Source organism: Urocitellus parryii, chromosome 11 (assembly GCF_045843805.1).
Source record: "Urocitellus parryii isolate mUroPar1 chromosome 11, mUroPar1.hap1, whole genome shotgun sequence".
In the NCBI taxonomy this organism is placed as follows: domain Eukaryota; kingdom Metazoa; phylum Chordata; class Mammalia; order Rodentia; family Sciuridae; genus Urocitellus; species Urocitellus parryii.
The window spans coordinates 8,221,089-8,282,552 of record NC_135541.1 but is presented as its reverse complement, the minus strand read 5'-3'; the positions used below and the strand labels follow the sequence as shown (position 1 = coordinate 8,282,552).

Below are 61,464 nucleotides of genomic sequence, written 5' to 3'. Positions count from 1 at the left end.
TCCTGCTTGTTTCTGAGGTCCATATGAGTGATATGATTTTTCCCAACCTGTCACCTTCAGTCTATGTATGTCTTTTCCTCTCAAATGCATCTCCTGTAGGCAGCATATTGTTGAATCTTTTTTTTTTTTTTGATCCATTCTACCAGCCTGGGTCTCTTGATTGGTGAGTTTAAGCCATTAACATTTAGGGTTACTATTGAGATATGGTTTGTACTTCCAGCAATATTTGTTTATTTATGTTACTTAATATGATTTGTTTTTCCTCTTTGATTATTTTTTCCTTTACTGTACTACCTCCTGCTGTTGGTTTTCATTGTTATTTTCCATTTCCTCTTCCTATATTGTTTTGCCAAGGATGTTTTGATGAGCTGGTTTTCTAGCTGCAAATTCTTTTAACTTTTGTTTATCATGGAAGGTTTTAATTTCATCTTCAATCCTGAAGTTTAATTTCGCTGGATACATGATTCTTGGTTGGAACCCATTTTCTTTCAGCATTTGAAATATGTTGTTCCAGGATCTTCTATCTTTCAGAGTCTGTGTTGAAAGATAAGCTGTTATACTGATTGGTTTACACCTAAATGTGATCTGCTTCCTTTCTCTTGTAGCTTTTAAAATTCTCTCCTTATTCTGTACATTGGATATCTTCATTATAATGTGTCTTGGTGTGGATCTCTTATGATTTTGCACATTTGGCGTCCTGTAGGCTTCTAGGATTTGGAATTCTCTTTCATTCTTCAAGTCTGGGAAGTTTTCTTGTATTATTTCATTGAACAGATTACTCATTCTTTTGGTTTGGACCTCTATACCTTCCTGTATCCCAGTAACTCTTAAGTTTGGTCTCTTTATGTTATCCCATATTTCTTGGATGTTCTGCTCATGGTTTCTTAACAGTCTTGCTGAGCTGTCTATCTTCTTTTTAAGTTGAAATACTTTGTCTTCATTGTCTGATGTTCTATCTTCTAAGTGTTCTACTCTGCTGGTAGTACTCTCATTTGAGTTTTTAATTTGGTTTATTGTTTCCTGCATTTCTAGGATTTCTGTTTGTTTTTTATAACCTCTATCTCCCTGTATAGTTGATCTTTTGCTTCTTGGATTTGTTTATTTAATTAATTGTCAAAGTGATCTTTCATTGTCTGATTTTGCTGTGTAATGTCTTTCTTGAGACTCCAGATCATCTGAAGTATGTATATCCTGAATTTTTTTATCTGACATTCCATCTGCTGCAGATATTACCTCTTCTAAAGTTGAGTTGACCTGCATTGCTTGTGGTCCTTTCTTTCCTTGTCTTTTCATACTGCTCACGTTTCTTTCTGCTTTGTGAAACTCTTGTGTTATTGATTTTCCCCCTATATATTTATATTGCTCTTGTATAGTTAGAAAGTCTCCATTTTCCGGAGAAAGACAATGTTAACACTTCCCAATATGAATAGTAAATCATCTAAGCACACGTTTTCCTTATTACTACATTTATAGCTAGACTCTATGTCTACAAAGGTTGGTTTCGATTATCATTTACAAATATAGTCATTAGTTTCATGAAAGGCATACCATTTCTGGTAGCTTGAAGAAAACTGAATTTCAGGTGTAGGATGCTATGTTTAAGGGGAAAGGAGTGAGGGTATGGGGTTAATCTAACATAGTAACTTTGGAAATCTCTAACCAATAGGTGGGTAATTTATGGAAGAATGTATAGATTCAAATTCCTATCTGTATTTAGAAGATTATCCTACTTATAAATAGTAAAATTTAGGAGGTTGCAAGTGGGATAGAGGGAGTAAGAAAGAGAAAAACAAATAACAAGGAAGGAAAGAGAAAAAAGAGAACAGGAAAAAGAAAATAAGAGAAAAAAGAAAATAAATAAAAAGGGGGAAAGGAGGTGGGGCATATGCAATTCCTCTATATTATATTATTCTGGTGATTCAGTTGTTAAAGACCTTTTTCATGCACAATTATTGGTTTCACATATGTTGAGGTTCCAAGGACCAGAGGGGGAAGGGTAGAGGAGACTGAATGAATGGATGAAAAGAGAGAAGAGAAAAAAAGAAAGAAAAAAAAATGTCTCTCAGAACTCTATTTTCTTTTCTTCCAGTTGGTGGCATTGTCTATTCCTAGCTTGAATCTCTGGGTTCAGGGTAGTTGTGGTAGTCAGTGTGAGAGGATATGAGCTTCCAACTGTGGCCTCTCTACTCTTATTCTCTGAGATGTAAACCAGGTGCTTGATCTGCTGCAGAACCGAGCTGGTAGCCACACCCACCAGTTGGTGGGTTTTAAGGGTTGATGGGATTTTCCAAGATGAGTTCCATCAGTTTTTCTCATAAGGTGTTTTATGAGGAGGGGGGTGTTGGGGAAACCTTATGTTTGTCCAGAGCTCTGTCAGGTGACCACATGGGCCAGCGGCTTGGCCCCTCCTCCAGTTGGGGTGGTCTATCTACCATGCCGGTGGGTGGCTGTGTCCCTGTAGTCTGTTTTACCTGACAGGAGTCTAGCCATTCCTGCTCTAGGTTGGTTCCTTCATGTGGAATATCTTTTTATCCCTTCACTGTCATTGTGTGTGTGTACTGAGGTGAAGTGACTTTCGTGTAGACAGCAGGTAACTCAGCCCATTGAAAAAGAAAATATATTGGGGAGTTTATTCCCTTTAAATTCAAGGGTTTTTCTGAAAGATACAGAATTATTTCTGACTGGTCTTATTTGTTTGTAGTAACTTTTTCTGATTTCTCTTTAGTTCTTTTTCTCTCTTTTCCTCCCTACTCTCTAGTCTGTTTCTGTGGGTTGGTGTTTTCTTCTGGGATAAGTTTGCATTTCCTTCTTTGTCCTTTGTGTACATGCTGTCATTTTTGGTTTTTCCTTTGGGCTTCTTCTGGGATTTAGAAAATTTTTATAGTTACCAAAGAGCATTTTAACCTGAACAGAACCTCCCTCTGATACCAGTACTCTGGATTCCACCTTTTTCCTTGTAACTTGTGCTTTGGTTGCCTTGGTTTCTTTCTCCTGATTTCATGCATTCCTTAACCTCTTACTGTAGCCATGCTTAACACTCACCATTTTGTTTTGAACTTGCCTATTAGTTATTTGAAAGATTAAATATACCTGTTATGTAAGCCAGGCACACTTCTGTATGCATGTAAGCCCTCAGGAAACTGTGGCAGGAGGATTGCAAATTGAAAGCTATCCTCTGCAACTTAGCAAGGCCCTAGACAACTCCATGAGACCTTGTCTCAAAATAAAATATAAAAAGGGCTGACTTCCCATTAGATCCAACACCTTCAATAGCCTGTACTCTTGCTTATGGCTTGCACTGACAAGTTATGCTGTGTTCCCTTCCTGCAGAAAGCTGGCTGTGAGACACAGCAAGAAATCACACAGCACAGAAATAATTTTGAAATGCAAGTGTTGGCCAGCTCTGAGATATTAAGGGTGCTGCTTCCACACTGGAAGGAGAGAGAGAGAGAGTGAGAGCATGTTTTTTTATTTTTCCATGGGGTATACACAACGGCTTTTCCATAGAATATGCTTCACCAAATAAAGCAATGAGTGGGTTGTCCCAGGTTGACAGGTAACACCCAACCCCAGAGCCACAGAGCAGTCTCTATAACTGAGGGAAAACTGAGGTCATGTGCTTTCTGTAATAAGCCATGGAATGACTTGCAATGCCACACCAAAATATCCTTGGTTTCAATGCTGAGTAGAGACTATGCAAATGGCTCAGAGGTAGCCCCCTACACTGGCCTTTAGTGCAACAGTACTGACTGGGGTGGGAGGACAGCCTGGGAGAGTTAAAAATGGATATGCACACATAAATATGTGGAGAGGTCTGTTCCTGTACATCTCCATCACGTTCCCCTTCTCTGAACTCTCAAGAACTCTGGCGAGGGAGGACAGCAGGACACTTCAGGGGTCATAGAATAGGTTAGAGATGGTGCATACATGCATGTATAGATAGGAAATACGTGTTAGGTTTTGTTTGTAGCTGAGGTGTAGTTTAGTTGGCCTCTGAATGAAAGCCCTTCCTGTGTCAAGGAATTCTCCACCCAACATGGGAGTCTCCAAGTAAGACAGGGTCCACCATCATTTGATAGGAATGAAAAAAGTCAAATTTATTTTTCTGCCTCCTGATGTGGTTTGGGGTTAATGCCTAAGATGTGGCCTGTGCCCCAAATGTGCTATGTCACCTGGCAGCAGGTCCTAATCAGGGTGTGTGTGTGTGTGGGGGGGTCCAAGCTGTGGTCCAGGCTGGCTGTAAGGATGGCCTTAACCTAAGAATGGCCTCAGCTTAAGTAATTCCAGTTGAAAATGAACATGCAGGTCCACCAGGCACAACCTCCAGAGCCCTCTAGTATGAATCAGGCACAGCTGATAAAGACAAGTCTCTTTCCACAATGCCATTAAAATTCAGAGTGAAGTCACGGTCATTTGTCTGCACCCTGATGGGAGTCAGAGGTGAGAGGTCAGGGCAGAAACTGTCAAACCAGAAGTCATAACCTCAGAATGTAAGATGTCACTAAGAAACAAGGTAATAGCTGATAGGGACTGAAAGGGTGAGCATGTTTAAGATCAGGTGTAAATGATGCAGTGTTTGCATATAACCTATGCACATCCTCCTGTGTGCTTTAAACCATCTCGAAGTTCCTTATAACATTTAATACAATGGGAACTACATAGCGGTTTACACTGTGCTGTTTAGAGAAAATGACAAGAAAAAAGTCTCTACACATACAACCCAGATGCACTTATTTTCAACCATGTTCAATCCAAGGTTGATTGAGTCCAAAGATGAAGAGCCTACAGCCTCAGAGCCCAGATGAGAGACGCAGTAGCACAGAAGTATGAGCAGAGGCCGAAGCAAACAGAGACATCAGTTACAGAAGATGAAAAAGAACCAGGAAGAGCAGCCTTGAGAATTAGAAGCACCACAGCTCTGACATCTGCTTAGTGTTGGCACAAAGACACCTGCACCCCTGGGGCCACTAAAGGCATTTCTGAGAGAGAAATAAGACTAGTAAAATGCAACTGGTAAATTTCATTCAGTGCCTAGGGTTCAGTAATGCATGGAATTGTGTCTCTATTAATTTTTCAATGAAACAGTCCAATGTTTCATCTTATCTCAAAGCAATGAGCTTCAGGAATCAGGAAACTGAACTAATAGAAAAGGCCTAATTGCTCAGCATTTTGTATAATTAAACTCTTCATTTCCTATAACTTGTATTTACTGAATTAAAAAAAAATGCTAGAACTGTAGCTCAGTGTTTTAGTGTCCTTGGGTTCTACTCCTGGTACAAAAGAGGGTGGGGTAAGAAGAGAGGTACAAAACAAAAGTACCTTGTTCTTTGCTGAATAAAATTTTGGGATGGGGAGTTTTAAAAAATGTGGATTGTAGTGGACACAGTGGCACAACCTCTAATCCCACCAACTCAGGAGCTGAGGCAAGAGGGTTGCAAGTTCACGGACTTCCTGGTCAAGTTAGTGATAACCTCTCTCAAAATAAAAAATAAAATGTACTAGGGAGGTGGCTCAGTGTTAAAGTACCCCTGGGTTCAATGCCCAGTTCCTCCAAAAAAGGGGGAGTTGGGATGTGGTTCAGTGTGTAACAGGGGTTTGCTTGATGCTTTCACTAAATCCCTTGTGGCTTTGAATCTTACATATTTTTTCCTTTCCCCCAAATCTTCTCCCTAATGTCCTCCTCCGTGATCTTCTTGTCCCTGATGTTCTCCTTCCTGGTTTCTGCTCTCTAATCTAATTTTATCAGAATCACCTCTTTCAAAACAACCTGTTCAGCAGTAATCTCTAGGGTATATAAAAAGCTAAGCACCAAAAAACCATGTAATCTAATCAACAAATGGTCCAAGGACCAGAACAGACACTTCTCAGAAGAGGATATACAATCAATCAACAAATATATGAAAAGATGTTCATCATCTCTAGCAATCAGAGAAATGCAAATCAAAACTACTCTAAGATATCATCTCACTCCAGTCAGAATGGCAGCTATTATGAAGACAAACAACAATAAGTATTGGCGAGGATGTGGGGGAAAAGGCACACTCATACATTGCTGGTGGGACTGCAAATTGGTGCAGCCGATATGGAAAGCAGTATGGAGATTCCTTGGAAATCTGGGAATGTAATTGCCATTTGACAAAGCTATTACTCTCCTCAGACTATTCCCAAATGACTTAAAAACAGCATAGTACAGGGACACAGCCACATCAATGTTATAGAAGCACAATTCACAATCACTAAACTGTGGAGCCAACCTAGATGCCCTTCAGTGGATGAATGGATAAAAAAATGTGGCATATATACACAATGGGATTTTATTCAGCATTAAAAGAGAATAAAATCACGGCATTTGCAGGTAAATAGATGGTGTTGGAGTAGATAATGCTAAGAGAAGTTAGAAAATGCCTCCCAAAACAAATGCCAAATGTTTTCTCAGATAGAAGGAGGCTGACTCATAGTAGGGTAGGGAGAGAGACCATGGGAGGAGTAGATGAATTCTAGATAGGGCAGAGGAGTGGGAGGGAAAGGGAGGGAGCAGGGGATTAGCAAGGATGGTGGAATGTGATGGACATTATTATACAAAGCACATGTATGAAGACACGAATTGGTGTCAACATACATTATACACAAGCAGAGAAATGAAAAATTGTGCTGTATGTATGTAATAAGAATTGTAATAAATTCTGCTGTCATTTTTTAAAAAAAATCAATTAAAAAAAAAACAACCCTGACAGCCTTTGGGACAGAAGACCCTCAATTTTTTCTTTTTTTGCTACCAAAATAGTAAACATTCCCTTTTCTTTTTCTGAAAACTGTGTCCTCATTATTACATTAGCATCATGGACGAGAACAGAGCATTTGGCACATGTGGTGTAGTGGTGTAGGGCAACTGAGCTCAAAACAGAACCTTTAGAGGGTCTACACTCAGACAGTCTTCCCTAGTGACCTACAGCCAAGGAGTGGCAGCACATGCCTGCAAACCCAGCAACGCCGGAGGCTGAGGCAGGAGAAGCACGAGTGGGAGGCCAGCCTCAGCAAATTAGCAAGATCCTGTCTCAAAATAAAAATAGAAGGAGATGGAGTTGTAGCTCGGTGGTAGAGCACCACTGGGTTCAGTCCCCAGGACCAAAAATGAAACCCAACATGGTGGCACATAGTTTGTGATGCAAAGAGAATATCACATTTCTTTCTCTTCAAATGACCAGAGGTTCGGACTTAGTGTCCGTACATGCAGTTTCCCGTCATCCCAATAGTTTTGATTTCTGCTTTGGTTTAGATCATATGAAACTTCTTTCCTTCTGTTTTTCTTTTCCTTTTCCTGTTGTATTTTTTGTTTTGTTTTTGTGCACTACACCACAGAGCTATATCTCCTTTTCATTTATATATTTTCAGTTTGAGACAGGATCTTACTAAATGGATTGGGGTCTCACTAAATTACTGAAGCTGCCCTGGAACTTGTGATCATCCTGCCTCAGCCTCCTGGGTAGCTGGGATTAGAGGTGCAGGTCACCAAACCTGGAACCACTCGATATTTTTCATAGGCTGGACTCAATTCTGATCTATTTCTTTCCTGGGACTCCACTCCAAAATGGCACGCGGTCACGTGTACAAGATACACATGACAATCAAGCCTCATCTCAGAGTTAGCATTTTCCATCTCTTACTTGCAAATGTTCTCAAATAGTATATGTGGCCTTTAGCATTGCTTACATTTAAACTGAGCATGGTGGTACATGTCTATAATCCTGCTATTTAAGAGGCTGCAGCAGGATGATCATGAGCTTGAGACGAGTATGGAGAACAAAGTGAGATCCTGTCTCAGCATAAGATAGGGCGAGGAGCCAGATATGGTGGCCTATGATTGTAATCCCAGCAGCTTAGGAGGCTGAGGCAAATGATCACAAGTTCAAAGCCAGCCTCAGCAACCTAACAAGGCAATAAGCAGCTTAGTGAGATCTTGCCTCAATAAAAATAGAAAAGAGCTGGGGATGTGACTCAGTAGTTAAGTACCCTGAGTTGAAACACCAGTACCAAAAAAGAAGATGAAGAATCGAGAGGAGAAAGAAGGGTAAAAGGAGAATAAGGAGGAGGAGGAGGAGGAGGAGGAGGAGGAGGAGAAAGATAGAAAGAAAATAAAAACAGCTAAGGGAAAATGGGCAACCCTGACCTAAGGCAGAGTCCACCCACGAGCTGCCCATTCCCTCTACTGGGCACAATGACATCTGGCTCCAGAACCCAGCAGTAGAAAGTTACTTGATAGGAAAGGGGACACACTGGGACAAGCTTGCCCTCTACTGGGTCATTTGACACTGATTTCTAGGTGGCTCTTGCTTCAGATTACACTTTTCTGTGATTGGTGCTGACTGTGGAGAGCAGCCATGAAAATTATTTCAAAACAACCTCAAAAGTGATTTCCTCAAAAGGAAATCACTTTTTGTTACTGGACAGTGTGTAGGGGCTGGTGGTGCACCTGGCTAGAGGCATCTTGGCGGGCCCTGGGGAGAAGAAACTAGAAAACTGGACCCCGGCTGTGTGTGAATCTAGCTTTCCTGCTGGGTGTTGTTTCTTCCTGGACTAGAGCTCCTGAGACCCCTGGTGCAGGCAGAGCCTGGCTGCCTGTGGCCCCTGGGAACACAGGGCCTCAACTCCCCAACTCCCCCAAGGCCAGTCTTACTATCCTTGCCACTGCAGGTTTCTTCCCTGCCCAGGAGAAGCTTTACTCCTCTGTGTGGTGCAAAAGGGCAACCTCGGGTCAAGTCGCCTAGGACCACCTCCAGGGTCTGCCAAGCTGCCCAAGGTCACTCAAGTGCAAGCCAGTCTTTCTCACCTTGGTGGCAATGATTCCTCTGATGGTGTCTCTGTTTCTTGTTGATTCCCTCTGGGGAGCATGGTCCTCTCAACAGCCTTCTGGAAATGGAAACAGAGCTCAGGCCATGTTCCAAGCCTGCCCAAGCCTGCCACTTGCCACGTAGCAAGCCCTGCCTGGGGCCACCTCTCCAGCCCCAGCTCCCTGCTCTCCCCTAGTTCCAGGTGATGAGTGGTCTCCTGTGTGCCTTCTGTGGGAAGCTCCCAGCCAGACATTCTGGTCATCCCCCGACACCTTTTCTCACTCCAGTGGCTTGGGTCATAAGGTAATCTCGAGAGTCCTGACAAGGTATCAGCCTGAAAGACTGTAGGACAGAAAGGACAGGACTCTTGGAGTTTGGGAAAGGCCTTGGACAAACAAAAGCTTTGGAGAAGACCCAGGAAGATCCCTGAGGAGAAAAGTTGAACTGTGTCCTGGTCGGGATGGCACCTCCCTGGGTTATGGAAACCCAGCTAAAACCAGTCATTGTCAGAGGACCTCAGCAGCCAGAGAGGGCTTCTGAAACTGCATTTTGTCAATGGTTATCTAGGATTGAGGAAATGCTAATTATCAGAATACAGAGAGAGAGAGAGAGAGAGAGAGAGAGAGACAGACAGAGAGACAGAGAGACAGAGAGACAGAGAGATACAGAGTGAGAGAAAGAGAGAGAGACAGAGAGAGAAAGAGACAAAGAAATATATCCATTTGATGGATTAATCCACTGATTGGATTAGATCTCTCATGATCTGATCATTTCACCTCCTGCATTAACACAGAGGCTTTTGGAGGACACCTCATATCCAAACCATATCAGAGACACTTGCCTTTGACTCATATCTTCTGCTCCCCAACTTCCCAAAGAGTTCACAGTTCCCAACCTCAGTGGATAGTGGAGACTGGACTCTCATATGTAACCATACAATGGGACCCCAACCTGGTGACTCTCCTGAGGAGAGCAATGGAGTTCCTCTTTGGGAAGTTCCTTCAGGGAGGAATAAGGCCCTGTCATTTGTCTATGTTCCCTGAATTCTTTTCACTTTTAATCAGCAGGACCACCTCAGGAAGAAGGCCAGGAAGGTTTTTGAAGGTCTATATTTGTTAAATTCATAATTGTGATCTGATATGCGTAGGTTAATATGATTTTCTGATTACATTCTGCTTTGTTCTAAGGCCAATTAACAAGGGTTAATTCTCAGTCTAATAGGTTTTTAACAAATAACCTACAAGGCTTTTGTCGATCTGTTTTGTGTAGGTGCACCGGTGTACTCTCCGTCTACATATATTGCCGTGTCTACATATATTTGATACTAAAATTTGACATATGACCTCATAAATTAAAATTTAAAAAATGGATCCAAATACCTTTGCTTCATACGATTTAAAAGGTTCAATTGAAATTGGGTAAATAATAAATGTAAAAATGTCTTTAAAGTTACTAATGCAACTTAAACAAGTTACAGATTTGTTTCTAGGTGGTCAAACAGTTGTTAATAAAATGTTAGTGTCTATAAAGTATCTAATATCGATTGTTTCTAGGATTTTTCTTCAATGGGAAAAAATTACAAATGCTATTCTATGCACTTCTCTTATACGTTTTAAAAAAATGCAAATAACATCTGACCTATATGAAATTAATCATGGATGTGTTGTTAGAGACATCTCATTGGTTTACAAAGTTTAAATGTTAACTGTTAAATATGATATCAAGTAATCTTAACTCCTTAAATTCCATAAGGTAAAATATTTATGCACTGTTGGTGTTTCCATATATTGGTAAATTTAAAAAATTTAAAATTACTTTATGTTATCACAAAAACAAGGTTACTAAAAGTTAAAAGTCCCAGTGGGTATAATTCTATATACAAAAATGTCAAGAGGTTTCAACTGCATTTCAATTAGAGTACTGTAAATATATTTCCTATTATTAAAATGGATTAATTTATCTAAAGTCAGAAATTGATAAGAGTTATTTTAAGGTATAAACAAAAAGAGAGATCCATGGATTAAAAATTATTAAAAGGTTCTAAATATAAAAAACGTATTTAGTAAAAAAAACATGTTTCCAGGTCAGAAAATCTTTATGTGGTGATATATAATTATAATACATCTAAGTAAACAATAGGCTCTAAGTAAGGAATATAAACATATATAAATAAAGGTTAAATATTACAATGTTTCTTTATACTAAGTTGTTTATATATGTAACAAAAATAGTTAAAAGTATTCAAGATTATTCCCTAAGAGCAAATATTAATATGCTGATATAAATCAAAGTTTGATTTACATATTAAAATGACAAACACTTCTTAAAATATTAATTACATTGTATCTGTTAAGTTTTACTCTCTAGGGCAACTATCTGGACAAATGAAGGTTTGGACATCTCTGGTGAAACAGCAACTGTTATTTTAGAGCATTGTTCCACCTTACAGAGTCTAAAACCTGGTTAGTATAAAAACATCAATAACATTATAGTGCCCTGCTCTTCTTTTCATACTCAATGTGCTTGCTTACATTGGCTAGACCACAAATCTCCCTTTTGTGGTTTTTGGCTTAAATATGAGGCATCACTGAAAGTGGTGTGCTACTCTGACCATCTCACTTTTAGAGAGTAGAGTGTCTGCTGCTGGCCAGCAATAAAGGCTTAATTGGAATGGCAATGTGTGGTCTGAGAGTTATTTGAGGGTCTCCGTATTGGTAGAACATTCATCCAGAGGAATTTTGAGTCTGAGGCTATTATTCTCCTTTTAGTTATGGCACTTGGTCCCTGATGCAATGTAATCTCTTGAGAGTTTTTAATGCTCTATGGCCAGGTACTAATGTGCACACTTACAATCCCAGTAACTTGGGAGGCTGAGGCAGGAGGATCAGAGATTCCAAGCCTGCCTGGGCAACATAGTCAGACCCTGTCTCAAATAAAAATATAAAAAGTTTTGGGGGGTGTAGCTCAGTAGTAAAGTGCCACAAGAACACAATCCCTGGTACTACACACACACACACACACACACACACACACACACAGTCCAGCAACCTCATGCATGCCAAGTGATTGTCATCGGATTTAGACAACTCAAGGGAGCCAATACTGACCATGTAATGGCTTAGAATATTCTGTGGCCACAGTGTCCCAGCTGATGATGCTACTGTGAATGACTGCAGAATCAAAATGGAATTATTTGTACCAAAACCTCACAAAAGTGGAGGGCAGGGGACCATGCAGGAGAAGGTCCTTGAGCTTGATAGTTTGATAATAGACTTACAGGAGGACTCTGACAAAACCACAACATTACACACACACAAAAAAAATTGCTTATAAACTCCTTACTCTCCAAACAAGATCATAGGATTTTTATCATTGGATCTCAAGAGATTAATAAAACACAGAATGGGACCTGCAAATTCCAAGAAACTCCAGGAGAGCCTCTCTTCTGCACTGCAGAGGAGTCTATTATGGTTCCTTCTCAAGCACATTTTGAAACTGGTGGGCAAATGATTCCAAAGACAATTAAAAACAGTAATGGCTTCCACGTGGAATGTTCCAGTTGAATATCTCTTAAACAGCTGCTCTTTAAGAAGTACATTTTAAGCCAGGTGATGTGGGCCATGCCTGTAATTCCAGATTCTCAGGAGCCTGAGGCAGGAGGATGGCAAGATTCAGGCCAGACTTGGCCATTTGGTAAGCCTGTTTGAAAATAAAACAAAGAGAACTGGGCAGGTAGCTTAGTGGTAGAGTGCCCCTAGTTCAATGCTCAGTACTGGAGGAGGGGAGAGTAAGTTTTTTGGCTTCAAGTTGTTTTTATCAAGTTCTCTGATTACATGGGAAAAGGAAAACTGAATCATCTCTGTTAAAAGTTGAAGTATTATTTCATAGGACATAACTTTTCTTATTCACTTTAAATATCTTTCATGACTCTGGTTAAATGACTTATCTTTTATAATGATCTAGGACCCCAAGTTTCATGAAGTGCTTTAAACCTTTGGAGATTATTTAGTAACTTCTCTATGATCAAAGTCTACATTGTCACTTGAACTTGAGCTAACATTGGTATGTTCTAGAGAATTCCATAGTTGCTCAAGGGATTTCTAGAAGAGAGACATTAAGGCAATTAGCCTAATTTGAAGTGATAGGAAGTCCTGTCACATATGACATAACATTTTCAAGTTATATTTATTTGGATATTTTATTAATATTTGCTTTAAAATGGCAAAAATTCATAAAATATTTCATATGTTCTCAGACATAATTCTGGACTCTATATTAAAATGTATGCCAATCAAATCACCTTGTTAATAGCTGGTTATAGTAAATTCCCAACAGATTTTTAACCATGTTAAAAATCTAAATTTTTATCATCAAGAGCTATCATTTGGATTTTTTCCCTGAATATAAATAAAATCAGATTAATTGATTAAGAAGAAAAAACCTCTAACAAGTTTACTTGAACACAGGTCTCTCATCTATCTATCTATGTATTTATTTATTCAATTCTTTATTGATTGTGGGTAGGGATGAAACACAGGGCCTCCTGCATGCTAGGCAAATTGTCTACCTTTTCAAATTATAATTTAAAAAAGGTGTGATTATGAATACTTGTAATCCCATCTGCTATGGTATGAACTGATAAATATAATCATTACGTGTGTCAATTATAGGTTCTAGATTAGTAAAAAAAATATGGATGATGGATATAAAGTTTTGACAAGTGAGACAAGACAATTATAAGGTAAGAACTGTCATAGGCAGGCCTGAGACTCCATTTTGCTGCCTCCTATGAACAACTGTTACAAGAGCTGTTTCTGAGAAACTGAAATGACTGCTGTTTTTTTTTTTTACTTTAAAATAATTGCCTTTCTGTACTTTGTACCCCACAGATTGTACCCTACTCAGGATGCAGTGGTGGTCATGGAGAGCTACATCCAGGGCTTGAATGCTATTGTGGGTCACATGACTTTGAAGTACATTCTCGCCCTTCTGATCCACTCCCCCCAAAAAAATTCACGATGTGATGGTCTAGCACCTGCTTGAACCCAGGACCCTGCTCAACTGAACTGAAAGCTAATGTGCTGGCTTGCTGACTGGAAAATTCTGGTCCTGCCTAGAGCCCAGAGGCCCCACTTATTAAGTTTTAATATCTATGATTGGTAGCTTATGATAAGCAAGTCACTGAGTTGTGGATTTTGTGCTTATACTGTTTTTGGATGGACCAGGAAGCTGCTGTCCTCTCACAGAGCTTGAGTCTCTGTGGTGGGTGACAGTCCCTAGTCAGGTAAGTAAAGCTCTCTTTTGATTTCAAATTCAGACTTAGAGTGCTTTCTGGAGGGACTCCCCATAACACCATCTACTTAGCAGGCTAAGGCAGAAGGATCTCAAATTCAAGGCCTGTCTCAGTAATTTAGTGAGATCCTGTCTCAAAACAAATTTTTTTTTTAAAAAAAAATGGGCTGGGAATGTAGCTCAGTGGTGTAGTTCCCCTGGGTTCAAACCTTGGCTCCCAAACAGAATAAATGAATAATTTAATTAACTAAGTAATGAATTAAAAAAATGAAAAAAAAAAGCTGAGGATGTAGCTCAGTGGTAAAGCTTTCCTGAGTCCAATCCCCAATGCCAAAATATAAAAAATAAAAATAAATAAATTCTAGGCCTAAATATTTTTAAAAAATGAACACCTGTACTCATAAAATTTCTGCAAAAGTCTAACTCTTCATAGAATAATAAAGGCTGGAGCTTGGAGATGAGATACCCGAGGCCTAATGAACAGGCAAAATTGAATTTAACAGGGACTTCCTGGTGGAGAGCCACTCCCTCCAAACCCACCTTGTTCAAATGTGGCTCAATGAGTTTCAACATTGATTCCTACTCATCTATTAATTCCCTCCAATGGGAGACTGGACCAACCAGGACAAGTCCATCTTGACACCAAGAGAGAATCAAACCCTAACCATTGTGTGATGCATCCAGAGAAAAAAATCTTCATCCCAAGGGGGGAAAAATGGTGCTCAAATCAATAGGGCAGGAACTGTGTCAAATCCTGATGAATGGGAAGCAGGGTGCTGTGAAGGGAGGGTCCCTGGGCAGCTCTGCCTGATGGCAGGAACTATCACAAACCAGTCAGCCACAACCTCAGCTGTGCATAAAACCTACCACAACCTGTACCCCCATGTTTTCTAGGAGGACTCCTGGCCAGTCGCTGCCTGTTGTCCTTGAACAGAGGCCACCCTTGGTACTGAATCTGTGGAGCCAGTGATAATTGACTCAAAGCTGCCTTTGACACCCTGTCTCCCTTTGCCTCCTGGATGGGGCTCTGACTCATCTTTCTTTGGGAGTCCTGCATTCCTGCCATATTATGTCTGACTACCCTTATTCTTTGGGGAGCCACTGTCTGTTGTGACTCAGGTTGACAGTAACATCTACCTGCCTCCTGCACCAAGTCAAGGGTGGTAAGAGAAGGCAGGGCTGTGGCGTGACAAGTCACCCTTTCAGCTGGCTACACAGAGACAAATGGCAGAGAGATTCAGAATTCAATTGAGAGACTAGATTTCAATTGTTGTGGAGCCTAAAAAGCAATGAGGCCTCTGAAATAGCCTTAGCCCTACTTCACTGCACACATAGGAGATTAAATGTGGGTCATTTGTGGTAAGTCATTATGTGAAACAGAAACCAAAGATCATCTCAGCCAACTGTAAGTATCCAACTGTGATGTGAGCAGGGATATTTTCCAACAAGATACCCAAGAAGTCTATCATGGTTTAGATGCTGTGTCTCCCAACAGCTCACCTGTGAGACAAAGGTTGGGAGGAGACATGATTGGTTTATAGCCTTAACCTTGTCAGTAAGTTCATTCCCAATGGGATTAACTGGGTGATAACAGGGAACAGCTGGAGTGTGGCTGGAGGAAGCTGATCATTGGGGGTGTGAATATGGTGTGTATATTTTGTATCTGGCTAGGGGCCATCTCTCTGCCTCTCTGTTCTCTAATAATGTGAGCACCTTTCCTCTGCCACAATCTCCCACCATAATGGTCAGCCTCACCTTCAAGGTGAGGGCCCAAGGAATGGAATCTGCTGTGTGTGCATTGAGACCTCTGAAACCATGAGTCCCCAGGTAAACTTTTCCTCCTCTGTAGTTGTTGGGGTTGGGTGTTGTAGTGACAGCGTGAAAAAGCTGACTACACAAAGACAGAACAACAAAGCAGAAATGCCATTCTGTAACTGCTGCCAATCAAACCATTCCTTCTACATCTTCCCTGTAAGTCCTCCCCTCACATGGCTCATCATCCAAGCACTCTCTCTCTTTCTGTCTCTCCTTCCTCAATTCCTGAATCTCTTTTTACTCAGGCTCTTCAAATTTTCCTTTGCCTGTGAACTTCTCACAGCCTATAGAGCCCTGGAAACTGCCTGTAGCAAAGGCTACCTGGGAGATGTGCCCTGGGGTCCCTGATTCTGCAGGAAGACTCTCCAGTGGGTGGCCTTCCTGATGTCAGAAATACCTGCTGTCCAACCCTGTGTCTTTCTCTCCCAAGTTGCCCACAGTTTCCACCCTTTGTGGATTTCAGGCTTTTCCATGTCCCCATCAGGGGCATGTTGGCCCATGCCTATAATCACAGCAACTCAGGAGACTGAGGCAGGAGGATGGCAAATTTGAGGCCAGCCTCAGCAACTTAGTGAGGACCTAAGCAATTTAGTGAGAAGCTATCTCCAAATAAAAGCAAAAAATAAAAAGGGCAGGGGATGTGATTCAGTGGTAGAGAACCAATGGGTTCAATCCCCAGTACAGACAGACAAACAGAAGTCTTGCCCTAAGTCTAGAAGACTGATTCCACCCTCCTTGTCTGCTCTTCCTCTCTGAGTGTGCCCAGATTTGCTGCAAGGTAACTCGACACTTGTGTCACTGTTGTCAACATGGTTCCCATTCTGTGGTCTTCGTGGGTGACACTACTGTCCTCAAAAAGCTGTTTTTTCTATGGAATTTTTGGAAAAAAAAATTCCAATAATTTTGATATGGCCAAAGACCCCTTTGAAAGCTATTTTCAGGTGTTGTTTTTTCTTAGGGACTCAGTGCTTTTCTGTCTCATGAGAGGAACAGGAGGGTCACATATGGACAAAATTGAGTCCATGGTGTGGAGTGCCTGGAGGGACGCATCCCTGACTGTCACACTCTCCCGGATTCTGCGCACTTTCATGAGATTGGATTCAATCAATCAATCTGGAGGAAGAAAATGGGATCAGGATTAAATGGGTGGAGACTGGAGAACCTGATCAGATACTGCTTTCTGATTGGATGCCAGTCGATCAGTGGAGGTGGGGGCGTGGTCAGAGAGGTCCATAAAAGCTTCTGTGGAGCCAGAAGAGAAACACAGAATCCTGGAGCCCAAGGAGAACCAGCCTGGCCTGCTGAGGCTCCGAGAACCCTACACACCTGGACCGATCCCGTAAGTCCCTCACTGCCCTGAGCACCACCCCGTTCCCGCCTCACCTGTGTGGATTCAGAAACAATTTTTTTCCCTGTCTTTTCTCATGAACCAATTTAGAACGTCGATTTGGCCTCTCAATGTAGTTTTACCTTGATCCTGAACTCTAGGATTTACACTTTGGTTTATGTCACTTTCAATTTTCTTTCTTTCTTTCTTTGGTTTGGGCTATTGAACCAAGGCGCACTCAAACACTGAGCCACATCCGCATCCATGTTTTGTGCTGTATTTGAGACAGGGTCTCCCTGAGTTGCTTAGCACCTGCTCTTGCTGAGGCTGAATTGATCGCATCATCCCCCGTCTGAGTTCTCTGGAGACCCTGGGATTACAGGCTTGTACACGCACACCCGGCACTTTTTCTTTTTCTCAATTGTTGTTTTTTAAAGTTTATATGGACAGTGTAATTTATTTATCCATTTATTTATTTGGTGGTATGGTGATTGAACCAGGGCCTTGTGCATGAGAGGCAAGCACTCTATCAACAGAGGTATGTCCCCAGCCCAACATTTAATAATTCTTACCTGCTGCTGAGGATCAAGCCCAGTGCCTCACATGTCCTAGGAAAGTGCTCTTCCACTGAGCTCCAGAAAAGCCAATCTAAAAGTCCTTAACAGAGGAAGTGGATTGCAATCCTATTTCATCTAATTGATTGGAATTCTATTTCCTGATAATAATAATGTTTATTTTGTGTGCCCTTAAAATCACACTGTTTTGTTGGGTGTGGTGGCACACACCTGTAATCTCACACCTCCAGAGTTTGAGGAGGCCAGAGAATTAGAGTTCAAAGCCAGCCACAGCAGCTCGAGGTGCTGAACAAACCAGTGAGACCCTGTCTCCAACTAAAATACAAAATATGGCTGGGGGCAGTGACTTACTGGTTGAGTGTCCTGAATTCAATCCCCAATATTGCCTCATCCCCCAAATTATACTTTAAGGCTTATGTAGTTTTGTAATTTTATAATTTGTTTAAACAAATAAACCAAAAGCTTCAAACTATCTCATGCAACACTTCACAGACTCTGTTCTTCTCATTTGTTTGTTCTCTTGACCTCCCAACTAGGGTGGCAGAATATCACATGTGTAACAGACATCTGTGAGACTCTGTTATAATTTCCAAGTGTTTTATAATATGGGCACATGCTTTATAATTGCCCATTTAATTTTTTGAAATTAAAAATGACATCACCCATGTGAGGGCAACTCCTGTCTGAGCCTCTGTAGTTGTTGAAACTGAGGAGCCTACTGCATTAAGTCACATGACACTCCAATTTCCATTTTATAAGGACAAAATAATAATCAAAGGCTTTCTCCCATTAAGGTTGGGGTGATATTTAGACTCCCCAGTACCCCTTTTCCAGTGGCTGGCAATGGATAAGATAGTGGCCTTTTCCCTGGGCCATTTTCCAGGATCCTTATTCTTTCAGACTCCGAGGATGAACATCCAGTCCCCACCTACGCTGCTGGAGCTGGCAGGACGCAGCCTGCTGAGCGACAAGTCCAGGGCCGTCCTGGAACTAGAGGACCTGCCCATAGAGCTCTTCCCACCACTCTTTGTGGAGGCCTTCAGCAGGGGACACACTGAGGTCCTGAAGAAAATGGTGCAGGCCTGGCCCTTCACCTGCCTGCCCCTGGGTGCCCTGATGAGTCAGCCACAGCCTGAGATGCTCAGAGTGGCACTGGATGGGCTGGACATGCTGCTTGCCCAGCAGGATCGCCCCAGGTGAGGGGGACCCAGGTGGCCTGGAAGGGTGCACCCTCGGTGCCAGGGAAGGGATGGGTATAGGCAGGGAGAGTGGGTGCTGAAGTGTGCTCCACAGGCTTCCTGTGCTGCCAGCAAGGAGGGGTGGAGAGGCCTTGGCCATGCTGAGCCCCATCTGGGAAAGGCTTCCAGATGTGGAGGTGCTTGTGGCAGCTGTGCTGACCCTTGAATGAGGCTGTACTTGCCCCTGCCCCAGTCTGTACAAGTGGGGGCACCAGGCTGTATTGGAGGGAAGTGGGTGGAGAAAAGTGAGACAGAAGGAAGAGGTGGATCAGGGAGCAGCAGCTGAGAGGGGAAGGAAGGGGCCTCAGGGCTGAGACACTGCTGTGGTCCCTGCAGGAGGTGGAAACTGCAGGTGCTGGATTTGCGGAGGGCTCCACGGAACTTCTGGAGGACGTGGTCTGGAGCCGTGGTCGATGCCTGCTCACCAGAGGACATTAAGAAGAGTCGAACATTGAAACTTGGTGCAGCAATGGCAGCTAAGCTACCCTTGAAGATATTCATAGACTTGTGCCTCACAGAGGGGCCCCTGGATGAATTCCTGTCTCTTTTGTTCTTATGGGTCACACAGAGAAGGGACAGGCTGCACCTGTATTGCAATAGGCTGAAGATCTTTGGGAAACCCACTGGCCACACCAGAAATGTCCTGAGACTGTTGCAGATGGACTCTGTGCAGAAGGTGGAAGTGCACTGCACCTGGGCGCCCTCCACCTTGGCTGCTTATGCTCCTTTCTTGGGCCAGATGAGGAACCTGAGGAAGCTGCTTGTCTCCGAGGTGTGCATGCCTGCCCACAGCTCCCCAGAGGAGCAGGAGAGGCTGCTCTCCCAGCTCACCTCGCAGTTCCGCAGGATGACCTGCCTGAGGAAGTTATGTATGGATGCTGTCCTCCTCCTTGAGGGCCACCTGGAGCAGGTGCTGGGGTGAGTAAGGGGTGTGAGCATCCTCTGCAGACCAGTATCAGCAAATCTGAAAGGGCACCTACTGTGTGCCAGCCACTGAGACTCTCGTGGTGAACAAGGCACTGGAAGGTAAATAACCCATCACCTGTTCCTGTTGTATCCTGAAGCTCCATCTCCTAACCTGTGTTAGAGCAAAGGGCTAAACCAGGGTTCATGGTCTGGGAAGTGACATCATTCTGGGAAGCCAGCTGATGAGGACAGGAGCTAGTGAGGTGGGTGTGAGGTTCCTTCCCTGGGAGCCCTGTCCAGCGACAGGGGTACAAAGCAGGGTAGAGGTGAGGACTTTGAAGGAGGGACGCCCCCACACCTGTACCTGTTCAACAATGAAGCCCTGTTGTCTTCCTTCTGGGAGCAGAGGAGCCCACTTCTAATGCCCTCCTGGGGAAGGCAGGTCTGAGCTCCAGGTGAGGACTCAGGGGTTGTGAGTGAAGAGCAGGGAGTGAGACCTTGCTGAGGGGCAGGGAGTGAGCCCTGCAGGGGTTAACCCCAGTGTGTTTTGACACATTTTTCATGGATTTGCCTTTGGCACATGACTCTTCCTGACTTCCTGGGGCTAGATATGTGGCTTTCTGCTTGTCATTGAGGGTGACATTCATAGAGATGGAGGACCCACCTGGGGACACAAGTAGTGGTGGAAGATTCAGGTTGAAATGGAGTGACCTGAATGATCAGATTCTACAAAATATCAACCATGTTCAGATGGTCACAGTGACCTTGGGTTTGGGCCAATTCATCTTCTCCCTCAGAACTAACTGGCTGGTTCCTTCTTAGGCACCTGAAGACCCCCCTGGAGACCCTCTCGATAACCAACTGCCCGCTCTCAGATTCAGACTGGAATTATCTCTCCCGCTGCCCAATCACCAGACAGCTCAGACAACTGGATCTGAGATACATCAAACTGACCAATTTCAGTCCAGAGCCCCTCAAAATTCTGCTGGAGACTGTTGCAGCCACCCTGAACAGGTTGGACTTGGAAGCCTGTGAGATCACGGAATCCCAGCTCCAAGCCATCCTGCCTGCCCTGAGCCGCTGCTCCCAGCTGAGGACCCTGTGCTTATTCCGGAATGGCATCTCCATGTTGTTCCTCAGGGACCTGCTCTGTCACACTGCCAGGATGAGCCAGTTGAGCATAGAGCTATACCCTGCCCCTCTGGAAAGCTATGATGCCCAGGGTGCCATCCACCCAGGGAGATGTTCCCAACTCTGTGCTGAGCTCACTTCACTATTGAAGGACTTTAGGCAGCCAAAGGTCCTTATTTTCTATACTTTGCCCTGTCCTCAATGTGGCTACATATTCATCTACAACCAGGGCCTCAATCACTGTTTCTGTCAAACAGCTTCCTAATTGGGTGTGTATAAAAAGCTGCCCTCTACGCAATTCGATGTATAACCAGAATGTAGAGGGATCATGAAGGAAACTCAGAGCCCAGCATTTCAGACACTGCCTGAAGTGTGGATGGGGAAAGGAATCAGATGCTGGGGGCTACATTGGAAGGAAGCCCCTGAAGATTGGAACCTCTGTATAGAGACATATGTGTCTGTATAGAGTCATATGTGTCTGTATAGAGTCATCACAAGGGACCTGGATTTTTAGAATGGGATTTAGGCTTTATGCACATATGAAGAAACTATTTTGTTTCATGGATGGTGCATAAATAAATAGTCTGAAATGAAAGGAATCTCAAGATTAGTCCTCTGACATCTTCCATGATGGTTTTACCTAGTTTTCTCATTTTGACACTGGAATTCTCCAGGGGCTGATGGAGAAATACCACCAAGTTCTTGGTGATCAATGAGGTTAATTACCAAAAACTCAAGGCATCCAACTGAAATCAGTTCATTATCTGTGGCTACACTGTGGCATAATCTATGTAGGGGAACACAGGAGGCCTGGAGCATTCTAAGTGGACAGTAAAATTTCAAAAAGCCCTTCTCAGGTGACCTCAGTGCCACCCAGACAGTCAAGGTTTGTCCATCCTTGTGGGTCTCCACATAGACCTAGAAACTTGGTGTCTTGGTCTTTGGATGCAATGAGAATAAAATAGGGTCTCTGTGCCTCACAAAACCTTGCCCATCATGCTGCTACAAAGTCTTTTCTGAAACAATGTAATCATGGCCAATGAAACCATCCAAATTAGCTTTCATCAAAATAGTAGAATTATATAGGTAGGTCACACTTGCAAATGTGTCTAAATAAAACTTTATAAATTACCACCTCCTGGTGGGGGAGAAGGCTGCTCATAACTGACAGATCTTCTCCTAACACTTCCCATCTCTTCCTACCCAGGGACACAAGGCTTTCAATCAGCAGATGATCAGAGGATGAGTAAGGATGAGGTGGCTGTGGGCAAAAGGGTGGCCCAGCCTGTGCTGCCTGGTCCTAGACCAAGATCCCCTAAATGACGACTCCTGCTGAGGACTCAGGCTGGTGGGATTATGCAGTGACCTTAGCCTTAGCTTCCCATCCAAGGAGGAGAAGGAGGTCCACCCAATCTTCTTTTGAGTTATCCCAAAGCTGCTTGTGCACAAGTTCTAATTTTGGCCTGAAGGCTTCTCCATACACAGGGAACTAGAACCCAGTTGGATGTGTATGCAGACTGCAGCTCACTCTTGGAACAGGTAGCAGAGTCCAGGTCCTACACAGCCAGCCCATCTGTCCCCCACACAGGGATCTGTGTGCCTCACCCCTCTTTATGACACTTCCTTTCCTCTGGCTCTATGTCTAACTTGCATGTGTGGTGGGTGGGGTGGGGAGTTCTGAACAGCATTCATTCTGCTCTGCTGCTGGATTCTAGGATCAAATAAAGGCATGGAAGATCTGCAATATGAGATGTGTCAGCACTGGTTGTTTTAAGGGTTTTCATGAACAAAAAGGGACTTGAAGATATTCTGGTGTGTCCAGACTCCTTGGATTGTATAAGGACTGAGAGCTGCATGTGTCCCCACACAGCCCTAGGGATAAAGCACCCAGACTGCTCTTTGAATTCCTCATCTTTTGACTCTAGGTTCATTTGTGCTGTGAGACAGCCCACAACTATAGGATGTCATGACGAACAGGACCGGGTGTGTAAGCGTGGCTGGGTCAGAAGGGGACTTTGTTCCACTCTCTGGATTGCTACTGAAAGGTGCACATTCCTTTGTGCATCTGCATCAATACGTCTAGATCCCCTTCTGGAACACTGGCCAATTTCACCTGTACAATCTAGGGACCCAGAACCCATGCTTTTCTTCAGAAATGAGTGAACTTCATAAGAAATAACTGAGAGCCTGGGTCCATAGCTCAATGGTAAAGCACTTGCCTAGCGTGTGGAAGGGCCTGGATTCCATCCCCAGAACCACAAATGTATGTGAACAAATAAATGAATAAGTAAATCCAATATTGATATGACTCCAGGGGGAAGTTTTAATTTGAAAAAAATCTAACTGTAAGGAGAACCAGAGCCCATATGAACACAATGAAATGCATTGTTTAATTTGAATGCTGGTGAGCCTTTCTCAGAAACACCATTGGTCAGGAAAGTGAACTGTTTTCCTTAAAATGGCAGCTGTCATTTAAGATGGCCATCCAGGTGATAACCAAGAAACTTATAAGTCCTAAAAAGAAAAGAGAAAGTTGGACACAGCAGAGACTCCTAAAATCTACCCATGATAACAGGGAGGGAGAAGCACTCTTTGGTTCCCCTACAAGATAAAGGGTGTTTGGGCGGGGGGGATTGGCTCAGCAAGAAGGCTTGAGAAGAATAAGTATGCAGAGGAAATGTCTGTCATTAGCCTCTCATGATTAAGTGTGTTTGCAATGCTTAAAATTAATCTAAAATTGTTTGCTGTGAATTGATAATGTCTATTGGGGTGCCTACCATTAAGGATTGTCATTTTCTTGATTAAGAACCTCTAGAGGGCTGGGATTGTGGCTCAGTGGTAGAGCACTCACCTAGCATGGGTGGGACACGGGTTCAATCCTCAGCACCACATAAAATAAAGTCATGGTGTTGTTTCCATCTACACCTAAAAAATAAATATTAAATAAAAAGAACCTATATAGTGATATTGCATTGAGTAATTTGAGTAAATGAAGCACAAAAAGGGGCAAAAGCACGTGGACATGCGTTATTTCTCCCCTGGACTGCATTCATTGCAATTTTGTCTCCTTGCGACAGATGCTTTGAGAGGGGGCTTCTCAATCCCAAAGCTGATAGCAGATGCTCGCTCAAGCCATTTGTCCCTGGTGTCACTGGCCCATGGGACAGTCCCTCAGGACCACTCAGACCCTGTTTTAAATGTGGTCAGATGGGTCACTGGGCTCATACATGTCCCAAGCCTCATAATTTCTGGATTTTTGTCCTAAATATCATCAAGAGGGACACTGGGCTGTTCACATTCCCTGAGCACATGGGGGGTCCCAGCCACCTGGCCCTTTGGGTTGCCCTTTCTAACTCTTAGGACAGGCTGCAGAGGACTGAAAAGATCCAGGTCCCCATCACCCAACCACTGCCATCACTCCATGGAAACTCAGGGTAACGCTGCGTATGTCAGGTAGGCCCGTCTCCTTCCTCCTAGACACCAGGGCTACATATTCAGTCCTCAGGGTGTTCTGGGGCCGACTACCAACCCTTTCAGACACCTAGCCTTGTTTGTGCTTGTGGCTTTCTAATTTTTACTCAATCCTTTTTGGTCATTCCACAGTGTCCTGTTCCCCTTATGGGAAGGGACATCGTCACAAAGTTGGGGACTATGCTCTGCTTCTCCCCTCATAGATGCTTCCATTCAGACTCACCTGCTGCTCCCCTGACCCTCACCCTTACCTTAGGACCATCCCCTACTCTGTTGGCAGGTACCTTCCCATGACCCGCTTCTGAGGTGGACGTTTCCAGTCCTTCCATCACCTCACACCACGAGCCCATTCACATTGGTCAAAACCTCCTCCATTTTCTGCCCAATCACGACACTTGCTCTCCCTCCTTGCTGATGCTGTCCCTCTCTTTGCAGAGCAGACTTGATCCTACAGACTTTCTCTCCCCTTTGAGGATTGAGCTGGTTTGGACTCTAGTCTGAGGGCCCAGGACAATGACCACACACCTTTTTCCATTCACCTAGGGCTCTTCTTCTTTATCCACACACCGGCTCCCATGGGGAAGTGACTCTACCCTTCTCCTCCCCTCCTCCTCACAAGTCTACCCCCTAGAGATGGCAGTGAGAAATCTTTTCTTGATACACAAAATTTAACTTCGATCTTGGCCCAGCACCAAGATTCTCAACCTTCCCATCCCTTCTCCTTCGCAAGTTCACTCTGAGTCTTGGTTCCCAGATGGCTCCTTCTTCCTTCAGGAAGGAATTCACAAGGCAGGGTAGGCAACAGTCTCTCTAGCCTCAGTTGTGTAAGAGCCTCCACTCCCAATATCAGCAGGCTGAACTTGTGGCCCTCATCAGAGCCTTCACTTTGGCAAATGGAGCTTCCCTCAATGTCTACTGCCCCTTGAATTACATCTAGACTGGACTAAACTCCTTCCTTGGCTCTTCCTCTGTCACAGCCCCTCCCAAAGAAGCCACTCGACACCTCCCCTTTGAGCTTCTGTATGGACAGCCCACCTCCCTGCTCAGCTCACCACCCTCTGATTCTCCACTACCCCTTGCTCCTCATCTCTTCTGGCCCCTTCTTGTATACACTAGGATCCTTCTTTGGCAACACAGGGATGTTGTTCTGGCAAAGCCAATTCTGCCTCTTCTCTTTCTCCCACTCTGTCTCCTGGTGACCTGGTACTTTTCTCACTCCCAAAAGCCCGCCACCTCCTCTCAATTCTCTGCAAAATGGACTGAACTCTATTGGGTCTTTCTTACCACTTGTTTTGTGGCCTACTTTGTGGGAATCCCATATCGAGCTCCTAACACTCATTTAAAACAGTCCTCTCTGCCCTTGTATCCTTTGGGAGCACAGGTATTTTTTTTAATAGATTGTAGTGGATACAGTGACACACTCCTGTAATTCCACCAACTCAGGAGCTGAGGCATGAGGATTGTAAGTTCAAGCACAACCTACGCAAGTTAGTGAGACCCTGTCTCAAGATAAAAAACAAAAGAGACCTGGGACACGGCTCAGTGGTCAAACAACATTGTGTTCAATCCCCAGTTTCTCCAAAAAACAGCAGGTTAGGAATTGGTTAAGTGTGCAATAGGGGCTTACTTGATGCTCTTTTACATATCTCTTGTAGCTTTGAAACTCACATTTTTCTCCCTCAAATCTTCTCCATTACCTCTCCTCCATGATCTTCTTCTTTCTGGTTTCTCCTTTCTAATGTCATTTTCTCTGAAACTGCTCTTTTAAAAAACCTGTTCCTGCTGATGGACAGAAACACAGCCTTTGGAACAGGAGTTCCCACATTTTCTCTTTTGCTAGCAATTTAACAAACATTCTTTTTCTTTTTTCTGAAAACTGTGTATTCCTTATATGGTTGGCATCAGGGAGACTGAGCTTTTAGCAACCAGTGGTATAGCTCCCTTGGGTTCAATCTCCAATACTAAAAATAAACAATCAAGCAAGCAAGCAGGATCAGCATACCTTTCCCTAGGCCATTGGAAATTATTTCTCTTATAGTCGCCATGCTTGCCTTCCTGGCTTTAAAGGGCTTTAAATATGTTAGGTTCAGGACAGGCTGAATAAGCTGTCTGCAGGGTATGCCTAACAAAGTTAGATGCAGGGTGACCTGGCCACTCCAACCCTTCTGTCTTGTTCTTTATCACCTGTTGCTTCAAGCCCAAATGCCCAAGCCCCTGCTCAAGGCTGAACACTCAACCCCCCTTGTGCCAACAAGGCAGCTTGCAGACCCAGAGACCCCATTAGATTTGGGCCAGACCCCTCTCTCTTGCTCTTTCTCTCTCTTTCTTCTCTTGCTTTTGCTCTCCATTGCTCTCTTTTTCTTTTCTTTCTCTTTTTTCTCCTCGGTTGCACTGCTGCAATAAAGATCTCTTGATTGTTCCAAGTATTGTGGTAACTTTACTTTCAAAACACATTTCTACAACCACATACTCCAAACCTTTGCCATCAGTTTCAGACAACTCAAGGAATCCAACACTGGTTGTGTCCTTGCTGAGGATGTTGATCAACTGTGAACAACTGTGTACTTACAGGTGAAGCTAATGGTGAAAGTTTTCCATCAAAATGACACCATTCCAACACAGCAGGGCTGGCAGGGTGCTAGGAAGTGAGCATCCTGGACCACAACTGCCTGCTAATCAGAGCTATAACAAAAGACTCACAGAACCACAGCCTTATGCAAAATCCACCACAAATTGTACATAAAAAATATTTTTCTTTCTTTAAAATTTTTTAGGTACCGGGGATTGAACCCTGGGTTCCTATACCACTGAAGCACATCCCCAACCCTTTCTAATTTTTTATTTTGCAACAGGGTCTCAGTAAGATGCTTAGGCCCTCAATAAGTTGCTCTTGCTGGCTTTGAACTTGCAATCCTCCTGCCTCCACCTCCTGAGTCTCTGGAATTACACACATGCACCACTGCATCCTGCACAAAATTATATTTTTATGAAAAGACACCCTTCTCAGCAGCTTCTTGTCATCCTGGACCAAGGCCACCCTTGTTACTGCATTGTTGCAGCCAATAATAATGGTTTCAAAGCACCTTATATGGCCTTTGAAACCCTGTCTTCCTTTGCCTCCTGGATGGGCCCCCTGACTCTCTTTGCTTGGGTATCATGCATTCCCTATCTTCTAAAGTCAGTGTTTGGAGAGCCACTCTCTGTTGTTACCTGTGTGGCAGAAACATCTACCGACAGGTAGGTCCAAGCACCAAGTCAAGGGTGGCACCTGAGACTGACACCTTGCCATTTCAACCCTCTTGCTCAGCTGCCTCAAGAAATGCCCAAAAGCAAGAAAAAGGTAATACAAGTCAAATTTGAAGGCTGGACTTCAAATATTCCTCAGCTAAAACCACCATGTAGGTCTTTTTTTTTTTAATATTTATTTTTTAGTTCTCGGCGGACACAACATCTTTGTTGGTATGTGGTGCTGAGGATCGAACCCGGGCCGCACGCATGCCAGGCGAGCGCGCTACCGCTTGAGCCACATCCCCAGCCCACCATGTAGGTCTTAAAAATAATCCTATGCCTGTTTCAACTGCAAACGTAAGTGAAACAAATATGGGTGATTTCTTAAGAAAAAGAGAAAGACACACCCCAAACCAACAAAAACAAACCAAAAGGACTCTCTGGGTGTAATCACAGCCACTCATGAGGCTGAGGCAGGAGGATGACAAGCTCCAGGCCAGCCTGTGTAAGATAGCAAGGCCTATCTCAAATTTTAAAAAGGGATGCGCCATGTGTGACTGCACATATGGTGCGATGCTACATGGTGTACAACCAGAGAAAGGAAAAGTTGTGCTGCAATTGTGTACAGTAAATCAAAATGCATTCTGCTGTGATATTTGCCTAATTAGAATGATAGATATATAGATAGATAGATAGATAGATAGATAGATAGATAGATAATGAAAGAAAAAAAGTTCTAGTTACTTGAGATTCATTGTAGAGACTGTCATTTACTGAGATAACCGAAGAGAGTGGAGATATGGGGAATGGGAAAGAATGTTTTGGTGATTTGAGTTTTACAATATGATATGGTTTATCAATTTTCAACAAATTAGAATAAATTTGCACTGAAGCTAAAAATAATAATAAATAAAAAGGGCTAGGGGTGGAGCTCGGAGGACAGCGCCCTGGATTCAATTTCTGGAGCTGCAACACCAACACACACCAACAAAGAACCCTTCTGCATTTTCCCATAGGCACTTGCGTCTGACAGGTTGCATGAACGTGCTCAACTCTTTAACTCTGATGCTCCCCAACTGCTGATTGGCGGTTACTCAAACTCTCTCCTTTCATTATGCTACAGAGAATTCCCTTATGGGCTCAAGAGACATAGAAACTGATTAGGGTTGAAGCTGCCTGGGAAATACCCCACTTTGGGAGGAACCAAAAGGCTCCAGATGACAGCCACCATGGAGACAGGGACAGATGCCTTTGGCCCTGTTTCTATCTCTCCTGTCCCTAAGACCCCACCATTCACTCCTGGTGTTCACACAGGTCTATCTTTCTTTCCTTCCTTCCTGCCTGTCTGTCTCAGTACAGGGGATGGAACCCAGGATCTCTAGGTAAGTGCTCTACCACTGAGCTCCATGCCCAGTCCTTTTCATTTTTCATGTTGAGACACGGCCTTGCTAAGCTGCCCAGGCTGGCCTCAAGAGCACAATCGTTTTGCTTCAGCCTCCTGAGTTGCTGCAATTACAGGAGTGGGAAACCTGGATCTCTGTGGTCTTTATCTAGTAAACATATGTTGTTTGTTTTTCTTTTGTTTTGTTTGCATGGACAATGAACCCCCAAGAATGATAAATTCCATTTTTCTTTCCTAATACCAGAAACAGTTTAAGACCCTTATTGGAGACTAAAGGCAGAAGTATCTCAAGCAACAGCAACACAGTGGACTTCCACTGGGGCAGTACCAGGACATTCTCAAAAACTATACTGTGTCTGACATGTCAGTGGATATTAAGAAACAGGCCAGGCCAGGACTGGTGGGGGGATGCCTGGAATCCCAGCAGCTGGGGAGGCTGAGGCACGAGAATGGCAAGTTCAAGGCCAGCCTGGGAACATGTAAAGACCCCCAGGAACTCAGGGAGATCCTGGCTCAAAATAAAAAATAAAAAGTGAGGGGAGGTAAATCCCCAGTAAAAGATAGATGTCGAAAGAGAAGTAAAAGTCTGGGTATCAGTGACTGAAACAACATGTTTCTTGATTGTTAACAACTTTGTTGGCCTCTAGGGCTTGGGATCAGCTGGTGGGCAAACTGGCCACAATGACTGAGATGGCTGTGATCTCATCTAGCTCTATCCCTATGCTATGGTTTGGTGCAATTTATCCCTCAAAGCTTCAGGTAATGGAAGCTTTGTGTGTTCTTAGAAAGGAATGGTTCTCCTGGGATGCTGAGCCCGTCCCTCTGAGAGTTGTTTACAAGCCTGACCTTGAGCCCCGGGTTGTTCTTTGGCTTCCTCCCACAGGCCAAACCAAGGGGGCTTCCTGATTTTGGCCTTGTATCTTTCAGAACTGTGAGCTAAATAAATCTCTTAAAAAAAAAAGCATGTCTCAGGTATTTCATGACAGTAACAGAAAATGGACTAGAGTACCAATCCTCTGAAGGGATTCTTTTGTAGGAGAAATTTTACCTCAGGTAGGAATCTCTAAATTGGAAAATTCACTTAATAATATTTTAGCAACTGTTACAGTTTGAACCTTTGAATTGCCTACTAGCAGTGCAGTCTGAGAGCGATTTGGCCTCAGGCACACTCCAGAGGGGAAGTGATCTCTTTGTCCTGCTGTTCATCAGAAAGGAGTTTGTGCCCTAATTCGTGAAAAGTGATGTTTCTCATAAAAATCTAAAAGTTTTTCAAGAAGAAATGGGTGCTTTTCATGAGATGAGAACACACTCCACCATGGACTTATTCAGTTGGATAAATCTCGGTTCCTGGGAATCTTCATCCAGAGAAATTTTGCAGTCCGAGGCTATCATTCTCCTCATAGGTGTGGTGCTTCTTCCTGGTGTGATGCAATCTCTCAAAGGTGTTAAATGCTCTATGGCCAGGTACCATGGTGCACACCTATAATCCCAGCAACATGGAGGCTGAGACAGGAGATTTGAAGGTTTCTTTCTTTTTTTTTATTGGTTGTTCAAAACATTACAAAGATTGCAGAATCACATCAGTTACACATCCACATTTTTACATAATGCCATATTAGTAACTGTTGTATTCTGCTACCTTTCCTATCCTCTACTATCCCCCCTCCCTTCCCCTCCCATCTTCTCTCTCTACCCCATCTACTGTAATTCATTTCTCTCCTTGTTTTTTTTTTCCCATTCCCCTCACAACCTCTTATATGTAATTTTGTATAACATTGAGGGTCTTCTTCTGTTTTTATGCAATTTCCCTTTTCTCTCCCTTTCCCTTCCATCTCATGTCTCTGTTTAATGTTAATCTTTTCCTCCTGCTCTTCCTCCCTGCTCTGTTCTTAGTTGCTCTCATTATATCAAAGAAGACATTTGGCATTTGTATTTTAGGAATTGGCTAGCTTCACTTAGCATAATCTGCTCTAATGCCATCCATTTCCCTGCAAATGCCATGATTTTGTCATTTTTTAGTGCTGTGTAGTACTCCATTGTGTATAAATGCCACATTTTTTTTTATCCATTCATCTATTGACGGGAATCCGGTTTTGTTCCACAGTCTAGCTATTGTGAATTGTGCTGCTATGAACATCGATGTGGCAGTATCCCTGTAGTACACTCTTTTAAGGTCTTCAGGGAATAGTCTGAGAAGAGCAATAGCTGGGTCAAATGGTGGTTCCATTCCCAGCTTTCCCAGGAATCTCCATACTGCTTTCCAAATTGGCCCCACCAATTTGCAGTCCCACTAGCAATGTACAAGAGTACCCTTTTCCCCACATCCTCACCAGCACTTGTTGTTGTTTGACTTCATAATGGCTGCCAATCTTACTGGAGTGAGATGGTATCTTAGGGTGGTTTTGATTTGCATTTCTCTGACTGCTAGAGATGGTGAGCATTTTTTCATGTACTTGTTGATTGATTGTATGTCCTCCTCTGAGAAGTCTCTGTTCATGTCTTTGGCCCATTTGTTGATTGGGTTAGTTGTTTTCTTATTGTTTAAAGATTTGAAGGTTTCAAGCCAGTCTGGACAACCTAGAGAGACCCTGCCTCAAAATTAAAAAAAAAAAAAGCTGGGGGTATTGCTCAGTAGTAAATTGTCCCAGGTTCAATCCTCAGTACTATACACACACACACACACACACACACACACACACACACACACACGATCCAGCAGCCACATGCATGCCAAATGATTGCCATCAGATTCAGACAACTCAAGGGAGCCAACGGTGACCGTGTAAAGGCTGAGAATGTTCCATGACCACAGTGTCCCTACTGAGGATGCTACTATGAAACTCTGCAGAAACAAAATGAATTTATTTGTACCAAAACCTGACAAAAGTGGAGGCAGGAGACCATGTAAGAGAAGGTCCTTAAGTCTGATATTTTGATCAAAGGAACTTCCAGGAGGACTCTGCCAAAACCACATAAACAGATACACACACACACACACACACACACACACACACACACTGCCTCCAAACCCCTGACTTTCCAAAAAAGATCATCAGATTTTTTCTCTTGGCTCCTAAGAGATTAGTAAAACACAGAATGGGACCTGCAAACTCCAAGGAATGCCAGGAGAGCCTTTCTTCTGCACTCCAACTGAGATTATTATGGTTCACTCTCAAGCACATTTGGAAATTGGTGGACAAATGATACCAAAGATAATTCAAAACGGTGATAGCTTTCATGTGGAATGTTCCAGATGAACAACCACCAAATAGCTGCACTCTAACAAGTACATTTGAAGCCAGGTGAGATGAGCCATGCATGTAGTTCCACCTTCTCAGAAGGCTGAGGCAGGAGGATGGCAAGATTCATGTCAGACTTGGCAATTTGGCAAACCTGTTTCAAAATACAACAAAATGGACTGGGCGTGTGGCTTAGTGGCAGAGTGCTCCTGGTTCAATGCTCAGTCCTAGAGCTGTGGGGAGTAACCTTTTACTATTTATTGATTGATTGATCCTAGGAATTGAACTCAGGAGCACGTGACCACTGAGCCATGTCCCCAGCCCTACTTTGTGTTTTATTTAGAGACAGGGTCTCACTGAGTTGCTTAGTGCCTCACCTTTGCTGAGGCTGGCTTTGAACTCTCAGTCTTCCTAGCTTCAGGTTGGTTTTAAGAAGGTCTCTGATTACTTGGAAAAAGAAAAACTGAGTCATCTCTGTTAAAATTTGAATTATTGTTTCCTATGACACAACTTTCTATATTAGGTTTCAAAATCTTTCAGCATTTTTGCTAAATTACTTATGTTTCATAATGATCTAGGCCCTTACTTTCATTAAGTGCTTTAAACCTTTTGAGATTGTTGACTAACTTCTCTAGGATCAGATTCTACATTGTCACTTGACCTTGAGCTAACATTGGGATGTTCCACAGGGCTCCAGAATTTCTCAAGGTAATTCTAGAAGAAAGACATTAAGGCAATTAGCCTAATTTGTGAGATGGGAAGCCCTGTCAAATAAGACAGGATATAACCTTGTTCAAGTTACATTTATTTGGCTCTTTTATTAATATTTGCTTCAAAATTCCACTAAATTCATAAACATTCTCATATGTTTTCAGACATACTTCAGGAAACTATATTAAAATGTATGCCAATCAAATTACCTTGTTAATAGCTGGTTAAAGCAAATTATCAACACATTTTTAAGCATGGGTATTCTAAGTGTTTATCAGAAAGTGTAACCATTCAGATTTTTTCCATAAAAGTAACTATAATCAGCTTCATGCAAAAAAGTTTTTCAAAAAAGAAAGAAATGAAAAAGAAGAAAAACAACTCTAAATAGTGTTCTTGAACACAGGTTTCTTATTTTTTTTGTTTGCTTATTTATTTATCTATATATTTATTTATACTTTTCATGCAAGGGTGCAAATCCAGGTTCTTCTGAATGCTAGGCAAATGCTCTACCTTTTTAAATTTTAAATCAAAATAGGGTGTGGTGCTGCACACTTGTAATCCCATCTACTTAGGATGCTAAGGCATGAGGATCTCAAATTTGACCCCAATCTGAGCAATTTAGTGAGGGACCTGTCTCAATAAATAAATAAATACATGGGCTGTGGATGTAGCTGAGTGTTAAACCCTCCCTAGGTTTAATCCCCACTGCTAGAGAAAATTAAAACTAAATAAAATCACCACCAATTTTTTTTTAAAACGAACACCTAAACAATAAACTTTCTGCAAAATCCAGCTCCCAACAGAAAATCAGAGGCCTGGACCTGGAGATGAGAGAGCCAAGGCCTATTGAACAGACAAAATTGATTTTAACAGTGACTTCCAGGTAGAGGGAGCCTGAGAGCCACTCTCTGAAAAACCACCTGTTGCTCAAATGTGGCTCAATGGTCTCTATGTTGATTCCTAGTCATCCAGTAATTCCCCCAGTGGGGACTGAACCAACCAGGACAAGTGCATCCTGGCACTAAGATAGAATCAAACCCTAACCAAAGAATGGATGATTCAAGATGCTTCAGGAGAAAAGATCTTCATCACAAGAGGGACAAATAAATGACATTCAAATCAACAGGGAGTAACGTGTGTGAAAACCTGATGAGGGGGAGCGAGGGTGCTGTGAGGAGAAGGTCAGTGGGCAGCACTGCCTCGTGCAACAACTATCACAAACCAGTCAGCCACAACCTCAGCTGTGCATAAAACTACCCCACCATGTACCCCCATGTTTTCTAGGAGGACACCTGGCCAGTCGCTGCCTGTTGTCCTTGAACTGAGGCCACCCTTGGTACTGAGTCTGTGGAGCCAGTGGTAATTGACTCAAAGCTGCCTCTGACACCCCGTCTCCCTTTGCCTCCTGGATGGGGCTCTGACTCATCTTTCTTTGGGAGTCCTGCATTCCTGCCCTATTATGTCTGACTACCCTTGTTCTTTGGAGAGCCACTGTCTGTTGTGACTTAGGTTGACAGAAACATCTACCTGCCTCCTGCACCAAGTCAAGGGTGGTAAGAGAAGGCAGGGCTGTGGTGTGAAGTCACCCTTTCAGCTGGCTACACACAGACAAATGGCAGAGAAATTTAGAATTCAGTCAGAGACTAGATTTCAATTGTTGTGGAGCCTAAAGAGCAATAATGGTTTAGATTCTGTGTCTCCCAATAGCTCACATATGACACTGTTTTCCAGGAGAAATGATTGGTTTAGAGCCTTCACCTACTCAGTGAATCAATCCCTGATGGGATTAGGGATAAGTGGGGGTGGGTAGAGTGTGGCTGGAGGAAGCTGATTCTTGGGGTGTGAATATGGGTGTATATTTTGTATCTGGCAAGGGGCCATCTCTCTCTCTCTCTCTCTCTCTCTCTCTCTCTCTCTCTGCTTTCTAATGATGTGAGCCACTTCCCTCTGCCACACTCTTCCACCATGATGTTCAGCCTCACCTTGGAGGTGAGGCCACCAGCAATGGAGCCTGCAGTCTTTGGATTGAGACCTCTGAAACCATGAGTCCCCAGATAAACTTTTCCTCCTCTGTAGTTGTTGGGGTTGGGTATTTTAGTGACAGCGTGAAAAAGCTGACTAACACAAAGACAGAACAACGAAGCAGAAATGCAATTCTGTAACTGCTGCCAATCAAACCATTCCTTCTACATCTCCCCTGTAAGTCCTCCCCTCACATGGCTCACCATCCAAGCACTCCCTCTCTTTCTGTCTCTCTGTCCTCAATTCCTGAATTATGCTTTTTAGACTCTTCATATTTTCCTCTGTCTGTGTACTTCTCACAGCCCAAAGGGCCCTGAGAACTGCCTGGGAGATGTGCCTTGGGGGTCCCTGATTCTGAGGGAAGGCTCTCAGGTGGTGGCTGTCCTGAAGTCAGGGACACCTGGTATCCAAACCTGTGTCTTTCTGTCCAACATTCCAAGTTGCCCACAGTTTCCACCCTCTCTGCATTTCAATTTTTCCATCTGGTGGGGCATGGTGGCCCATGCCTGTGATCCCAGTGACTCTGGAGACTGAGGCAAGAGGATGGGAAGTTTGAGGCTAGCCTCAGAAACTTAGTGAGGACCTAAGCAATTTTGTGAGACCTTGTCTTAAAATCCCCCCCCCCAAAAAAATGGGAGAAGGCCTAAAATGTGGCTCAGTGGTAGAGCACCAATGGGTTCAATCCCCAGTTCAAACAGACAAACAGGACAAGTCTTCCCCCAAGTCTAGAAGACTGATTTCACCCTTGATGTCCATTCTTCCTCCTGAGTGGCCCTGATCTACTGCAAGGTAATGTCACACCTACGTGACTGTTGGACACCTGGTTTCCATCTGTTTTCTTCGTGGATGACGCTAGTATCTTCAAAAAGATGTTTTACTATGGAATCTTTAGGAAAAATTTTTTAAAAAATATTTTGGATATGGCAAAGATATCACAATGATATTTGGGGGGTTTTGTTTTTTCTTACTGTAGGGATTCAGTACTTTTCTGTCTTCCAGGCAGGAACAGGAGAGTCACATATGGGCAAAATTCAGTCCTCCGTGTGGAGTGCATGGACGGAGGCAACCCTGGCCCTCACTCTCCCTGATTCTGCCCTCCTGCAAAAACATGGGATTCAGTCAATTAATCTGGAGAAAGAAAATCCGATCAGGATTACGTGGGTGGAGATTGGGGAATGTGATTAGATACTGCTTTCTGATTGGATACTAGTCAAAAGGTGGAGGTGGGGGCGTGGTCTGGGAGGTGCATAAAAGTTTCTGCGGAGCCAGAGGAGAAACACAAGAGTCCTGGAGCCCAAGGAGAACTATCACGACATGCTGAGACTCTGAGCACGCCGCACAACTGGACAGATCCCGTAAGTCCCACATCGCCGTGAGCATCACCTCCTCACCTCCTCACCTGTGGGAATTCAGGAACAATTTTCTGTTTTTCCTCATGAACCAATTTAGGACTTAGGGTTTGCCTCTCAGTGGTTTTACCTTTATCCTGAACATTAAGATTTCCACTTTCTTTTTTTCTTTTCTTTTTTTTTTGGGGGGGGGCGTTCCAGGGATTGAATTCAGGGACACTCAACCACTGAGCCACATCCCAGCCCTATTTCTTATTTTATTTAGAGAAAAGATCTCACTAAATTGCTTAGCCCGGCTCCTGCTGAGGCTGACTTTGCATGCATGATCCTCCTGTCTCAATCTCCGGAGCCCCTGGGATTATAGGCTTGTGCACACAGGTCCCGCATTTAATATAAATAAATAAATAAATAAATAAGTTTACATGGACTGCATTCTTTTATCTATTTATTTGGCAGTGCTAGTGATTAAAACCAGGGCCTTGTGCATATGAGGCAAGCATATACCAACTGACCTAATGCCCAGCCCACCATTTATTAATTTTTATGTGCTGCTGAGGATCAAACCCAGTGCTTCACATGTCCTAGGCAACTGCTCTTCCACTGAGCTCCAGCCCCACCCACTTTTAAATTACTTAAGTAGATTGCAATCCTATTTCAATCTAATTGATTAGAATTATATTTTTTAAAGGAAGATTTATTTATTTATTTTTATTTAATATTTATTTTTTAGATTTAGGTAGATACAATATCTTTATTTTTTATTTTTACGTGGTGTTGAGGATCCAAACCCAATGCCCCACGCATGCCAGGCAAGTGAACTACTGTTGAGCCATATCCCCAGCCCTGGAATTCTATTTTCTGATAATAAAAATATTTATATTGTGCATCCTTAAAATTATACTTTTTGCTGTGCTTGGTGGCACATGCCTATAAAACCAGCAATTTAGGAGGCTGAGGAAGCAGGAGGAATAGTGTTCAAAGCCAGCCACATCAACATCAGGTGCTAAACAACTCAGTGAGATCATGTCTCCAACTAAATGCAAAACAGGGTTGAAGAAATGACTCATTGGTTGAATGCCCTGAGTTCAATCCCCAATACTATCCCTCCAAAACATGATACTTTATGGCCTATGTGTTTTGTAATTTTATAATTTGTTTAAACATATTAAACAAAAACCTTAAAACCATATTATGTAACAATTCACAGACTCTATTCTAATTCATTTTGTCTCTTCACTCCCCAGAAGATGGCAGAATCTCACATGGGTAACAGATATCCTGTGACTCTGCTGTAATTTCCAATCTTTTATAATATGGGTACATACTTTATAATTGCATATTTAATTTTTTAAAATTATAAGTAACATCATCCATTTGAGGGCTAGTCCTTTCCCAGCCATGGTAGTTGTTGAAACTGAGGAGCCTACTGCGTTATGACACTCCACTTCCCATTTTATAAGGACAAAATAATAATCAAAGGCTTTCCCCTATTACGGGTGATGTGAGCTTTTAGACTCCCCCGTACCCCTTACCAGTGGCTGCACATGTATGAGATAGTGGCCTTTTCCTTGGACCATTTTCCAGGATCCTTCTTCTTTCAGACTCCCCAGGATGAGCACCTAGTCCCCACCCACACTGCTGGAGCTGGCAGGGCGCAGCCTGCTGAGCGACAAGTCCAGGGCCGTCCTGGAACTAGAGGACCTGCCCATAGAGGTCTTCCCACCACTCTTTGTGGAGGCCTTCAGCAGGGGACACACTGAGGTCCTGAAGAAAATGGTGCAGGCCTGGCCCTTCACCTGCCTGCCCCTGGGGGCCCTGATGAGGCAGCCACAGCAGGAGATGCTCCGAGTGGCCCTGGATGGGCTGGACTTGCTGCTTGCCCAGCAGGATCGCCCCAGGTGAGGGGGACCCAGGTGGCCTGGAAAAACCCTGGGGACCAGGGAAGTGATGGCTGTGGGTGGGGAGACTGGGTGCTGAAGAGTGCCACCAGAGAGGTTTTGGAGAGGCCTTGGCCATGCTGAGCCCCATCTGGGAATGTGACCCTGATGTGGAGGGTGCTTGTGGCAGCTGCGGTGACCCCTAAAGAGGGCTGAATCTGCCCCTCACTCAGCTGCTACAGGTCGGGTCAGCAGCCTGTATTGGAGGGACATGGGTGGAGAAAAGCAAGACAGAAGAAAGAGGTGTGGCAGGGGGCAGCAGCTGAGAGGGGAAGGAAGGGGCCTCAGGGCTGAGACTCTGCTGTGGTCCCTGCAGGAGGTGGAAACTGCAGGTGCTGGATTTGCGGAATGTTCACCACAACTTCTGGAGGATGTGGTCAGGAGCCATGGTCGATGCCTGCTCACCAGAGGACATGAAGAAGAATCACATGCGGAAACATGGTCCAGCAATGTTAGCTAAGCCACCCTTCAACGTTTTCATAAACTTGAACCTCACAAAAAGGACCCTGGATGAATTCCTGAAACACTTGTTCCTGTGGGTCACACAGAGAAGGGACAGGCTGCACCTGTGTTGCAATAGGCTGACGATCTTTGGGAAACCCACTGGCCACACCAGGAAGGTCCTGAGACTGCTGCAGCTGGACTCTGTGCAGAAGGTGGAAGTGCACTGCACCTGGGCGCCCTCCACCTTGGCTGCTTATGCTCCTTTCTTGGGCCAGATGAGGAACCTGAGGAAGCTGCTTGTCTCCCAGGTCCGCGTGCCTGCCCACAGCTCCCCAGAGGAGCAGGAGAGGCTGCTCTCCCAGCTCACCTCACAGTTCCTCAGGATGGACTGCCTGCGGAAGTTCTGTGTGGATGCTGTCCTCCTCCTCGAGGGCCACCTGGAGCAGGTGCTGGGGTGAGTAAGGGGGGTGAGCATCCTCTGCAGTATCAGTAAATATGAAAGGGCACCTACTGTGTGCCAGCCACTGACCCTCTCGTGGTGAACAAGACACTGGAAGGTAAATAACCCATCATCGGTTTCTATTGTATCCTGAAGCTCGATCTCCTAACCTGTGTTAGAGCAAAGGATTAAACCACGGTTCATGGTCTGGGAAGCAAAACTCTGCTTAGAAGCCAGCTGGGGAGAACAGGAGCTAGTGAGGGCGGGTGAGGATCCTTTTCTGGGAGGCCTGTCTAGCAACAGAGGTGCAAAGCAGGGTAGAGGAGAGGGCAATGAAGGAGGGGAAGTCCTACACCTGTACACCCAACATGGAAGCTCTGTGCTCTCCAGCTGGGAGCACAGAGACCCACCTCTAATGCTCATGTAAGGAAGGCGGTTCTGAGCTCCAGGTAGTGAATCTGCAGTCCAGGGTGAGGAGCAGGGATGGAGGCCTTGCTGAGGGAGCAGGGTGTGAACCCTGCCGGGGTTAACCCCAGTAGGTTTTGTCACATCTTGCCTGGTTTACCGTTCGTACATGACTCCCCTTGACCTCCTCTGACCAGAGATGTGGCTTTCTGCTTGTTTTTGAGGATGGGGGTCTTAGAGATGGTGGATCCACCTGGTCACAAAAGTGGTGGTAAAAGGCTCAGACTGAAATGGGGTTACCTGAACGGGCAGATTCTGCAAAATGTCAACCATGTTCGGATGGCCATGGAGACATTGGGTTTAGGCCAATTCATTTTCTCCCTCAGAACTAACTGCCTGGTTTCTCCTTAGGCACCTAAGACCCCCCTAGAGGCCCTCTCAATAACCAACTGCCCGCTCTCAGATTCTAACTGGAATTACCTTTCCCGATGCCCAAACACCAGCCAGCTCAGACGACTGGATCTAAGGGGCATCAAACTGACCAATTTCAGTCCGGAGCCCTTCCAAATTATTCTGGAGACTGTTGCAGCCACCCTGAGGAGCCTGGACTTGGAAGCCTGTGAGATCACAGACTCCCAGCTCCAAGCCATCCTGCCTGCCCTGAGCCACTGCTCTCAGCTCAGGATCTTGTGCTTTTTGGGGAACCGCATCTCCATGTCAGTCCTGAGGGACCTGCTGCTTCACACTGCCAGGGTGAGTCAGTTGAGCATAGAACTGTACCCTGCCCCTCTGGAGAGCTATGATGCACAGAGTGCCATCCACTCAGGGAGATGTTCCCAACTGTGTGCTGAGCTCACGGCACTATTGAAGGACTTTAGGCAGCCAAATGCCCTTGTGTTCTGTACTGTCCCATGTCCTCAATGTGGCCTCAATGTTGTGTTACTCTACAACCAGGGCCTCATTCACTGTTCCTGTCCAACAGCTGCCTAGTTGGGTGTGCATAAAAAGCTGTCTTCTAGGCAACTGGAAGTATAACCAGGATGTAGTATGATTGTGAAGGAAACTCAGAGCCCAGCATTTCAGACACTGCTTGAAATGTGGATGGGGAAAGGAAACTGAAGCAGGGGACACATTGGAAGGAACTCCTTGAAGACTGGACCCTCTGCATACAGCCATATATGTCTGTATAGGGTCATAACTACCGACCTGGGTTTCTAGAATGGGACTTAGGCTTCATGCACATATGAAGAAGCTATTTTTTTTCATGGATGGTCCATAAATAAATAGTCAGAAATGAACAGAATCTCAAGGTGAGTCTTCTCATGTCCTGTGTGATGGATTTACCTGGATTTCTAATTTAAACCTTGGGATTCTCCAGGTGCTTATGGAGAAAGGTGGCCCTGGGTTCTTGGTGATCAATGAGGTTCAGCCCTGGGAACTCAAGGTATCAAACTGATATTTGGCCATTATTTGTGCCATCTACTCTGTGGTTTAAGGCATACAGGTGCCCACAGCAGGCCTGGAACATTCTAATTGGTCAGTGGATTTGGAAGAAAACCATTCCTCAAGGGACTTCAGTGCCATCTAGACACTCAGCACTGGCCCCTCCTTGTGGGTCTCGTGTAGACCCAGAAGCCTTGGGTCCCAGGCTTTGGCTGCACTGGCAACAGGCCAGAGCCTCTGGGCCTCACCAAACCTTCTGTGCCATCCTGCTGGGTAGTCTTCCCTCAATTAAACTAGCAATGTGTACCAATAATGGTATCCAGATGACCTTTCAGCAAAATCGTAGAGTTTCCCAGGGCCCCAATCTGGATTCCATCATGGAACCTGCTTCTCTATTTTGCCGAAGGCCCTCATTGCCCCCACCGCCAGACATTTCATCTCCAGTCAACCTAAAGGACCTACAGTTCCCAGGAAGTGATGGTTGATCATCTGGCACTCTATGTGGTTGGGGGCACCCCAGGCACAACATTCACAGCTACTGCTGATCCCTCCTATCGACTCAGTGTATAAGTGGTCATTTACTTGGGTCCTGGGTTTTGAGACACAACCACCGATGATGATTGGGAACTATTCCTGGTGAGATGACCTCTCAGCCTTGGTTTAATCTCTATGGACTTTCCCCCCATCTATGGGTATCTGTACCTTATACGGGCTTTTGCCCCTACTACATTGTCCTGGCTGGGTCTGAAGTGCCTCTATGGGCTCCTGGCTTTACACTTAGCCAGCAGGGTTGACAACCACTTGACCATAACCATGCTCTCAACTAGGTGATACTAGAGACTGGGGGATGGCCCACGTTTAAATTCACATCCTATGACTCATGGGTTGCTCCTCATCCATTCCCTCCCAGAGTCCTCTAGGCTGTCTCCTTGGTCTCTCTCACTCCAGATCTAAACCCCGCAAAACTTATCTGCTTGTGCAATCAGATCTGGCTTCAATATCCTTTGAATAATGACTCTTAATTGCCACTTGAGCACTCTAGACAACAATGTTATCAGGGATTTCTTCAACTACTGTGAGTGTTTAGGAAAATGGAAAGAGATGTCATATGCTCAGGCCTTCTCCTTTCCATGTCCTAATCCCTCTCTCTCTTTGGTTCTCTTTCTGATGAAGCTGCCACAACAACTGTCCCCTCGACCCCTCCACCTTCTCTCCTCCTGCCACAGGCTCACAGGCTGCCACTGCCCAACCCACATCTCTGTGTCTGATACACGAGGTGGCTGGGGAATATGGTATAACAAGGGTTCATGTGACTTTCTCTTTGTCAGATCTTTCCCAGACAGAAAAGTGGGCTTGGATTTATACTTCAAGCCCCACCACATGTATCAAAGAGTTTCAATATCTGACTCAATCATATAATTTGACCTTCCATGATGTCCATATGATCTTCTCTAACACCCTCCTGCCTGAGACCATAGGCGAGTTTGGGAGCAAGCTAGAAATTATGCTGATGAGGTACATCAGACCTCCCCTGCCCATCTGGTTGACATTGAAGCAGTCCCTGGCCAGGACCCCATCTGAGATTATAATTTTCCTGAGGAATAACTAGTAGAATCCAATGCATTACTTGCCTCATGGCAGGACTTAGAAAGGCAGCCATAAGGTTTTCAATTATGAAACACTCCAAGAAGAATTCCAAGATAATAATGAAAACACTTCGGCATTTTTAGATCGCCTGACCAAGGCTTTATTACAATTTATTAATCTGGACCCTGAGGCTCCAGATTGGAGACAAGTACTGAGGACATAATTGTTCTCCCAGATTTTCCCTGATATTAAGGCCAAACTAAGGCATGTTGAGAGGAGCCCCCTAACACCCCAAGTGAGGATCTGGAAGTGACCTTTAAGGTGTATAATGAGGGAGACAAGAAGGCCTGAAAGTAGAGATACCAGATGCTCGCTCAAGCCATCTATCTGGCCTCAGCATCTATGCTTGGTCCCACTGGCCAAAGGAAGTATCCCTCAGGTCTGCTCAGACCATGTTTTAAGTGTGGTCAGATGGGTCTTTGGGCTTGTACATGTCCTAAGCCTTGTAAGCCTCTGGGTTTTCGTCTAATGCCATCAAGATGGACACAGGGCCATTGACTGTCTCCAAGCTCATTGGAGCCCCTGGACATCCAGCCCTCCTGGTTCCACTTTTCAACTCTTGGAGTGGCTGCAGAAGACTGACAAGACCCAGGTCCCCATCACCCAACCACTTCCATCACTTCACAGAAACTCAGGGCACAATAGATCCCAATGTTATCAGGGATCTCTCCAACTACTGTGTGTTGAAGAGATAACTTCAGGGTAACTCTGTGTATTTCAGGAAGGCCCATCTCCTTCCTCCTAGACACCAGGGCTACATATTCAGTCCTCAAGGTGTTCTGGATGCCAACTACCATCCCTTATAGACACCTAGCCTTGTTTGTGCTTGTGGCTCTCTAATTTTTACTCAATCCTCTTCGGTCAATCCAAAGTGTCCTATTCCTCTTATGGGTAGTGACATCCTCACAAAGTTGGGGGCTATGCTGTCCTTCTCCCCTCATAGTCGCTTCATGCAGACTCACTTGCTGTTCCCCTGACCCTCACCCTTACCTTGGGACCATCCCCACTCTGTTGGCCAATGCCTTCCGATGACTCGCTTCTGAGGTGGATGTTTCCAGTTCTATCACCTCACACCACGAGCCCATTCACATCTGTCTCAAAACCTCCTCCATTTTCTACCCAATCACAACACTTGCTGTCCCTCCTTGCTGATGCTGTCCCTCTCTTTGCAGAGCTGCCTTAATACATTCTTCCAACAGCTTTGCTCTTTTATCCAGCTATTTGGGCTGCTTTGATCCCTGGCCTGAAGCCCAGGACAATGACCACACACCTTCTTCCCTTCACCTAGGGCTCTTCTTTACTACACGCTGGCCTCGCTTGGGGAAGTGACTTTGCTCTTCCTCAACCTTCCTTCTCACAAGTCTACTTCCTAGAGATGGCAGTGACAAGTCTCCACTCTAAAGACGAAAGTTAACTTAGATCTTGGCCCAGCACCAAGATTCTTGACATTCCCATCCCTTCCCCTTGGCGAGTTCACTCTTGGGTCTTGGTTCTCAGCTCCTCTGTGGAGCTCATGAAAGCCCTGGCCAGGCACCAAGACTCTCTATGGCAAATCCTGGAACTAGGGAAGTAGAGGGTGAGGACTCCCTTCTCTCAGTCACAGGAAGGCTTCAGCTCTGGGGCCAGAGAATTGTGTGGTGGTGACACCTTTTCACTCTGTCCCCTCTCTCACTCTGCTTTGTCCGAGGGCTGGGGACACCTCCCTGTAGCCACTCCAGCAATCCAACTTGCCATGAGAAACTCCCAGTCCAGAATCCCATCTGACTCCCCTCTCGGCTGCCCCCTCACCCATGGAGCCCCACTTTATTTGGCTCCTGAATACTTCAACTTTCCATTCAGTCTTGGCCTTTTTATGGCTTGGACAATGATCACTTAATGGCAACTTGAAGCACAATATTTTATGGAATCCTTATAACTTTTGAAAATAACTTTTATTATAACTTTTGTTATAACTTTATAACACTCTGGAAAATGGAAGGAATTTCCTTCTATGCAGGTTTCTCCTGTGTCATATCTAAACCTTCCTGGGCTCCTCTTGCCTCTGCACCCAGCTTATACTAGCCACTAAAGCTCTGAATTCCTCCAGAGACCCTCCTTCTAGACAAACAAGGACCCAGAAACCCCCTCCCTTCTTCTAATGGCATTAAACATTGTAAAGCCCTGGGAAGCAATGTCCCTGGTCAAGGAAACACTGAAGCTAACATTGAAATATGAAGGACAGACTTGGCTGGCTGCATAAGAGGCCTAAGACTAAAAAAAAAATTGTCAGTTTAACATTTCCCTTGGCTACAACACAGAAGAAAAGTTTCTCCTTCTCTTCACCTCCCTGACCTCACATGCCCTTTTCACCTTTATGTGGTTGAAAAAAAAGGGTCTGCTCTACATGTCCTCAGACATATGCCGGGTACAACCTTTGTCCCAGATCATTTATCTATTAAAGGGTCTTGACACTACTGTTTGAAGATGAACCCCATGTGGCTGCAGCCTCTGCACTCATTAATGAGATAAAGAAACTCAATTTTGGGGCCCCACTCAGCATCCTGTCTCGCTTTCACCTAAAGGAACTCCCCAAATACAAGGGCTTATATTCCTTACCCCCTGAAAGCAGAGATATTTCTATAGGTTTTTCTGGTGGAAGATCCTACTCTTAATTTCCCCACCTGCTCAACTTTAAACCCTGAAACTCTCATTTCCACTCCCCAGAACTCCTCCACGTCTTCTCCTCTTTCCCATTCATGCTTAGAAACTCTGGGGGAGCTTCTTCCCCACCCCTCCCACACACAGGAAGGCCCCTCACTCCAGGCAACATACACATGGTTCACAGAGGACTCCTTCTTCCTTCAGGAGGGAATTCACGGGCAGGGTAGGCAATAGTCTCTCTAGCCTCGGTTGTGTAAGAGCCTCCACTCCCAATATCAGCAGGATGAACGTGTGGCCCTCATCAGAGCCTTCACTTTGGCAAAGGGAGCTTCCCTCAATGTCTACTGCCCCTTGAATTACATTTAGACTGAACTAAACTCCTTCCTTGGCTCTTCCTCTGTCACAGGCCCTCCCAAAGAAGCCACTCGACACCTCCCCTTTGAGCTTGTATAGGGAGAGCTCACCTCCCTGCTCAGCCCACCACCCTCTGATTCCCCTTGCTCCTCATCTCTTCTGGCCCCTTCTTGCATACACTAGGAACCTTCTTTGGCAACACAGGGATGTTGTTCTGGCAATGCCAATTCTGCCTCTTCTCTTTCTTCCACTCTGTTTCCTGGTGACCTGGTACTTTAACCACCCCCAATAAGCTCCCTCCTCCTCTCAATTCTCTGAAAAATGGACTGGACCCTATCAGGTCATTCTTACCACTTGTTTGGTGGCCCACCTTGAGGGCATCCCATATCGAGTTCCTAACCCCCATTTAAAACAGTCCTCTCTGCCCCCTTATACAGTGAGACCCTCAGGCACTCTCAAACTGCATCTCTCCAAGGTTGAAACCCAATCTTCCTTTGGTCTCTGAGGACCATGGGGACACTGCAGAACCATGAGAGCCATCCTTCCCTTTTTCATTTTTGCCTCCTCCCTCACTCTGCACTCACCTCCCAGGGGTGCCACCACCAGAAATTGATTACCATTGCAGTGTCCAGGAGACTTACAGCAACTTGCTCAAACCATACTAGCCATACAATGCCAGCTTGATTCTTTAGCTGCTGTGGCTCTGCAGAATCCAAGGGGCCTTGACCTTTTTGGGGCCAAGAAAGGTGGATTTGTCTGAACCTACAGGAGGAATGCTACTAACATGGCAATCAATCTGGTCAGTAAAGGACAAGATAAAACAACTCCAACAAGACCTTGAACATAGGAAAACACAGCCCTCCTCTGCTGAAGGAATACCAATCCCTCACCAAAACTGGGCCCCCTGGACAGCATTCCACCACCACCCAACCTCCCTCATTGTCCCAATGATTCAAAAACTGCCCCTTCCCAGCAGGAGGCAGTTAGAGAAGATTGACCTACATCCCTGTTCCCTATGGGACCCAACAAAAAACAAAGTAGAGGGAATATAAGGTCCTTCCTTAGCACCTCCATGGCCATCTTAACTGACAGCTGCCATTTCAGGAAAAAGCTTCACTTTCCCACCCAAGGGTGTTTCTGAGAAAGGCTCACCACCCCCTCACACCAACCCGACCCTTAACCACCTGGTGAAGGCAATCCCCCACTCACTGTCTTGACAGGGTCACAGTGAGAAAAAGTGTTGGCAAAGACGCTCTCCCACTGTCTTGACAGGGTCACAGTGAGGATGAATGCTGGCAAAGCCACGCTGGTTGGTGGGTAACCGAAACCATGAGACCCTTTTTTATGTAATTGGGACTTTGCATTTTCATGCTTATGTTTCTCACAGGAGGCATGAGTATGTTAAATGCCAAATAAATTAAATTTCAGATGGCTAGAACAGAACAGGTAGTTCATGCCTTGGAAGCTGTTCTGCTACCCACCCCTCAGCATATCAAGGACAAAATAAAAGGCTATTCTTCTATCTTAGTACATTGTGGACAAACCTAATAACAGACAACAATCATTCTCTGAAAAACAAACTCTATGAGAACTAGTGCACCTTGACTGAGAAACAAACTCTTTGAGAACTAGTGTACCTTGACTGAGAAACAAAAGAAACTCTCTGAGAAAGCAGCTCAACCAGTTTTATGAGAATAAATTTAGGAATTAATTAAAATAGTTTTATAAGACACAGTTTTAAAATAATGTTAAAAATATTATTTTATTTAGATTCCTAAGTTTAGAAATTATTAATTCTTTAGTTATATAGGTTTCTGATATGCTTTAAGGATGATTCATAAACTTTAGGACATTTTAAATATAAGATTTAAAGGGACTTTTTTAGATGGGAATTTTAGATTAAAAATAAAGTGCAGGTGTACTTTAGGTTAATGATTAATTAAGAAACTTAGAGTCTGGTTACGTAGTTTGGCATTAGTTAAAAGGAAATAACATATCTTGGGAAAAATAGTAAATCTTGGGAAAATCTGAAGGGTGTAAATTGGTGACATGTTTTATTGATGATTCTGTACTTTGATGATTGTATGGCTGGGGGTCATATCCTGGAAGAATGTAGATCGGTGTGCTCTCAATCATGGTTAAGGAAATGTCATGTCTTGGCAAAGTTTTAAGTTATATAATCAATGACGTATTGTGAATCTATAATGATGAGAAAAATTGTAATAAAAAGGGGACCCAGAGAAAGCAGCTTTAGCTCTCTCTCTGAAGATTGCTCAAAGGGAACCACTCCTGTCTCATCATTTCGCCGACGCCACTCCTCCTTCGGGACTCCCTGGACCCCGCCGGGGCTGGTCCCCGGCAGCCACCAGCATTGGGATCCGCTCAGCTCTGATTTCCTGAGCCTCCCCCATAAAGGACCCAGAACTCAAGGCTGTTTTGCCCTCTCTCCATAGAGAGATGGCCTTTCCTTGTCACATCTGAAAAATAAACTCCCTTATGTATCTCTGCCTGGTCTCCGTGTTTCACTTCTAACTTACACTTCAAGCTCTTCCTTTAGGTTGTATTTCCTGAATTGAAAAAGACTAGAAGTAGGGTTCAGTGGTTAACTGTCCCTGGGTTCACCCCTGATACCAAAAAAAAAAAAAAAAAGGAAAAAGTGACTTGTGAGCTTGGGATGTGGCTCAAGAGGTAACACGCTCGCCTGGCATGTGCGGGGCTCTGGGTTCAGTCCTCAGCACCACATAAAAATAAAATAAAGATGTTTTTGTCACCAAAAACTAAAAAATAAATATTCAAAAATTCTCTCTCTCTCTCTCTCTCTCTCTCTTTAAAAAAAAGTGACTTGTGTTATAGTCTTTTACTGAATAAAATTTGGGGGTGGGTGTTTAAAAAAGTGGTTGTAGTGCACACGTTGGCACACACCTGTAATTCCACCAACTCAGGAGTTGGGGCAGGAGGATTTCAATTTAAGGACAGCTTGGGCAAGTTAGTGAGACTTTGACTCATAATAAAAAACATAAAGGACTGGGGATGTGCTCAGTGATCAAACAGCCCTGCATTCAATCCTCAGTTCCTCCAAAAAAGAGGGGGGTTGGGATGTGTAACAGGGGATCGATGGATGCTCTTTTACTATTGATATGCTCCAGTTCCAGACCTCCCCAAAAAGACCACCAGAGACTGAGATCAATGAAAGCAGCAAAGAGGCATTTATTGCGAGCTAGCTGGATCCTCTGTGCACACAGCAATTGGTAACACCGAGAGGCCCTGAGCCCAGGGTTTGAGCAGTTTTATACACTCTTTGGGGAAGGCAGGGACTTCACATACATCATAGGATCTTTTAGCAAATCATCACACACCACGGGAAAATCAAACAACAACTCTAAAACATGATTAGCACATTCACTGGTGGGAACAATTTGGGTAGGGGTGATTGATCAGGACAAAAGGGGTATTCATTTGAACTGATTGGTTTAAGCCAAGAGGGGTGTATGTGCTGAACTACATGGTTTCTCAACATGTTATCAACCACCATAAACTACTGGGAGGGTCATCTGGCATCCCAGGTATTTTTTTCTGTCTCATGCTGATTGGTGGTTGCTAGGGGGTTGCTATGGGTCCTCACCTAGCCTAACTAAGTCAGGGACGCCTGGTGCCTCAGATCTCTCCTGTTATTTGTACATAAACAACTCAGCAGGGTGGGTATGTGCCTAGGAGTGCTCTGTGAGTTTTTCCAATGGCGAGGGTCATGCCCCCTTCCTTGGACAGGCTTTGCTCTGAGGTAGAGGCTCGTTTCTCAAAAATGGAGTCACAGCTTCTCACTATATCCCCTGTGGCTTTGAAATTTACATTTTTTCCACCAAACCTTCTCCCTAACCTTCTCCTCCCTCAACTTCCTTTCCCTGATCTTCTCCTTCCTGGTTTCTCCTCTCTAATCTCATTTTCTCTGAAACACCTCTTTAAAAACAACCTGTTCCTGCTGATGGGCAGAATCACAGCCTTTGGGACAGAAGTCCCCTGTGTTCCTCCTTTGCTAGCAAAGTAATAAACATTCTTTTTCCTTTTTCTGAAAACTGTGTCCTGGTTATTTGATTCACATTGGGGAGACGGCCCTTTTACTTACCCTTGTATAGCGCCCCTGGGTTCAATCTTCAATACTAAAAATAAATAAATAATCAGGCAAGCAAGCAGGATGACCATACCTATCTCTCCATCATTGGCGATTATTCCTTTTATAGTCCCCATGCTTGCCTTCCTGGCTTTAAAGGGTTTTAAACACTTTCCTACAACCACAAGCACTCCAAACTGTTGCCATCAGGTTCAGACAACTCAAGGAAACTGGTTGTGTCCTTGCTGAGGATGTCTATCAGCTGTGAACTCCTATGCACTTACAGGTGGAGCTAATGGTGAAAGTTTTCCATCAAAATGACACCACTCCATGTCAAACTCTGACAAAACAGGGCTGAGGGAGGTGCTAGGAAGAGGGCATCTTGAACTATCAATTAGCTGGGATTACAGGGACAGGTCACCAAACCTGGCACTACACAATATTTTTAATAGGCTGGGCTCTTCTGATTTATTTCTTTCCCTGGATTTCACTCCACAGTGGCACACTGTCATGTGTACAAGATACACATGACAATCGAGCCTCATCTCAGAATTAGCATTTTCCATCTCTTATTTCCAAATGCTCTCAAATACTATCTGTGGCTTTTAGCATTGCTTACATTTAAACTGAGCATGGTGGTACCTGTCTATAATCCAGCTATTCAAGAGGTTGAGCACGAGGATCATGAGGTTGAGGCAAGTCTGGAAAACTTAGTGAGATCCTGTCTCAAAATAAAATATGGCTGGGAGCCAAAAGTGGTGGCAAGTGTCTGTAATCCCAGTGGCTTGAGAGGCTATGGCAGAAGGATAGTGAGTTCAAAGCCAGGCTCAGCGACTTACCATGGCCCTAAGCAGCTTAGTGAGAACCTGCCTCAATAAAAAATAAAAAGAGCTGGGGATGTGGCTCAGTGCTTAAGCACCCCTGAGTTCAATGCCCAGTATGAGGAAAGAAGGAGATGAAGAAGGAGGAGGAGAAAGGGTGGCAAAAAATAATAAGGAGGAGGAGGAAGAGAAGAAAGGACAGAAAAATAAACCAGCTAATGGCAAATGGACAACCCAGACCTGAGGCAGAGTCACCCTCCAGCTGACCATTCCCTCTACTGGGCACAATGAAATGTGGCTCTAGAACCCAGCAGTAGAAAATTGCTTGGGGGAGATGGGACACACTGGAACAAGCCTGCCCCCTAGTGGCTGATTTACAGGTGGCTCTGGCTTCAGATTTCATTTTTCTGTGTTTGGTGCTCACTCTGGAGAGCAGACTTGAAAATTAATTCAAAATTAGACCTCCCCCACCCCAGAAAGTGATTTTCTGTTTGTTTATTTTTGTTATTAGACACAGTGGTGGGGGAAGAAGCACTGTTGGTGCACCTGGGTAGTGTCCTGATGCTTGGAGATATTGAACTTGAATGCAATCTGATGTTGGCCTTCGAGTCTTTCAGGGCTCACTTGAGGTCTCTGTCAGCTAGATATGAAGGTGCTGGCCCCAAGGCCTTGGTTTCTGCACCTGAGATATGGGGCATCTTGGAGGTCGCTGGGTAGATGAAGCTGGAAAACTGGATCCTAGTTGCTGGTGAATCTAGCTTTCCTGCTGAGTTTTGCTTTTCCTGGACTAAAGATCCCCTGACTCCTGCTGCAGGCAGAGCCTGGCCTTATGTCCTCTCTGAGAACCAAAGGCCTCTACTCCCCATCTGCCTGCATGGCCAGTCTTGCTACCCTTGTCACTACAGAAATATTCCTGACCCAAGAGAAGCTTTACTCCTCTATGGAGTGCAAATCATCAGCCTCCAGTCAAGTTGCCCAGGGTGCCAAGCTTCCCAAGGTCACTCAGTGCAAGCCAGTCTTTCCCACCTGGTGCCACTGAGTCCCCTGATAGTGTCCCTATTTCTTGTTAATTCATCCTGGGGAACTTGGTCCTCTCAACAGCCTTCTGGAAATGAAAACAACCTCAGGCCATTTGCAACATTATGCAAGCCTGCCAACTGGCTCTTGGGAAGCCCTGCCCTGGGGGCACCTCTCCAGCCCCACCTCCCTGCTCTCCCTAGTTCAAGGTGATGAGTTGCCATTACCCCACCTAAAACCAGTCTTGTCAGAGGACCTTAGCAGGCAGAGTCCAGTCTCTATAATCCACTGAGGGTGGAAGCTGTAAACTCTTAGAGAAGTTGGGGAGAAGTGGACATGGGTCAAAGGCATGTGTCCCAGTCATGGTTTGGATATGAGGGAGGTGTCCTTTAAAAGCTGCTGTATTAAGAAGGGTTACTCTCCCTTTACCTGGGAAGGATGGAGTCACTGAGAAAGTCAAGAGGCCCCATTAAGTCACCAAACCCCCGCGCAACTTCAGTGTTTAGTAGGGGAGGATTCTCAGCCTCTCCCTGCCTGGGCGGAGGATTTAGGAGCTTGTAGGTGCTTTCTATGGCCCAGCCCTTCAGCGAGATGCCTTGGTCCCCTAAACTTTAGGATGCCTGAAAAGCCACCAAGGAAATTGGTCAACAAAGATTCCTGGGTCCCACTCTCACAGGCTCTGGGTAGGAGACCTAGAATTCCCATCTCCAGCAGCTTCTACCTGCTGGGATCTGTCAGCATTGATGGCTCCCCCAATGGCACTGCCCTGTCTGCTCCTGGGGCCCCACTTCCTTGGAGGTGAGGGGCCATTACCAAAATGCAACACAGGAGCCGCCTCATCACAAGCTCTTTTTGTGCATTGTGATTTCTGGGACAAGACCTTAGAAGGGCCCTGGATCCCTCGGACTAGGGCAGCTGGAAAAAGTTGGAGAAGCTGGCGGGGCGGGGGAGGGGTCGGAGCAAACCAGGTGGAAAGCCAGGAAGTGCCCTTCTGTCCAGATGGGGAAGCTGTCTGTCCTTGCAGGAGGCACAGACTTCCTCAGCTGCCCCAGAAAGCCACCTCTGACCTCAGAACGCCCAGGTCTGCAGGGAGAGCTGGTGGGGAACCCAAGGGCACACCACAGAGAGCGCCCCTGGGAGGAAAGCTACCTGCAAGGACTGGCATCTGCTCCCACTGTGCTTTGGGTGTTCCCCTCAAGTCCTTGGTCACTTTGCTCCATTGGAAAAAAATTTACAGGAAATTTACTTACAATTTTAGGGGCCATTAGCAAAAAGCAAACGTTTTGGAGTCAGAAGTCCTGGTTGCCCTCCCCTTGCCTCCACGAGGTTGGGAGTAACCCGGTAGGAAATGGTGCAAAGGCTGGGGGCCTTCTCCTAGTCTGTTTCTTCATGGTTGATGGGTCAGTGCTGCACAGGGCTGTTGATGCAGATCACTGATAGAATATGTGCGCACGGTAGCCCTAGCACACCAGGCCGCTGTTAAGTAGCCTCCAGCCGAAAGAAAATGCTTCAAATCATTTAGGCTTTTTTCCCCCCACGGTGGAATTCTCTTCCTTCCTGCTTGTTTCTATGGAGCCAAACCTGGCCTTCCTCCACCATCTTCCTGCACAATGTCCCTGGTACAATATTGGCACATCCACCTGAATTCTTTAAGTAAATGGATAGAAACTTGAGAATTCAAGGGATGAACTCTTTGTTTTCCTGTTGTCAACAATTTCCAAGGTGGCATATCCCAGTAAAGCAGCCCCTGTCCTGTATCCTCAGAGGACACATTAAGACCCCAGTGGATGCTGAAACCACAGATAGTAACAACCCCCAGTTCTTTCCTGCACATAAGTACCCATGAGGAAATATGATTCATACATTAGTCACTGTAAGAAAACAACAATAACCAAAAATAGAACAATTTATTACAGTATATAAGTATGTAAAAATACAGTGTAATAAAAGTTTTTTTAAACTTAAAAAAACAGCTGCTGTATTAATACAAGAGGAGAAATGATCAAATCATGAGAGCTGTAATCTAATCAGTGAATTAAACCATCCAATGGATTAATTAGTCTTTTTCCCAGCACACTCAAGTATTTTCTGAGTATATTCTGATAATTAGCATTTCTCCCTCATATTTAACAATACAAATAAAATCAGAACAGAACCATGATATTGTCAACCACACATAAGAAAACTAACAACTAGACATTTGTTCAAAGGAAATTCTAGAGGCAAATAGAATTTCTCTCTATAAGATAAATTATATTTTTCTGTATGGGATGGATAGTGATGAACCCAGCCTGATTCCATTTTAAGATTGAGAACCATCTCATCATAAAGCCATGAAAAGTTCATTTCTGTTTTACTATAAATTACTGTGATTTCTAAACTTGTTTGCAATTCCTGCCTGTGCCTTGAACCCACCCATGCCTGGCCTTCCCTGACCAGATAACAGCCATCTCTGAAACCTCAGTGGCACCTCAGAAATTCTAATATTGGGATTTAAATTTACTCCCTACTTTGAAATATCATGCCCTGTAGATCATTAACCTAATATCCTCCTTTGTATTATACTTGTCATAATATTGTTACCCATAAGTTCTCAAAACATCCCCTTTGCAACTTTTTGAGCTATAAAACCTTGTTCCTGGAGTTCTGGGGGGCTGGTCTTTAGCCTGTGTTGGGAGAGACAGCCGCTGATCAGTCTCATCATGTACACAAACACAAGCTTGCTTTAATTTAATTTAATTTAAATTAAAATTGGAGTTGGTGGTCTTTTCTTTGCATCAGGGTTCAAAATAAATGCTCAGGGTATATTTTTAGAGGAACTCAATTATGCTTAATTGGAGATGATATATGTATGGGGTTTACTTTATCAAATTCATAAAAAATTTTTTGTTTTTATCTAACTTAAACTACACACTCCTCCTGTCAATGTGCAGAGGCAGATGTGGTAACGGACTGACATCCTACCACCACCAAGGGTTGGATAATGGGATTTACTTTGATCCTTTCTCTCCTGAATGCTAGATGATTCTCCTTGTGTGACAACAACAACAAAAAAAATTAAAATAAAATTTTCCACCTAAGTGGGCTGATCCCAGTAGCTCAGCCTGTCTCCTACCTGAAAAGGCCAGAGATGCCTCTTAAAAAGCTGGTGACATCTCTAACTGAAGGTCCTACATAAATTGACCTCTGATTAGTCTATCATGTGTTCCCAAGCCCAACTGCTTTGTGCTCCAGAGAAATGTGGCCCTGTACTACACTCCAGGACCCCTGTGGCCCTTGGTAATTGTCTCAAAGCAACTTATATAACCTTCCAAAAGCAGGTGGGGCCATGAGACCAATGCTAGGGACAGATAGACCCAGGATTGCATCCAGTGCTATTTATTGGATACAAGGACAGAAGCATATCTCAGGCACCAGCAAGATGCTGGACTTCCACTGGGATGATACCTGGACATTCTCAAAAACAATAAAGTGTCTGACATGTCAGTGGATATTAAGAAACAGGTCAGGCCACACCTGGTGGAGGCATGCCTGTAATCCCAGCAGCTGAGGAAGCTGAGGCAGGACTATGGCAAATTCAAGGCCAGCCTGGGAACTCAGAAAGATCCTCAGCAACTTAGCGAGATCCTGTCTTAAAATAAAAAAATAAAAAGTAATGGTGGGTAAAACATCCTTGGGTTACATCCCCAGTACAAAAGAAATGGTGAAAGAAAAGTAAAGGTCTGGGAATCAGAGACTGGGACAACATGTTTCTGTGATTGTTAACAACTTTGTTGGCTCCAGGACTTGGGATGTATGTCAGGATCAACTGGTGGGTAAATGGTGGTTATGACTGAGATGGCTCTGGTCACATCAAGCTGTATCCCTATGCTATGGTTTGGCGCAGTTTCATGTATTAGAAAGCTTCATGTATTGGAAAGATAAGCCTCATTGTGGTGATTTTAGGATGCAGAATCTCCTGGGAGGTCGTTGGGTGTGTGTTCTTAGAAAGGAATGGCTCTGCTGTGTCAGTCCTCCTGAGAGCTGTTTAGAAGCATGAGCCTGAGCCCCGGGTTGTGCTCTGGCTTCCTCCCACAGGCCACTGTATTAAAAAAACCAAATCACCTTGTTAATAGATGGTTACAGCATATTACCAACAGATTTTTAATCATGGCTCTTCTAAGTATTTATCATATGGGTCACCATTTGGATTTTTTCCTAAAAGTAACTACAATTAGATTCCTGAGAAAAAACAAACAAACAACCTCTAACAACTATACTTGAACACAGGTTTTGGATTTATAGGTTTATTTATTTATTTTTGGTGGTATGGATCAAACCCAGGGCCTTGTACATGCTAGACAAATGCTGTACCTTTTGAAACTTTTAATTTGAAATGGGGTGTGATGGTGTACACTTGTTATCCCATCTACTTAGGAGGCTAAGGCCAGAAGACCTCAAATTTGAGGCCAGTCCCAGCAATTTAGCAAGAACCTGACTCAAAATTTAAAATAAAAAATAAAAATAAAATAGGCTGTCAGTGTAGCTCAGTGGTACAGTGCCCGTGGGTTCAATCTTCAGTACCCAAACTACATAAATGAATAATTTAATTAATTGAAATGAAATGCAAAGGACTGGGGATGTAGCCCAGTGGTACAGCGCCCCTAGGTTCTATCCCTAGTGCCAAATAAAAAGAAAAATAAAGTCCGTACCTACATTGTTTCAAAATATTAAAAGGAGACTGAGGCAGGAGGATGGCAAGTTTGTACTGTCCCATGTCCTCAATGTGGCAGCATGTTCCTCTACAACCAGGGCCTCCTTCACTGTTCCTGTCCAACAGCTGCCTAGTTGGGTGTGTTTTAAAAGCATACTTCTAGGCAATTGGAGGTATAACCAGGATGTAGGGTCACCTTGGAGGGAACACAGAGCCCACCATTTCAGACTGAGGTGTGGATGGGAAAGGAAAGTTCAGCAGGGAACTCCATTGGAGGGAAGCCCCCCGAGGACAGGACCTTCAGGACATGTGTCTTCATAGACACATACATAGGGACCTGGATCTCTAGAATGGGATTCGGGCTTGATGGGCACAGGAGGAAGCTATTGTGATTCATGGCTGGTCCATAAACAATCAGAAATGAAGGGAATCTCAGGGTTAGTCTTCTGACGTCCTCTGTGATGGATTTCCCTGGCTTTCTGATGAAACCTTGGGATTCTCCAGGTGCTGATGGAGAAAGACAGCCCTGGGTACTTGGTGAACAATGAGGTTCAGCCCCAGGAAGTCAAGGGATCAAACTGAAATCTGGTCATGATGTGTGGCTACTCTGTGGCTTAATATGTGCGGGTGCACACAGGTGGCCTGGAACATTCTACGTAGGCACTGACCATGAGCCAAGGCAAGAAAACCTCTTCTCAGGGGACCTCAGTGCCACCCAGACATTCAACGCTGCCCCTTCCTCGTGGATCTTCATGTAGACCCAGAAACCTCAGGTCCCTGTCTCTGGATGCGCTTGGCAAGGGCATCTGTGCATACGACAGGCCCCAGTGTCCGGCTCCCAGTGCCTGCAGGAGGTGTCCATGCTGTGCTTTGATCAGAGCCTCTGGGCCTCACCAGACGTTGCCTGTCATCCACCTAGGTAGTCTGTCCTCAAACTATTGGTGCCCATTGAAGGTATCCAAATTCTCTTTCAGCAAAATAGTAGAATCATATAGGTAGATAACACTTGCAAATACTTCAAAATGAATCTGAGTAAATTACAAGCTCTGGTGGGGCGGGGGTTGCACATAACTGACAGACCTTCCCCTAACACTTCCCTCCACTGAGGACTGGGCTGATGGGGTTGTGCAGCGACCTTGGCCTTAGCTTCCCATCCAAGGATGAGAACGAGGTCCCCCCAGTCTTCATTTGAGGTGTTCTAAAGCTGCCTGTGAATGCGTTTTAATTACGGTTGAATAACTCTCCACACATAGTGAACTGGAACCCACTTGGATGTGTAAGCAGACTGCAGCTCACTCTTGGAACAGGTAGCAGAGTCTGGGCCATGCACAGCCAGCCTATCTGTCACCCACAGAGTGATCTTTGTGCCTCACCCTCTCTTCATGGAAGTTCCTTTTCTGTGGCTCTAAGTCTAACGTGCACACGTGGCGGGAGGAAGGTTCTGAGCGGCATTTGTTCTGCCCTGCTGCTGGACTCCAGGTTCAAATAAAGCCAAAGATCTGCAAAATGAGATCTGTCATCATTTGTTCTTTTAAGAATTAGCATGACTAAAAAGGGACTTGAAGATATCCTGGTGTCTCCACACCCCTTGAACACTGGAAGGGCTGTGAGGGCTCTTAGTCTTCCCAGAGCCCTGGGGATAAAGCACTCACCTCTCTTTGAGCTGCTCATTTTTGACTCTAGGTTCATTTGTGCTGTGAGACAGCACACAAATGTAGGACGTCATGACAAACAGGACCGGGTGTGTAAGGGTGGCTGTGTCAGGCAGATGGGACTCGGTTCCACTCCTTGTGTTATAGTCCAGCCAAAGTGACTGCATATTGTTTTGTGACTCCATCTTGTAAAACAACCATGCCAAGTAGAAGGTCTGACCAGGACAAGATATTCTTTTCCTTTGGCTATAGAAACCTTTAAGAACATGGAACTACCTAATGGGGCATTGTTTCTGTAACTAGGGGAACAGGGCTCTGTTTCTGTAACTGGGGTGACTGGGCTAATTGTGATTGGTTGAGCGTCCCTCCACCTGACTGCACTTTCCCGCTTCTGTAACTTGGCTTGCTTGCATTGGCTGGACCCCCAAACACCCCTTTTGTGGTTTTCAGGCTTATAAAGAGCAACCTTGCAATTGTTTGGGGCTGATCAGGGGAACAGCTTTATGTCGTGGTCAGTGGCCATCTGTGTGCTTCAATAAAGGCTTGATTCAATTACATGTGAGTGGTCTAGAAGTCAATCTGTGAAACCCCGGGATGATGCTTTAACTATAACACTTGGAGCGGCTACTGAAAGATGCAGAGTCCTTTGTGCATCTGCATCAAAACAGTATAGAACCCCTTCTGGAACACTGGCCAATTTCACCTGTACAGTCTAGGAACCCAGAACCCATGCTTTTCTAGAGAAATGAGTGAACTTCATCAAAACTAACTCAGGGAGCTGGGGAGTCACTCAGTGGTAGAGCACTTGCTAGCATGTGGAAGGGTCTGGGTTCCATCCAAGGCATCACAGAAATAAGTAAACAAATAAATAAGTCCAAAAATGATGTGAACACATTGGTAAGGTTTAATTGGAACAGAGCTGTGTACCTGGTAGAAATATTCGAAAAGAAAGAACCAGAACCCACATGTAAACAATGGAATGCATTCTTTAATTGGTCTGCACAGGTATGTAAAATTGATGTCCTCAAAGATTCTTTTCCAAAAAACAACTGCAAAAGCTGGCTTGGTGGTCCTCAGCTATAGTCCCAGCAGCCCAAGAGGCTGAGGCAGGAGGGTGGTGAGTTCAAAGCCAGCCTCATCAATTTAGTGAGGCTGTAAACAAGGTTACAAGACCCTGTCTCGAAATCCCCCCTGAGGGTGTGGCTCAGTGGCAAAGCACCCTTGGGTGTGATGCCTGGTCCACAAGACAATAACAAGTAGGAAAAGCTGGTTCGAGTGGCACATGTCTGGAATTCAGCTACTTGTAAAGTTAATTAACTCATATCTTCTCCCAATTTTACTAATTGGGGGCATAGTCCATGCTTATTTTTTCCAGTCCCTTGACATGCAGCACTGGGCCATTTATTTGAGATTTTTTCCTAATGTAGGTATTTCTTGCTGGGAACTTCCCACTTAGAATTACTTTTGTTGTGTCCACAGGTTTGAATATCTTGTGTGGCCCTGTTCATTGGTCTGCAGGCATTTTACACTTTCATTTTGGTTTCTTCAATGACCCATTGGTTGTTGGGGAGCACGCTGAAGAATCCCCATGCTTTGTAACTGCCCAGGGGTTCCTGCTATGGACCTAACCTATGCACATGCTCCTGTGTGCTTTAAGTCACCTCAGCCTTCCTTATGTCACTGCATACAATGGGCACATTACATAGCGGTTTACAATGTTCTGCTTAGAGAATAATGACAAGAAAAAGTCTCTACACATTCAGCCCAGATGCACTTATTTTCAACCATGTTCAATGCAAGGCTGATTGAGTCCAAGGATGCAGACCCTACAGCAGGTCCCTGTCATCCTGGACCAAGGCCACCCTTGTTCCTGAATCCTTCCAGCCAATGATAATGGTTTCAAAGCACCTTATGTGGCCTTTGAAACCCTGTCTTCCTTTGCCTCCTGAATGGGCCTGACTTTACTTGGGGTCCTGCATTTTCTGTCTCTTCTAAAGTCAGGTTTTGGAGAGCCACTCTCTTGTTGCCTGGGTGGCAGAAACACCTACCTGTCTCTAGTCCCAAGCACCAAGTCAAGGGTGGCAGCCGAGAGTGACACCTTGCCATTTCAGCCCTCTTGCTCAGCTGCCTCAAGAGATGCCCCAAAGCAAGAAAGAGGTAAAGACACGTCAAATTTGAAGGCTGGGCTTCAAATATTTCTCATCAAAAACCCTCCTTATGTCTTAAAAATAATCCTAAGCAGGCTTCAACTGCAAACATAAGTGAAGTGAACATGGGTAATTTCTGCTAAACACTTAAGAAAAAGGCACAGTCCAAACCAACAAAAACAAAAAAAGCAACTATCTGGGTGTAGTGGTGCACACTTGTAATCCCAGCAAGTCAGGAGGCTGAGGCAGGAGGATGCCAAGTTCCAGGCCAGCCTTGGCAACTTATCAAGGGCTAGCTCAAATTTTAAATGTATGACTGCAACATACATTGTGTACAACCAGAGAAATAAAAAGTTGTGCTGCAATTGTGTACAATGAATCAAAACGAATTCTGCTGTCATATAGCCCTAATGAGAATAAGTAAATAAATGGGTAGATACTTAAAGAAAGAAAGTTCTAGGTAGTTGAGGTTCATTATAGAGACTGTCATTTAACTGAGACAACAGAGAGTGGAGATATGGGGAACAGGAAAGAATGTTTTGGTGATTTGAGTTTTACAATATGAGATGGTTTGTCAATTTTCAAAGAGTTAGAAAAAAATTTCACTGAAAGTAAAATAGAGAGAGAGAGAGAGAGAGAGAGAGAGAGAGAGAGACAGAGACAGAGACAGAGACAGAGATAAAAAGGGCTGGGGTGGAGCTCGGTGGACAGCACCCTGGATTCAATCCCTGGAGCTGCAACACCAACACACACCAACAAAGATCCCTTTTGCATTTTCCCATAGGCACTTGCGTCTGACAGGTTGCATGAACGTGCTCAACTCTTTAACTCTGATGCTCCCCAACTGCTGATTGGCTGTTTCTCAAACTCTCTCCTTTCATTATGCTACAGAGAATTCCCTTATGGGCTCAAGAGACATAGAAACTGATTAGGGTTGATGCAGCCTGGGAAATACCCCACTTTGGGAGGAACTCAAAAGGCTCCAGGTGACAGCCACCATGGAGAAAGGAACAGATGCCTTTGGCCCTGTTTCTATCTCTCCTGTCCCTAAGAGCCCACCATTCACTCCTGGTGTTCACACAGGTCTATCTTTCTTTCTTTCCCTCCTTCCTGCCTGTCTCAGTACAGGGGATGGAACCCAGGATCTCTAGGTGAGTGCTCTACCACTGAGCTCCATGCCCAGTCC

General features: G+C 44.5%; 1 protein-coding gene across 1 annotated transcript; it reads left to right on the top strand.

Annotated features, from left to right (window-relative positions):
• The first annotated feature begins 15,861 nt into the window (after nt 1-15,861).
• On the top strand, nt 15,862-40,749 carry LOC144249165 (PRAME family member 12-like). Its single transcript, XM_077791368.1, is given in 8 exon segments — nt 15,862-15,882; nt 18,738-18,866; nt 18,963-19,033; nt 19,868-19,993; nt 20,804-20,995; nt 38,788-38,917; nt 39,224-39,363; nt 40,146-40,749. Coding segments are annotated over 8 exon segments (1,413 nt in total).
• The last annotated feature ends 20,715 nt before the right edge of the window (nt 40,750-61,464 follow it).